Here is a 72089-nt window from a genome sequence, read left to right on the forward strand (position 1 = left end):
GACATTTTGTACCATGATGAACCAAGTTTTTCACGAGTACCTCAACCAGTTTGTGGTGGTTTATCTTGATGACATAGTTGTCTATAGTCTTACCCTAGAAGAACATTAAGTTCATCTCTTATTAGTCTTTATTAGTTGCGGTAGAATCAGTTGTGTATCAAGAAATAGAAATGTGCTTTTGCGAAAAGGTGAATAAACTTCCTGGGGCACATAATTGAATATGGAAGGATTGGAATGGATGACGAGCAGTTACAAGCTATACAGAAGTCCTGAGCTCCCACCTCTGTGACTGAGTTGTGTTCCTTCTTAGGATTAGCTAACTATTATTGTCGATTCATCGAAGGATTTTCAAGAAGAGTCGCTCTACTGACCGAGTTATTAAAGAAGGGCACAGTTTGGCAGTGGTCGGTAGAATGCCAGAACGCCTTTGAAGAGTTAAAAGCAACTGTGACAAGGGGTCCTGTCCTTGGTCTAGTTGACTTATCAAAGTCGTTTAAGGTAGAGATGGATGCGTCAGAGTATGCCTTCAAGGGTGTCCTCATGTAGGAAGGCCATCCTGTGGCCTATGAAAACTAGAAACTTAATAGCACAAAGAGAAGATATACAATCTTTGAGAAGGAAATTCTGGTTGTGGTCTATTGTCTGAGGGCCTGGAAGCAGTATCTATCGAGGTCTTCTTTCATAGTGAAGACCAATAACAATGCTATCTATCAAATCTTCGACCGGCCCAGGTTGACTTCTAAGCAGACCCGATGGCAAAAATTCCTGGTTGAATTCGATTTTAATTTTGAACACAAGAAAAGGACAAATAATTAAGCAATCGACGCTTTGAGTCGGAAGGGTGAGCATGTAGGCCTGTGCATGTTAGCCCACATTCATGCAAGCAAGATCGACAGATCAATGCGCGACATCATCAAAGAGTTCTTACGGGAAGACTCTTCTGCCCAAGCTGTCACTATTCTAGCTAAAGCTAGTAAGACAAGGCAATTTTAGGTGGAAAGAGATTTGCTATTGACAAAAGGGAATCGATTGTATGTTCCCAGAGTAGGAAAATTAAGAAAGAAATTGTCACATGAGTTCCATGATACCCAGTGGGTTAGTCACCTGGGTTGGCAGAGAACTTATGCATTATTGAAGAAGGGCTATTTTTGGCCCAATATGAAAGATGACATCATGCACTCTACCAAGACTTTTCTTATCTGTCGGTAAGACAAGGTGGAGAAAGCAAAGATTTCTGGGCTCCTTGAGCCTCTGCCTATACCAACCAGACATGGGAAAGTGTATTTATGGATTTTATTAGCCATCTCCCGAAGGTGGGTGATCATAAGGTGATCTTAATTATCATTGACTGGTTATCGAAATATGCCACCTTCATACCCACTTCGAAGCAATGTTCCACTGAGTTGACAACTCAACTGTTCTTCAGGCATATAGTGAAGTTGTGGAGAGTTCCAATGAGTATTGTTAGTGATAGAGATGGCAGATTCATTGGCATGTTTTGAACCGAATTGTTTTCTTTCATGGGGATGAGCCTGAACATCTTCTGAAGTTACCATCTGCAAACTGACGGCCAAACAGAGAGATTCAATTGTTTGTTGGAGGAATATTAATGTCACTTTGTCGTTGCCCCCAGAAGAATTGGGTCCAATTACTTGACGTAGCCCAGTTTAGTTTCAATTGTTAAACAAGCTCGTCGATAGGAAAAAGCCTCTTTTAAATTGTAATTGGGAGGCAACCTTTGTTGCCTCATATTGTTGATCATCCTTATGTAGGGAAAAGTCCTCAAGCCCACAACTTTACCAAATAGTGGAAGTAGAGTATCGACATCGCTCGAGCATACTTGGAGAAAGCCTTCAAACTTATGAAGAAGTGGGCAAATAAGAAGCATTGCCTTCTCGAATTTCAAGCAGAAGACCGGGTCCTCATAAAAATGAGGCCAGAGCAGATCCATTTTCGAAGTTGCAAGGACCAACGTCTCGTCAGAAAGTATGAGTGACCAGTAGAAGTTTTTAAGAAGATTGAGAATAATTCATTTATGATGGTGCTGCTTGCATGGATGAAAATTCACCCAGTAATTCATGTAAGAAACTTTAAACCTTATCATCCTGATCCTGATGATGATTTTCGCAATGTGACCATTCGACCGAGAATTGACCCAAAGCAGAAAAAAGACAAGGAAGTAGAAGAGGTCCTTGTCGACAGTCAGAAAGGCCAGAAGATCCACTCGGAGAGTCCACGAATAACTGATTGAGTGGAAATACCTCCCTGTGAAAGAAACAAGTTGGGAACGTGTCGAAGATTTGGAAGCTTGGAAGCAAAAGATCGTCGAGTTTAAGCTACATCAGTCGATAGGGATGTCAATTCGTTAAGTGTGAGAGAATGTCTTGGGCATGCTCGTTCGGGGTAATGTTCGCCCATGGACACATATCCAAACCATCCTCAACCATCTAATATTTAAGTCTTGTAATTAGCTTAGCAAGTTGTTTTTTTTATTTCATGTTGTTTTGTATGGGAGTGACCACTCGCCACTTTTGACATGAAAGCTAGGAATATTAGAATTCGCTTAGAATGTACTATAAGGGAACCCACTAGTCAACTCCCCGAAAAATGTATTTATGTACTCTTTGCAGCCAAAGCTTTCTGGCAACTGCCAATCTTCAATGCATTCTTTAACAATGTTTTCAATGTTTTTATTCTCTCACGTTTTATAAAACCATTTTCTCTTAAAATGTGAAGGGAGGCTACATCATATATTGACGTTGTCTGCAACTTTCGATTTTTACACAGCTGACTTACTCGTTGGATTAGAGCAAATGCAATTGCTCGTCCCGTATTTGAAAGTTTGCGATCATGACACTGAGTGCTACAACACTAGGTGTTCACAATAGGCATGATCGTTGGGGCATGCACGCGAAGCTGCTTGGTGTGTAGCAGTCCTCGCACAACATAGGTGCTGAACGCTGAGGCTAGACTCCCTGTGTGCTTCATGAAGAAACTCGTTTACAAGGAGATCTATGAGTGGAAATAGATCGTCCAAATTCCATTTAAATTGAAAACAAATATTTACAGTAAACATAAAAATTATGCATCTTAATAAAATTACAACATGCTTTTAAACTAGAAAAAGAGTTCAAGTGATTATACCTTTGAAGAATACTTCTTCTCGTAAATCCCTCGAACAATCACGAACTCCTCAAACAGCAACAGAACTCGAACTTAAGGGGAAGACACTACCACTTAGTATCTTCGGTATTCTCAGAGTGAGAACCCAGGAGTGGTAGGCTCTGACTATTTTGGTTAGGAAGGTGTTTGAGTGTTTGGAGGAGGAAGATGATTGAAGAAGAAGACTATCGTATACAAAGATCTTCAATCGTGTAGATCTCAAAGTCTATCGTATAGGCTCTGTTGAAATCGTGTAGCTTCTTTTTGGAAAAATAAAATCATATTTTATTTATTCCATTTTGCAATAAAAACCAACTAACCTCCTACTAAGGTGGTTAGAGAGAAAATGGGATTAATTATCCAAATAATTAATAATATAAATAAATATGATAACCAACTTATCATATTATATTTATAACCTATAGTTTTAGTATTGCATCATATTCAATATAAACTATAGTTCTTTTTCTCTATTTTATGACATTTAATATAAATCATATTTATATTAAATTTAACAACTATGAATCTCATTCATAGAAAATATATTTGAATCACATTCAAATATTTGTTCCTCCAATTAAACTATAATGTATTAAATACATTATGTCAATTATATCATATATAATTAAATTCCCTCTTATTAATTTAAACATTTCAAATTAACCCAAAAACTGACTCTCAACTAAATCTTTTTGAACTACCAAGGGGACCTTATGGACCTGTAGCTTGAAGCTCCAACGGTACGTGAATAATTAATTAAACTCTTTAATTACATTATCCACCATCCGTTAACTGTCGGGCACTCCACTAAAGACCATCAATTGCACTCTTCGCACTACAGATATATTTCTATGTCCATTGGAGATAACCAATCAATAGTACGATGACCTTTTACAAATTGCTCGTAAATACAGTTGGGCCAATTTACCATTTTGCCCATGTATTTACATCTAATTCCTTAAATACCACTAATTTCTCTAATGAACAATAGATCATAGTCACACTATGACTAAACCCCTTTCGAGCCAAGAGAGGGTGTTACGCCACATTGTTCAAGACTCGGAAAGGAGCAATTTATCTACTTACCCCTGGTTCGGGGAAGGAGTGAATTTCATCTTGTGTAGCTGAGTTCCCAGTTTCCCAATCAGACGAATCCCCAAAATGGTAGGCTTGTTGAGTCGGCGATCTGGCCACTCTCACCCATACAAATTAAAGGACCGCCTTTATAGGTAGGAGTTCACAACTCACTCAAGATTAAGGTCATGTTACCTATGGTCGTCCTAGTGAAATGAAAGTCTCTATTATGAACGATGTTATATAATGAGACTAAGCATTTCGTGGTCCGATCTTATATAAACTCCTTTGTATAGAATATCCCTGCTCGCATGTCTAATACATGAATGATCAGGATCAGATCATTTGTACCACTTTACAACATTTGTAACATCTACAAAGCAGACCATACTCGTAGTGTTACCAGGATAAGGTACCCAGCCGTATCCATATACTACAGACCATTTAGGTTATCACTTTAACATGATCCACTTGTATGTCTCCACATACATGTTTAAGTTATAACGAAAACCTTGGATGTTAGTTTATTGGTTTGTGGTTAATGCAACTAAAATATCATATATTTCATAGAAAAAGTGAATAAAATATCAAATATTATTAATCACATACAAGTTTATTCATACAAGGTTTACAAACTATAGGATCCTATGAGATTTAAGACATCAACCCCAACACTTCACTCCCCTCGTGGCAACTTGCTCCTTGGGCTCTCAACACGCTCGGCCACCACAAGGTTGGCGTGCATTCCACACCTAAGATGTGCAGCCTTGGACGCCCACCAACAGGCCACCGTTCTTTGCCTGTTGTCTTCAACCTCCATTTGATAACCCCTCTTCCAATTCTTCCTAATTTTTCTCATATTCCAGCACTTAAAACATTATTTCCAACCTAATTAAACTAAATTTCCTTCATAAAACTTGTTAAACAATGTCTTAGGAAGCTTACATCAAAATTGGGCCTCTAATTCTTCCCCAAGAACTCAAAATCTTTCAAACTCTTCAACTTGCTCCGATTGTTCCAAAACTAAGACTTTCCTTGAGTTTTCTTCAACTTTCGGCATCTTTTCCACCAAATCCTTCCATGGCAGCCTTGGGTGATCTTCTATACTCAAAGAGCTTCAATCTGGCTGAAGAATTTCCTCCTTTGCACGAGCTAAATGGGCAAAACAAATCCATCTTTCCAACCTCTATTTATAGACCCACTTGCATGATTCTTTTGCCCACAAGCTTGACATCTACCCTTACTTATCAGTTTATTTACACCTAGCTAATCTCACATCTTCCCACCCCATTCTTCATGCAAAACCCTTAAATTGACCTCCCACATCCAGCAACCAACCAAACTAACGCATGGCAAGGTCAAGTCTCCCATGCATGGGCATCCTAAACCTTCCAACGCATGTCCCAAGCATCCCACAACCATGAGCTCATCTCATCGCCCAATGTTTCCCTTCTCATTGCCTCAAGCTTTACTTCTACATCGCCCTTCTTCTCTTCATCGCCTAGGCCCTCCTGGCAAGCCTTTTCACCTCATGCCAAGCCTCACATGACTTGCCCGCCAAGGCCTCCTAGGCACCTCCTTCTAGCCATAAGCCTCCATGCCTAGTTTTCGTTCTTTCAATAACTCTTAAGAATTTTCACTAAGTGTTTAAAACACTTAACTACCCGAGAGTCTTACTTCATGATTTTACTTAGTTCTTCACAAGCTTAACACTTAAGCACATTCTTCTCCCAACCATCATCTTGCTACACCTTAGGCTCTATCAATCTACCTCGGGCTCCTAGCTCACCTTTTCCTTTGGTAAAACCTCTCTTCATCACCCCTCAAGTCTAACTCAAGGCCTATTTCCTTCAACACTCCAACGCCTAAAACCAAGCTCACACATTTTAAGTACCTTGAGCCAACTACACAAATAACCCATCTTGGAAGATTTTTTAAGGAAGGAGGTTCAAGGCTGACAAACTCGCCCTCTCCTTAAAAGAATTTCGCCCCTGAAGTTTAGTCAACACCCTTCAGAGGATTTCACTTCAACCTAGATAAAGTCCAACAAAAACAACAACCAACAACAATAAACACAAGATGAAAGAAAACTTTCGATAAAGAACTTATTTATAAACATTCATACAACATCTACAAACTATTTAGTACATTGTTCTTTGCAACCCTTCAAACACTTAAAACCATATTTACAAACTACACACTCGAACTGGATTGCTACTCTTCCTCTTCTGTGCCTTCGGACTCTTCTTGTGCATCCATGTCTTCTTGGAACCACTGCAGACACTCTCTTTTGAAGTATTCGACCTACCCACATTTATAACAAACTCGAGTGATATATATAATTTTCTATATATATATATATATATATACATGATATAAACGATTGTCACATGACCTCATTCGTTGTTACACCCGTTTCACACCCCATTGCATGCCATAAGCTTTTCGTCGTCGACATCTTTACTAGCAGTGCCTTCGACACTTTTTTCGCTGAGGTAAGCTTGTAACATGTTTGGAGTCATCGGTAAATTTCTGCAAATTCATCTTTGTTTTTACTTTAATCTGAATTCTATTTTACTTTTAGTTTCACTGATTTTCTTGATCTCTTTTTGCTCTTTTCTTCTCTGTTTGCAACTCGTTTCTCTTTTTTTAAAAAAACTTTTTTTTTTTTTTTGGAAACTTTTGATACATAACAACTTTGATGGATTTTAATATTAGTAAAATAATTTGACTTCTTTTATACTAGAAAAATCTAATTCAAGAATAAATAAATAAATAATGAAGGTATGAAACATCCAAGAAACAGATTAAGAAAAAAATAAAAGGTTGACATTGTTTTGAATTTGGTAAAGAAGTAAGGAGGAAGTTAAAAGAAAATGAAGAAGTTCCCACTCTTTCTTGAGACATTCCAAAGCTGAAGGCATCAAACAATTGACATCAATCCCATCTCTCCAAGAAACTCCCTAAATCCTTCCATATACTTCAGCTTCATTCCCCCACCATCATCATAATCATAATCTCCCCATATTCTCTTAGATAACACAAACACTTGGCCTTGGTGAGCCTCTTTCTTGAGATATTTCAATTCATTACTGTTAATGCCTAATTTCCTTTCCCCTCTACAAATATTGCTTTTTCAATCCACCAATTTTCCTACTCATTTCACTCATTTTAACTTCCCTATTCCTTAATCTTGGCTTCACATGTTTCATAAAATGCCTTTGAATACCCAGCGTTGTTCCCTGAGAATTCGTATTTCAACACAGTGATTTCATCTTCTTCCTCCCATTCCAATGATCGCCCACCTGATGCTGATGCTGATCTTTTCTTCTTCTCTGAGGTTTCCTCCTTAATTTTGACCAACAATATTCTGATTGTTCTTCACTACTAATTTTCTCTTCCAACTACAAAACCGACATTGGTCAATCAGTTAAGAGAAAACTTCAGTCAGTGTCGATCTTTTGTAAATAAAAATCCCAAGTTAACCAAAACTGACCGAAATTTTCAAAGAATACATTTGAATACTTGATCCAAACTATTTTATAGTTAATTAAACAAGTAAATGTGTGTAAGTTCTACTTATGTCCATGGTCTCCACTACTCCAAACCCCATAAGTAAAAAGTGTATTTTAAACTTTTTTTTTTTTCAATTTCAAGGACAAAAAATGTCACTTTTGAAACCTTAAGGACGAGATAGATGCTTAGCTCAAACCTTCTAATGAGAAATTTGGTTTCCGGCCCATCCTCACTTACCTTGGCCTATATGAAAGGATGAAAGTCTCATGATTCAACAATCTCCACTCTTAAAAAAATATCTCACAAGCTACATCAAAAAATTCTTTAAGGACAAGAATTCTTAAGAAGAAGAATTGTCTTTAGGTCACTCCTACTCGTAAGATTGTGTGTAAAAACCTTGAAGGAGATTGAATCTGTCATAGAGAACCTTTGAGAGTGAGGCTTTGATTCAAGGAGTATAAGTTACTATTTTCCAAGCACCTATTCATTAATTTCTTGTTGCTTTTACATTTCGTTAATTTTTACTTTTTTTAATCAACACTGGTAACTCATGCATCAATGAAGTTTATTGTTTTCTAATTTATAATCTTTACTACGCTTCCTTTGGATAAACATCGTATGAAACTTACAATTTTATTGATTAAACTCTTAAAGTTTTATAAACAAATAAATTTGCTCTCACTAAGGATTACATCTAAAATTTTGTTCATGCATCAATTACAACCCACTTTGTTAATCCAATATTAGATGTATTCACAAATTTTAAAGATAATCTTAATAAATGGTTTTAATTGATTTATTTGGAATAATTAAAAATCTCACGATATTTTTCAAACAAAATTTAAAATATGGTGTAAATTGAAATACTTACAAAAGTCGAAAGTATAAATTGATACCACCTCAAAGTTTAAATATATAAACGGATATTTTTCTTAAGATTTATTTAATAAATTGATCCATGTTTGATTTTGAAAAATAAAATATTATCATCAATGAGTGAACTCATAATTATGCAAGGAGAATTTAAACGACTTATGATGATTCTGTTAAAGAAAAAAGAAATATGGAATGAAATTAGGTTTGGAGGTGATGTTCATATGTGTGTTTCCTCAGGCTAAAAGTGAAACATTGAAAAATGAATAGGAGTTGTTTGGGGGTCCAATATGAGATGGTATGTTCCCACATCCTATATCATCTCAGGTCCATTATCCTATCTCATCGATTTTAATTGTTTGTAGGCCCCTTTTTAGAATGTGTTTTGTATCTCACTGTCATTTTCCTTCCATGTATCGTATATCATCTCAATGCTTGAACATACTCAATCATACTCGATCGTTCATACTCGATTAGAACTCTCCAGACATCAGAACTCCTCAGACATCAGAACTCCCCACATCCTATATCATCCAGCGCCCCAAATAGCCCATAGTGTATTCTCATTTGTCACCCAATGGGAAATTTGGTTTGAGTTTATAGGTTTAGGGTGACAGTGAGTGGTGACATATCTCTCACTTCACATCTGCTAATGTTAGCTTGTGCTCACACCGTTCTATTTACTTGTTGACTTTATTTTAGTACTTGAAAAGCTAGACTAGGATAAACGGAAAGAGTGTCTTTAGAAGGCTAGAATGTATTGAATGGGGTATTTGTTTCAAGGTTTGAGGCATGGATTTAGGAAGTCTGGCTTCCTACATCTTTTTTCATGGGTTTGAATAGTGTTTATTATTCAAACCCATCGATTATTTTGTTTCCTCCTTATTTAATTTAGGAAGTACGTCACCAACCTCCGACACACCACCTTCGGTGACCACCGCGGCCAACTCTAGCTGCCGCCTCCAACAATCGCCACCGGCCAACTCCACCTGCCACCTCAGCGACCGCCAACGACCAACTCTGGCCGCCACTTGGTGATCATCATCAACCAACCTCCAATCGCCACTGGCCAACTCCGACCACCATTGACCAACCTCTGGCAACCTCCCTACCCCCCACATTGGCAAAATTCCACCCACCAACTCTGTTGGCCACCCCGACTACCACTTCTGGCGACCGCCACCAACCAACCTTGAAAAACATTAATAAAAATACTCTTAATATATAACAAACTAGACAAATTTGTATATAAAAACACTTTTAAGAAAGAATTGCAATACATGTATGTTTTTTTTTTTTTTTTTTTGATGAGTTTTCATTAAAAGTGTTTAATTAAAAATGAATTTTTGAAAGATATTTTTTTCTAAGTCATTCCAAACACGCTAATAGACTGCAATTGTATAGTTTTATTTATTTAAGTTATATGTGTAGAACTATGTATGTTTGAAAGCTCTTATTTAATTTAATAACATTTTGATTTTTTTTTTGTTGGTCAATTTAACTAGCTCGAAGACTTAGAATCATTTTCTAAACGTAAAAATTTAAAATGTTTAAAACAACTTAGCGACTAAATAAAAACTAAAACTCAAAATTTATTATTTTTTAGTCCTCAAATGTAATTTGATAAAAAAAAAAAAAGTATAGTTTTCCAATCATTGAATTTAATATTAAAGTACTAATTTAATTCAATTTTAAGTCTAAAAAAAATTGATCATTTTCAGATTAGTTAAACTGACAAAAGTCTATAAAATTTTATTTCAAAATCTAGTAAGATTAAAATATCAAATTATTAAAATAATATATTAAATAATATTATAATTTTAGTCAAAATCTCTATTTCAATTTTTTTTAAAAAATATTCTTCTAAATTTTTTTAGTTTATTTTAAACTTAACTATATTAAAATAATTAAGATGACAAATTTAAAATAATCTAAAATTTAAACGGTGATTAAATACAAGAAATTTTTTTTCATAAACTAAATATTTATAAATCCATACTTCATTCCCCAACTATTTAAGTTCGCACTTTAAACACAGGCTTACTTCCAAAACTTGCACTCCAAATACAATTTTCTTAAACCTAAGCTATCTAAACCTTCTAGCCTAATCCCCATACATAACATTCCCAGGTTTAAGATTCCAAACATGCACGCCAAACGCCCCCTAATAAAGGATTATAATTCCAAACCCATATTTAGATTGAGGACTTTAGACATGATTTGTAATCCCTATTACATTCCCTTCCAACTATTTTCAACCCAACCATATTTCCCATTTTTTTTCAGTTTTACGATCTCATTCCAATACCGATTTTAACATTTCATCATAATCTTGATTCTCAATAATTTCAATTACATTTCACCCTCGGAAATAAGCTCTATATTTCCATCAATAGAAAACCAATATTTCTATTTGCTTTCTTATTACTGTACATCGCGTACGCTTCAAAGTTTCACCTCCAATTTGAAATGGCAAAATGGTGGCATTATAGAAGGTAAGAAAAAGACATCCGAATTTAATTTAATGGCATAAGAAACACTATAAATTCTTCAATCTCGATGCTGCTTAAAAAATAAAATAAAAAACAGTTACAAAACCAAAACTCCAAATTTTCACATTCGCCCTTTTCTAATCATTTTGAAAGCCAATAGATAATGAGAAACAAAGTACATGCTGCAATGACTCCAGACAGAATAATTGTGTCCCTTGACCGTCTTCTTCTAATTGAACCTGATCGTGTCATCAGAAACTAATTATTGTTAGCCCAAACGGACCAGAAAACAATAGTGACTGACTTTACCAATGTTTGTAAATTACCTAGAAGGCCACGTATAACTGGGAATTTGTCACTTAGAAGCTTCACTTTTCCTTGAACATCACCAAACAAGGCCCTTTGGTTTCCCAAGACTGCCCTTGTAGTTTGGGCTTGACTTATTACTTCGTCCATCTGCAGAAGACAAATTTAAAAAGAAAGGAAAAACATGAACTGCGGCAATACATCAAAATCCATGATTGAAAAGGCTAATATCATAATGCTAAACTACATATCAAATCCATGGACAGTTATGCGTTTCTAAATTCCAAGGTTAAAGCAAAACCATACTCGAGGGGAATGATGAAAGACGAATATTGACTGACAAATAAAGTTAGTTTTCTTTTTCATTTTCCTCCTTACACATATGAGTGATTTTTGCACGTCTAGCAAACAACCTAATGCTCCCAAGTGCTTATCTCTATATTCTCACATCTTGCTTCAAATAAAACATTTTGCTCAAAAAAAAAAGGCTGCATTGCAAGGGAACTGAAGGAGGAGACTAGATCACCAATAAATTTTATTGAGGCTTACATGAGCAATACTTCCATGAATAGCAGCTCTTTCCCGCACTAATTGCACCCTCGGAGACATGGTTCCAGGTAACTGTACGAAACAAATTGGGCAAGAGTTACTTTCTAACATGCATTGAATATATCTCTGTCAACACATTCCATGTAACAATGTCAACCCAGAGGTGGTCGTGCTAACCTTATACTCGTTGATGTCATCCCTAACAGAACTCAAAAGTTCTGCATGTTCCCTCATCGAATTAATGTTTCCTTTGATCCGTTTGAATTCCTGAAGCACATCAATAACTTTCATTCTTTACTACTTCAATGTTGTTGAATAAAGCATTTATATCAAGGAAGTGGCAAGGTGGATCCTTAAATCATTAAAGCAAATGACGTACGCAATTTCAAATTTCAATCAGAAATTAGAATATGGCACAGAAGAACTATGAGGTCAAATCATTACCTTACCCCATATTCAAAGTTCACCCGATGCATTGTAAATTTGCTCCAATATTTCATGACTAACGAATGAACACAGAATATTTTGAATGATAAGGTGACAAGGTCCTTGATCCAGCTTATTGGTATTCCTTTTCATGGATGGGTTAAAATCCTCTAGTCTCGCACGGTGATGGCATCGCATTCCTGCGGAATTTCTATAAGATATGCATCCATTTTCTCTACATGTTCTAGACCTTTTTGTAGCTATGATTGTGATCAAATTTTTTCCAACAGGAGATCCATTTTGTAAGCCCAGCTTGAGGGGATATCTCCTCTTGTCATTTTTTATGCTTTCAGCACTAATATGTTTCAACTTTTTTTCTAGAAAAGGAAACTATACTTTTCATTGAAGAAATAAAAAGAGACTAGTACTCAAATTACAAGAAAACAAAAGTAGTTAAAACAAAAATACGGGAGAAATACAAAAGCAATCAACATAATATAAAGACCAAGTTGGAAAGACAGACATTCTAATCTAAAGCATAAATCTTGAATAGAAAAATCTGTATGAAACTTGGAAAGAGAGCACCAAGAAGAAGCATTAATCCTTATGATTTCAAAAGGATCCATCCATACAAGTGATTTATCTTGGAAGACTCTAATTCCTTTCAAACCAAATTTCAGCAAGGATTGCTTTGACCGCATTTGACCATAACAGCTGAGACTGTGGGTTTAAAGATGTTTCAACCTTACTACTTGAGTGACCCTCCAGTACTTGAGGTACAATGACACTCCAGTACTTGAGGTACTTGGAAATCCTTCTTGAGTGAGAATCAGTTAAACAATTGCTTATCTTACAACTTGATACCTTAACAACGTTCCTTTTTTGTTTAAAAAGAAACAATTTTTCATTGATAAAATGAAAAGAACCTAATGCTCAAAGTACAAGAAAAACCTTAACAACGTTCCCAATTACTCTGATAATATTTCTATCATTATCTGCCCTTGAAACACGCCTTGCCTTGTCTAGTTAAACAATAGGTTTGCTTGCAAGAGATGTAAAAAATGTAGAGGGAAAACGTAAGCTCTCTCTGTCCTCTTCACTTCTTTTTCTTTCTTCCTTTTCTTCCTTCTTTCTTTCTTCTTTTTTCTTTTTCTTTCTTTTTTTTTTCTGTTCACTTTTATTTATTTCGTTCTTTCTTCTACTTTCATTCAATAAACAAATTAATGTAACCCAATCCACAAGGTCACATCAAACACCCTCAAGAAATTTGACTTTTAGCCTAACAAACATTTGGTACTATAAAGTGCAACTGGATTAATTTGATGGGGTGAGTGACAATCAGTTAGTTGACTATAATCAGCAATAGTAGTCGAGATGGAGGACAAACAAATGTGTGGTGAACAACAGATACATGCAGCATGATGAAGAAAGATGCCATTCGCACAAGCATCGTGTGGCAGCCAAATGGACAGGGGGTCTACTACATAGATAAAACATCACCTTAGAACCCCAAATATATTGAAATACAAAAGATAAAAGAAGACAAGACAAGCCAATGAATTCAAGATACTGGGACCCTCACTCTCTTGTTAAGTACTCTCACTCAAGCCTAAAGCCAACTAAATCAATGCTTGCCTTCGTCCTTTTTCCCTCACTATTTATTACAACTCTCCCTAACAAACTCCTTAATTAATTGGTAATATACCCTCAACATCCTAATAGTATTCCTAGCCACCCTAATACCCTTCCTATCATAGTTCTGTTAGACCATCTATAATTCATCAATATAAGAGGAGGGGTAAGAATGTAATTGTGGAGGGAGGTTAGTTATTTTGTGGGAGTAAGGGACGTTAACGAGAGTCTGTTCTCCCCCATACAAGCTGCCTACTAACCTACTCAACAACTCTCCATCCTCTCCCTCATATACCTTCTAACACATCTGTTGGATTTAGTGTATTTACATTTGTAGTATTTTGTTATGCCCCCCATTAAGAATGTTTATAAAATAAGGGGTAGGAAAAGTTATACACCCTAGACAGGGAATTAGCAGGGAATGTTGGTATTTAAGCTTTCTCTTTAGTTAGGGTTGTTATCTTGAATATCGTGTAATAGAACGGTAGTTCTTGTGGAGAGCTCCAGCCCTCTCATATGGGCTGGTGGTTTGGTTTTTGCTTTGAAGAACATTTCCCTGTAGTTTTGTCATTCTGAAGTTTAATATCACAAAGTGAGAAAGAATCCTACATATTTTTCCTTATTTGTAGATGGTCTTTCTCCTATCATAGAAGATGTGTACTTGATTCAAACTATATCGAAGAAGATACCAATTTTATTGCTTCCAAAATTCTAGTAGGTAATAAAGCATAATCTGTGAGAGCCCTATATTAGGATTATTAGTAGGATAATAGTAAGGGCATAAGGGTAATTAGCTAGGGGCCTTGGTTATAAATAGTGTGTTAGGGACCTTAGAAGGTGTAAAGATTTTGGTAAGAATTTTCCATTGTGGGAATTTTGGGAGAGAGATAACCCTCTCGAAAGACTAATATTGAAAATCCATGAGTTTTTTTCGATTTTAAAGAGAAATTACATAAAACCAAAAACTGAGCCCAGGAACCAAATAGACCAAAAACCAAACCATTAGTTTTGTCCTTTATTGAACATTGGTTGGTCTTGGTTCCCATTTTTACAAAATCAACTGGTTTGGTTTGGTTCTCAGTTGGGCCCAAAACGGAAGAAACTAAACCAACTATCACCCCTACCTGTGTCTACTCGCTTATAACCACTTGCATCCATTCTAAGGTGTGCACTTGCCCGCCAATGTGCATTTGCGTCCACCCGCTATTATGAATTTTGGGGCATTGGCCCCCATTAGTGCCTATGTGTGCCCATCACCAACTATCACCCCTAACTGTGTCTACTCACTTATAACCACTTGCATCCATTCTAAGGTGTGCACTTGCCCGCATTATGAATTTTGGGGCATTGGCCCCCATTAGTGCCTATGTGTGCCCATCACCACATGCTCCATATATATGTGTCGCCTCACCTTGTATTGCATTCTGTTAGACCTCCAATTACAAAGGTGGCTCCAAGAAGGGTAAATGAGGAACTTCAGTCCCACGTAAATGAGAATAGTAGTTATTTCATTTAAAAGTTGATAAGGATGGTTTGTTATTCAAAATTAGATAAGGATGAGTAGTTTTCTTATGGAGTTGTAACTCCCTAGGTAGTTACTTTTGTTGTATAAATAGCCCTTCTTGGGAGAGATGTCGTTCTTTTTTCTTGTTCAAGTCAAGTATAAATATTAAGATCAAGGGCCAGACTATTAGCCACTTCAATACTATGACTGGGAGGTTATGAGAGCTACCTTACCACATATCCCCCCAAACCAGCGGCCTAATTTTCTCAACCACAACTATTCAGCTACCTAGCAATCTATTAGCCGTCCCGTTAGATTTATTCCTCTCTAGTGGTAAGTAAATCTAATATGACGACAACTATTCAAGTCAAGTATAAATATTAAGATCAAGGGTCAGACCATTAGTCACTTTAATATTATGATTGGGAGGTTATGACAGCTACCTTACCACGTTTCCCCCGAACCACCGGCCTAAATTTTCTAAACCACAACTATTCAGCTAAATAACAATCTATTAGCTGTCCCGTTAAGATTTATTCCTCTCTAGTGGTAAGTAAATCTAATATGACAGACAAATGTTGCTACCCAAAATTTCAACTAGTTCTCCAAGGTGGACGGGAATGTTGGGTTGTATGTCCTAAAACTCGCAATTTGTAAGATTAAACATATTCTATTTTTCAATAAAGATGTTATTGAGGTTTTGTTCAATAAAACCGTTATTTTTTTTTTTGAAAAGGAAACCAAACTTTTTATTAATGCATAAAGAGAAAGTACAAGAGATGTGTACTTAAATAGGAGCGATACAAGACACGAGATCAGGAGACGCACCCGGGCATCTCAACTAGGTTGACACCCTCTTAGCGTCCTCATCACATCCATAAAACTCAAACAAAACGGAAAAGATGGAACTTATAAGAGAATTGAATACAGAGAAAAAGCATCCTCTTTTGATAGACAAAATACATAACAAGAGGGAAAACAAGAAACTAAGCCTAACTACTTAAGTCTTCAAGGTTGGAGAGCAGTGTCCCTTCTCCTTAAAACACAATCAATCCTCAATCTGGGAGGATGAATGCTTGCCAATTCAAACATAAATCCTGAAGGGAGTATGCTGCAAAATGCTTTGAAAGAGAACACCATTGAGAAGCATTAAGTTTAGCAGCCTCGTAGCGGAAGAACCAAGTGTGTTCTCTACCTTGAAAGATTCTTTGATTTCTTTCGAACCAAATTTCAACTAGTATTGCTTTTACTGCATTGCACCAAATCAGATTTAGGGCTTTTTTGAGGATAGGACCAGTGAGCAGCTGCTGAACGTTATTTTTACAAGTAATGTCGAAAGCCCAGCTCATGTTGAAGGATTTAAATAGGACTAGCCAACAATTTCTTGCGAAGAAGCAGTCAAAGAACAAGTGCTGTAAATCTTCTCCAGCTGATTTACATAAAACACACTAATTAGGAGAAAGAAAATGGGAGGGCAGCTTGTGTTGTAGAACTGAGGCATTGTTTAGGATTCCAAAAAGCAAGATCCAAACCATAATATTCACTCTTCGAGGGCTATTGGTCTTCCAAAGAGCTCTTAAAAGGTGGGTGTCAAGAGGTGAGGCCAAGGCAAGATGGTTAGACAAAGATTTTACCGTGAATGAGCCATTTGCTTCTAAAGACCAAGATCGAGAGTCAGGTCTGAAAGAAGGCTTTATGTTGGAAATCAATAAGAGTAAAGCCTAGAAATCTGGTATTTCTTCTTCTTTTAATAGTCTTCTGAATGGTAGAGACCAAGAGAGGGTTTGAGAATCCCAACGATCCAAAATAGATCCATTTTGGTTGGAAGCAACTCTAAATAAAGAGGGAAAACTGAGTTTAAGGGGTGTGTTACCAGTCCAAGAGTCATGCCAGAAGGCTATTCTGCTTTCATTTCCCAGTTTGAAGACTGCCAAGACTTCTACTTTCAACCAGATTTTTGAGATGCTGATCCAAGGACTATGAAGACTGCAAAATGACTTTCCAGAAGTGTGCCATTCACCAAAATTTCTACCATGAATACTCTTTATAACTTGTGTCCATAGAGAAGAATTCTCATGGATAAATCGCCACCCCCATTTGGCAAGAAGTGCCAAATTTCTTCTTTTTAAGCCTCCTAGAGCCAGTCCCCCATCCTCAATTTTTTTTTATACAATCTCCCATTTTACCAAATGATTTAGCTTCCCTCCTTTATGTCCTTCCCAAAAGAAATTTCTCATAATTCTTTCTATAGAGGAAATAACCTTTTCTGGAATTAAGAAGGAAGACATATAATAGGTTGGTAAATTTGAAAGAACTGAATTGCATAAAGTTGCCATACCGCCTCTTAAGAGGTTATACCTTCTCCATTTGTCAAGTTTGCTCTGAAGTTTGTCTATCACCGGCCGCCAAAAGTCCACTTTTTTTTGGATATCCGCCCAATGGAAGACCTAGATATAGAAAAGGCAGCTGCAAAGATTTACAACCTAACCTTGAGGCCACGGCTGCTTGCTTGGAATCTTCAATATTAATTCCACGTATGGCTGACTTTTCCCAATTTATTTTCTGACCGTGGCACCATTCGAATAATGCAAGAGTTTTTCGGAGAATCTCTAACATTCCATCATCATTTCTACAAAATAAGAGGGTGTCGTCTGCAAATTGGAGAATTAAAATATGGATATTATCCTTTCCTACCACAAATCCTTCAAACAATCATTTTTCATGAATTCTGTTGACCAAGGCTGAAAGAACTTCACTAACTAAAAGAAAAAGAAAAGGAGAAAGAGGGTCTCCTTGTCTAATTCCTCTTGTTGCCATAATTCTTCCTCTAGGTCTTCCATTGATGAATATGGAGAATTTAGGATTGGATATAAAGCCAATAATCCATGAGATCCACTTTGGATGGAAGCCTTTTTCATGGAGAATTTTTTCAAGAAACTCCCAATCAACTCTATCAAAGGCTTTTTCCAAATCAAGTTTTAATATCCAACCTTGCTTCTTTTTGACTCTATACTCCTCTACAGCCTCATTTGCTATAAGAATTGGGTCAAGAATTTGCCTTCCTTCTATGAAGGCACTTTGTGTTGAATTTATTAGGCTTGGCATGATCACTTTGAGCCTTTCCGCAAGCACCTTAGCTATTATCTTATAAACAATAGTAGAAAGGCTTATAGGTCGAAAGTCTTTTACCATGACTGCTTCCTCTTTCTTTTGAATTAAGCAAATAAAATTCTCCTTAATACATGAGTTGAGTTTACCGTTGTGATAGAATTCCTGGAAGACATCTTTAAATCCATCCATCAACAAGTTCCAGAAATGAAGAATAAATTCCACTGTGAAACCATCTGGTCCAGGAGCCTTATTTTTTCCTAAGGCTTGAATAGTAGCTTTAATCTCTGCTATATTGAATTTTGCAATCAAATGAGTATTACCTTCAGTTGAGACTCTTGACCAAGCCATATTCAAAGGTATTGAACGAGTACCCGTGCATTTTGTGTATAAATTGGAAAAGAAATCCAATATGATTGTTTCTATCTCTCAGAAAGATTTGGTTGGCAATTCTTGGTCGTTGAATAATTCAGCAATAAGACTTTTCCTCCTTTTAGCTGCAAGGAAACGATGAAAGAAAGAAGTATTCTCATCCCCCAGAAGTAGCCAATTCAGCTTGCTTTTTTGAGTTAGGTCTCTTTCCTCTGCTTGGTAAAGAGATAATAGGTCAGCCTTTAAAGACAATCTCACATCTTCTTCTGCTGAAAAGTTCTCAAGGCTGTCGGTTTGGAGGTCTTTTTCATTGATTTCTTTCGGCAGAGATTCTTCTCTGATTTTCTGGTCTTTTTCGTGCTCTGCCAGCCACCTTTTAACACTCTGTTTTACCCTTCTTAGTCTGGAATATAAGGCAAAATCAGCCCAATCCTGCTGCCCTTTTATCAACAAAGAATTTTCAATTATCCAACAGTATTCCTTATTTTTTTAGCCAGTTGTTACAGAATCTAAATGGGGAGGGACCCCACTCAAAAGCACCAGCTCCAAAAAGAAGAGGAAAGTGATCTGAAATAGTTCGAGCTTGTCTTGACACTCTTGAATCTTCAAAGAACTCATCCCAATTTTGAGAAACAAAGAATCTGTTGATGAGGGATCTTGATACCATTACTCCTTCTCTTGACCAAGAGAATTTTCCATTGGACATACAAATTTCAATTAGATTTGACTCTCTAATAAACTTATTGAAGTTTCTTATTTCTCTTGAAGATCTTCCTATTGGGAATCTTTCTTGTCTTCTTCGGATGCAATTAAAGTCCCCTCCAAGGCACCATGGAACATCACAAGAATCTAATATGGAAGACAATTCAGACCATAGGTTGTCCCTTTCTCTGTAGCAATTCGGACCGTACACGTTTGTTATCCAGTAGCTTTTTCTACAAATTGTTTGACATTTTAAGGTCAAAGAACCGGTTGAATTGAAGAATGTGGAAATGCAAGAGAAGGTGGAACTATCATTGAACTCCTTACTCGGTTTCTCAGCAAAGGGAACAATGAAACTCAAGGGCAAAATCAGGGGCAAGGAAGTGGTAGTACTCATTGACTCGGGAGCTACTCACAATTTTATCCATCAAGAAACAGTAAGGGAGCTGGAAATACCATTGGAACAACAGAAGAAGTTCGGGGTGGTGATAGGAAATGGAAGTGAAATCGAAGGGAAGGGTATTTGTAAGGGGGTAGAGCTCACACTCCCAAATTTAACAGTGAAGGCAGATTTCTTGGCTATGTAGTTAGGAAGGATGAATGTGGTACTCGGAATGCCATGACTTTGTACCACAGAGTTCATAGGAATTCATTGGCCTTCATTGACAATGGTTTTTTGGTCGAATGGAGCACCTATCATGTTGAGAGGGGATCCCTCCCTCACTAAAGCTGAAATTTCTTTTAAAATGTTGAGTAAGCAGTGGAATGATGATGATATGGGCTTCTTGGCAGATTTCCAGCATCTTGAGTTTGAAGACTTAATGGAACGGAGGAAGGAAAGAAGAAGGCCAACCAGCATTACCTGTCATGATTCAAGAATTATTAGATCAAAACCAAGATGTTTTCAGCTTACCTACTTCACTTCCCCCTAAAAAGGCAATTGACCACCGAATAACCATTAAGGATGGTACCAATCCAATCAATGTGAGGCCCTACAAGTATGGACATGCGCAAAAGGAGGAGATAGAGAAACTGGTTCATGAAATGTTGCAAGCTAGTTTCATTCGACCTAGCAGGAGTCCTTATTCAAGCCCAGTGTTGTTGGTGAAGAAGAAGGATGGTGGTGGGCGATTTTGTGTAGACTATAGGAGGCTGAATCAAGCTACAATAGCTGACAAATTCCCAATTCCAGTCATTAAGGAGTTACTTGACGAGTTACACGGGGCTGTTGTATTCTCCAAGCTTGATTTAAAGTCAGGATACCACCAAATCAGCATGAGGGAGGAAGACATCGAGAAGACAGCATTTAGAACCCACGAAGGGCACTACGAATTCTTAGTCATGCCTTTTGGGCTAACGAATGCACCTGCAACCTTCCAATCACTTATGAACCAGGTCTTTAAACCATTTCTACATCGCTTTATACTTGTGCTTTTTATGATATTTTGGTTTATAGTCCAGATGTTTCCACTCATGGGACTCACTTAGGGGTGGTGTTCAACATTCTAAGAGACAACCAACTCTTTGCTAACCAAAAGAAGTGTGTGTTCTGCCGGGAAAGGATTCAATATTTGGGGCACTAGATTTCACACCAAGGGGTTGAAGCTGATGGGGAAAAGATCCAAGCTATGGTCAACTGGCCATGCCCCACAAATGTGACTGAATTGAGGGGTTTCTTGGGTTTAACCGGGTATTACCGACGTTTTGTTCAAGGTTACAGCATCAAGGCAGCCCCATTAACACGTTTGCTCAAGAAAAATAGCTTCAAATGGGATGAGGCTGACACTCGAGCATTTGAAGATCTGAAGCAGCAGATGGTGGCATGTCTGGTTCTAACATTACCCGACTTCAACCAATCCTTCATCATAGAAACATATGCCTCTGGAACAGGGGTGGGGGCTGTGTTGACTCAAGGAGACAAACCAATAGCTTTTTTCAGCCAAAAGCTCTCACAGCGTGCTCAAAACAAGTCCATATATGAAAGGGAATTAATGGCAATCGTGTTGGCTGTCCAAAGGTGACGTCATTACTTGTTAGGAGGAAGATTCACTGTGATTTCAGATCAAAAAGCCTTGAAGTTCTTGGTGGAGCAGAAGGAAGTACAACCACAATTTCAGCATTGGTTAACCAAGCTTTTTGGATATGATTTCAAAATACTTTACCAGCCCGGATTGATGAACAAAGCAGCAGATGCCCTGTCTAGAGTACAACTACCGTCCGAACTTATTAGTTTGTACTCATCAGCCGTGGTAGATGTGGAACTCATACCAAAGGAGGTGGGGGAAGATGAGGAACTATAGCAAATCATTGCCTTGTTGAAAGATAATCCGGAGGGCAAACCTAACTACAGATGGACAAATGGAAGGCTACTCTATAAGGGGAGGTTAGTAATTCCTAAACAATCGACTTCGATTCCTTCTTTGCTGCACACTTACCATGATTCCATACTTGGAGGGCATTTGGGGTTCTTAAGGACCTACAAACGCATGAGTGGGGAGTTATATTGGCCGGGAATGAAGAGTGATATCAAAAGATATGTGGCAGGCTGTGATATTTGCCAAAGGAACAAATCAGAATCTCTAACCCCTGTAGGACTGCTACAACCGTTACCTATTCCCGAGCTAACCTTAGAAGAGTGGACCATGGATTTTATTGAAGGCCTTCCTAGGGCTGGGGGCTTTGATTCCATCTTAGTAGTGGTTGATAGACTGAGCAAATATGGGCACTTTATTCCTCTAAAGCATCCATTTTCAACGAAGCAAGTGGCAGAAATCTTCATACAAGAGATTATCAAGCTCCATGGCATTCCCAAGTCGATTACTACATATAGGGATAAGATCTTTTTGAGTAATTTTTGGAGAAAAGTCTTTGCAGCATTGGGAACCAAATTAAGGAGAAGTACGGCCTTCCATCCTCAAACAGATGGACAAACTGAGCGAGTAAATTGGTGTTTGGAGACTTACTTAAGGTGTTTCTGCAATGAGCAACCTAATAGATGGAATAAATGGCTGGCTTGGGCAGGAGTATTGGTATAACACCACTTTCCATGCTTCAATAAGGGCCACCCCATTCCAAGCAATCTATGGAAGGACTCCCCCATCGTTAATCCATTATGGGGAAACAAAATCAAGCAATGACAGTGTTGACAACCTCTTAAAGGAGCGGGACTTGGCTTTGAATGCACTTAAGAAGAATTTGGAAATTGCACAAAATAGAATGAAGAAGCAAGCCGACCAGCATAGACGTGAGCTGACATTTGAGGTAGGAGGCGAAGTTTTCCTCAAACTAAGACCCTACAGACAACGGTCACTAGCAAAAAGGAAAAGTGAGAAATTATCCCCAAGGTTCTATGGTCCGTATCAAGTAACTGAAAAAGATAGGAGAAGTGGCATATCGACTGAATTTGCCACCAGAGGCAGTTATACATGATGTATTTCATGAGTCTCAACTTAAGAAGAAATTGGGTAAGTCGCAATATATACAGCCATTACCTCCTATGCTAATGGAAGAATTTGAGCTATAGATTACCCCTGAAGTGGTGCTTGGAGTAAGGTGGAATGGAGAGCTGAACACACAAGAATGACTTATTAAATGGAAGGGCCTTCCGGATAGTGAGGCCACTTGGGAGTCGATAATGAACATCCGACAGCAATTTCCATCCTTCCACCTTGAGGACAAGGTGCATTTCGAGAGGAGCGGTAATGTAAAACCTCCCATTATATTCACATACAAGAGGAGGGACAAAAAGGGAAAATCACCACAAGAGTTAGTTAGAGGGATAGTGGAGTATGAAGATATGATGGAAAGGGGCAAATTTGTTGAGGAAACTGTTGGGGGTGGGACCACAGGGAGCTAAACAAATAGGAAGAGAAAGAGAGGAGGAGGAGGGAAGAATTTTGGTGGAAGATGGTTCGTCCTTCAGGAGAGGGTCCAGTACCTCTCGAATTCTAGGCTGGTGGCTATCGTTTTACATTTCTGGGTTTCCATTGAGTTTTGTTAATTACTCTCTTGTTTGGGTTTATTCTTATTCCTCTGTATTTCTTGGCTGAGACGATTGCTGACAAGTTTATAAATAAAAGCTGGAAGAGTTTGTTGATTGCCATTGTTCCTGTTCATTTCTTAATTTTCTTGTTATTCGATTGGAAGAAATAGTAGGGAAGAACCAGTGGCTTAACAGTATGATGCTTTGGAAATCTTTGAAACTGAAATTTTGCCTTCATCCCACATTGATAAAATACCTCCTGCCCTACCCGAAGCTTCCACAAAAGCTCAGCCAACTTTTTTAGAGCTCCATAAGCTTTTAATAAAAGGTAGATCGAAGTTGTCTCTTTTTGTTTCTTGGAGAAGTACTATGTCAGGGTTTATTTTTTTCCAGAGTCTTTTGATTGCCAACCTTTTATTTCTGTCACCAAGCCCTCTGATGTTCCATGAAAGAATCTTCATTATTGCTTTTAAGGTTATTGAATTCTGGACAGTTGGTTAACCCAGAGTAAGTTCACACTCTTCAATCAATGAATTGAGCTCCTGAGGTATGCAATCTTTGATAAATGGTGGTGAAATCAGGGATCTCTTCCTTTCAACCCCCTGTTCTTCCTCTGTATGGAAGAGAAACTTTAAAGCATCTCCACTGCCAATTAAGTCTTCTGCTGAAGTTTGATCAATTTCCTTGATGTCTTTTTCAAGTTCTTCATTGCTTACACTTGTTACTGATGCATCTTCGAAGTCATGAGAGATTCCATGAATTGGAGATCCTTGCAAAAGAGAGATATTTGGATCTGAATCCTTGAAAGATGGATGATTAAGGGGAGGCCAATTAGTAGAACAAAAAACTGACCTTTTTTATTTGTTTTCTGGGATTTGAAGCCTTATGCAATAGTCCTCAATTAAATTAGAATTTGAGATGGAGGACCACAATTTGATAAGTGATTTATGTCTTTGCACAAAATGATTGGGGAAAGGTTTGAAGAGGTGTGAGCCTTTTTCGGAAGTTGCAGGAGCCTCAATGTCATTAACTTCTCTTGGTTGCTGAAGGGGCGTGATTTGTGAAGGGCTGGCTGCAGAATCAGCCTCAATGTCATTAATCTTTAATGATTTTTCTCTTGCTGTAACTGAGATGATGGAGCCCGATTTTTCAATTGGAAGAGAGAGTGTGTGATGGCTCATAATAACTAAGGGAGAGCCGTTTTTTTTTTTTTAACTTTTCCGCTGTTAGAGGGAGAGAAACATTGAGCATTAAATCCACTGGTTCTTTCTCTTTCCTCAATAAATGTGGTTGTTCAAATTCTTCAACTAATTGTCACCAACCGGCTGATTTAAATGTTTCTTTTGCTGTAGAAAGAGAGGAAACTCTTCTACTTCTGCTGACACACTCGAGTTCTTTTGTAAAGGGAGATGATTCGTCTTCTTTTTCCTTTTCCGAGGTGACTCTTGGCATTCTTCTTCGCAGAATTCTGAGTTAAACAAAACAGTCTGAGGGTCTTGTTGTGACTCTTCGTATTCTTTTGATATTTTCTTGCAGGTTGAATGAGGATGGCGCTTCAAATTCTTTTGATTTTGATTGGGAGATCTTATTAAGGCTGCATACGGATTTCTTGCAAACTTCGACTTAGAGTCTGAGGAAAGAAGAAAAGACCAATCTGATCCAAGCTCTTCAATGATTGCCCCTTCATCTTTCATGGCTTGATGGATTCGACATAAATCAATTGGATTGGAGAATTGGTTAAGAAGAAGATCGCCCTTGAGATTTTTGAAAGACTCAACACACTTTATATCACCAAAATTCAAAAAGATATTTCCACGCTTTTCATCTTTAATTTCTATGGTTGCTGGCATGAATCCATAAATATTCCTTCTTACTTTTATTCTTGCTTCCGCACAATTGATGAGATTAAGAGTATCACTTGCTATGCTTTCAAGACCTCCGAAGTATGCTCCAATTGCTTCAAATGTGGCTCTACACCAATAGTCCAAAGGTAGGTTGTTTATTGAGATCCAACCCCCAAATCCTTTCACAACTATAGGTCTGTCGTGCTTCTCTTTGTTCCATCTTTCAAATAAAAGATGATAAGGCCCTATTGACTGCCACTTTCCAGGGGCTTCTATCAGATCTTCCAAATTCCCTTGGTTTAATTTGACTAAAGCTTTGTCTTCAAACAGGGGATTGATGATAACAGGTATATGGAAGCCTTGAATCAAACTTTTTTCTATTTCCTTCCACTCATTAAATGCAAAGAGCTTGGAAATGGTCCATAACTGATTAAAATCTTCTTCGAATACCTCTTGGCTTTTCTGAACCCAAAAGGCTTGCTTGTGAAGTATCATCATCAATTCTGAGGTAGGCTACGAGGTATATTCTTTTTTTTTTTTCACTACATCCGTGAAACTTGTTCTTCTACAGCTATTTCCTTTTTTCGTGGAGCTTCTTTTATCCCATCGATGTTGAAAGCTCTATTTACTATCTTAGGAAATAGGGGATGCAATCTGGGAAGGTTCTGATGAGGGCAAGGGGAAAAGGGAGACTTTTAAGAAGCCACTTACCATAGTACTGAAGTCTTGCCATCCGGATGTTCCATCACCATAAGGGATGTGAATGTTTTTTCTTCCTCCCGTCCACGGCCAGACCGCGCATTCCACGAACCATCCTTTGTTGTCACGAAATTTGGAGAGACGGATGACACTTTGATCGACTCTTTCCTTTAGAAGAAAGAATTCAAAGTTGTGCTTTTAGGTTGATTGGTGACTTCAATAAAACTGTTATTGAATATGTAAATTGCATTAAATCCAATAAACTAAGATTCATGACTATTACATGAGTACTTGGACTTTATGTGGAGACATAAGAATTGATCAAATTCGAGTAGATAGCCAAAACGGTCTATAAGTATACGGATAAGACTGAGTACCTTATTCTGGAAACATTATCAGATGCGGCCCACTTTGTACTTTGTACAAACGATGTGATCCTGAATCATTTATGTGGAGACATGCGAGTAGGGGTATCCTATGCAAAGAGTTTGTATAAGACCAAACCAAGAAATAAGTCATTCTTACTTTATAACGTTGTTTAAGACTGACTATTTCAAAGTGATAACCGAGGTAACTTGACATTAATCCTAAGCTAACTATGAACTCCTGTTTATTCGAGATTATCTTTAGATTTGTATGAATGAAGGTCGACTCAACAACATCGACTCAATAAGCCTCCCATTTCAGGGGTAAGACCAGTAGATAGTTGGGGACATAGGGTGCAAGACGAAATTCACTCCCACCCGCTTTTAGGGATAATAAAGAGGTTGTTGTCTTGAACAAGGGGCTTTACCCTTTCATTGGCCTGAGAGGGACTCGATTTGGTGATTGGATTACAAATAAATTGTTTATTAGAGGATCAGTAAGACTTAAGAAGCAAGATGTAATTTCAGGGATAAAACAGCTTTTGACCCAGCCGTTATTAGGAACAACCTATGAAGGGTCGACTTACCGATTATGGTTATATCAAGAGGACAAAAATATATCTATAATGAGGGGAGTGCAACTACTAGGCTTTAATGGAGTGACACGGTAGTTAATGAATATTGGTTAATTGAGATCGTTGAAGCCCATCGGTAAGTCCATTAGGTTCCCTACTAGCTCACAAACGGACTAAACCTTAGAATAGCGTGATGAGTAAATTTGAAACGTTCAAATTCGATTTAAGAGAATTAGTAATTTCAAATTGAACGAAATTGGAGAATTGGATAATATTTAAATTTGATTTAAATATTAATTACATGAATAGAGATTTATGTTTTAGGAATTGGTGGTTTAATAATTTGATATTTGATATTAAATTATTTAATTAATTAAAATAGTTTAATTAATTATTTTGAAATAATTTTATTAAAAATTAATTATTAGAATTAATTTTTGTTTAAAATTAATTAAATTACTCCATTTTATTTTTGAAATTGGATTTCAAATTAAATTATTTTTTTTATTAAAAACCAATTAATTTGAAAATGGTTTTCAAATTGAAAAATGATTTTTTATTAAATAAACAATTAAAAAATTGGAAGAATGAATGATGGTGGGTTTTTCCCACTTTACACACCAAATTCCCACTCATATTTGAGTTGTTTTGGTGTCAAGCAACTATGCAAGCTGATTGTATGGTGATTTTGAACAAAATCAGTTTAATGTTGTTGAGATACAATTCATGCAAATGGAATTGAGCAAGAAAAAGGAGTTCTTATTCTCATATCACACCAAAACCAGAAATTGCTTATCAATTTCCCTCAATCCTAATTCATTTTGGATCCCACCATCCAATCAAAAGTCCTAGAGAATAGTAAAGAAGATCAAGTGGTGGTTCACAATCTTTTGAAGAGGAGATTCAAGCTGGAGTTGGTGATTTGAAGAGTTCAACAAAGGTAATATCAAAACCCTATTTTTCTTGTTATGAACATGCACGTTCCTATGCTAAAATTGATGGAATTAAAGTGCTTAAGATCCTAATTGTTTCCGCTAATTGCATGCTAACTCCAACAGGGAATTAATTGTACATGCCTCAAATGATTCCAGGATCATCTTGCGCTCTTGCAGCCCATGCCATAAAATCGCAACTGAAGTCAAGCCAGCATGGAGCCAAGAACATTTCTAAATCTGAACTAATATGTGAAAGAAGCCCAATAGGGAAAAGAGAAGAACCACCTGCTGGCTTTAACAAGGGTTGATGAAAAACCAAACATATACAAGCAAAGTAGTCAACCAAAGACAATTAGGTTGAACCAAAGAATTTGGAACTACAAATCATCAATTCTCATTAGGTTATTTTTTATTATTATTATTCTTATTAATGCGCTCATTAGGATCTTGATGATACAAAAATAATTAAAAAAAATAACTAAAAGAGGAAAAGAAAGTCAAAACCTGTGTAAATTCATGGAGGATATCCTTGTGTCTTGCTAGTTTTTGATTTATGGAGGTAGCTGGTGCTGCAGATACAGCACATCGACTCATTGAATCATTAACGTCCAACAATTTCTCCAGTAAAGATTGGATTTCCATTTCCATAGACTTCCATGATCGGTTGGAACCAACAGATTGTGAACTAGAATCCACATAAGCTGATCACAAGCACAGAAACTATCGTCATATAATTTCATCAAAGTATAAAGACAACTGTATAAGACAGTACTTAATCAAGGACTAGTAGTACAAAGGTTTAACTCAGTGGCATTGCCTTGGATTGAGGCAAACAATCTTTGCCATTTAGAGTGTTTAAACAGGTGCATAGAAAGATTAGGGTCGTGGATGTTCTTTTATTTACTTAAAAAATAAAATATGTTCTGGACTAATTTATAAGCTGCAATGCTGATGTGATGTTTTGGAACCATTAAACAAATTAGGAACATAAGCCAATTGACTCAACTTCAATTGATTTAACTTTATTTAGCAGTATGGAATGAAGAACACAGAACAATGAATATGCTTTTGAAGCATTGGGGGCATAAGACATATATAAGATCTTTAACTACGAACATCCAAACATTCAGTCAATCAGAGGTTCCATAGAGGGGGATGTACATAAATTTTTCTTAAAAAGGGAAAAGGGAAAAAAGTAAGCTGTAATGCAAAATTAATGCCGAAGTTCCAAACCAATTCGATAAGTGATTCTAAGCCTGAATGCGATCACAAGTGCTTGTGGAAAAATCATTCACAGCGAAGTATTCAACATCACATAACAGATAAATGAAATCATCTTTGTGAAGTTTCCAAGTTAGATCTTCGATTTGATTACTTACATATCGGCAATCTAAGAAAAAGAAAATTAGAAAGCGTAGCTAGAGTTATCCTTGACCATCTCACATAAACACTACCCTTCGTTAAGGTTCCACCAAACAGGAAGGGCCAATTCCATCCATCTCTGCACGATGAGAAATAGTAGCAACTGAAATTGAAGCTTTACCCAGTACGAATTTGGATATAGCGATTGTAAAGCATAAAGGAGTAAGGAATGAGAAGATAGTGCAATGAAAAAAGGTAGAGAAAACAAACCTCCTTGAGTGAACCTGGTACCGAGCTTTGCATAGGAGGAGAGCTTGACATCGAGATCGCCCTCGATCTTACGAGCTTCACGCCTCAGCTCCTCCCAACCGGACTCCTGCAACTCAAGGCTCTGATCCTTCATTGCCATCTACAAAATTCACACCCAAAACCCATTTTAGTTTAGTTATCAGTATCACAGTGCTTAATTGGGCTCAAGGTAAATGCCGTTTTTCTTTTTCATACATGTCCGAATATTTACAGTGTGCCGAAATATATAAATAAATAATAATATGACTAATCACCTACGTGTATAACTCAACCGTATCTCAATCTGTTAGTATCGGCTAAATTTGTGATTCGAATCCCTTCCATTCTTATTATATTGGAAAAAAAAAATATTCATTTGACCAGCGAGAATAAAGTCCCTTGGGATCCTGAACTCAACCAAAAATCTTAGTTTACCCAAAAATTGGGAAAGAGAACGCTGAGAGATTTTTCTTTGGAGATTACGCTGAGAGATTTTTCTTTGGAGATTATGTTGTGTGTAATTAACTGAAACTTAGTAACATGAATCGAATTCAACACCTATTTAGCTCTCTTTGAGAATTAACTTTAGAAGACTAAATAATTAAATACATATTTCTATGACTAATTTAAAAACTTAGATAAATGAGCATGCAATTCTAGTGATTCTATAGGCATTAACATATTTCTAGGGGTTAGACGAGATCCTACATCTAGATTCGATATTAGACTCAACATGGTATACTGACATACATAATTAAGCTAGTTTAACCATAAGCAATAAAAGCAAATAATATTAAGTATTAAGCAAAAAGATCACAAGTGGAGTTTTTATTCATTTCTTAGGATATCCACATATTTGAATCCCAAATAAAACTTATACTCAAAATGTAAACTAAAGAATATAAGATAAAAAGAATGATAGAACTCATATTAATATGTACTAAACAAATAAAAAAGTGTTCCAAGATAAATAAAAATGAAACATAACATCAAAAACATATAATAGAATTCATAAATAACAATAAGAGTACAAGAAGATGGAGAAAAACAAGTAACAACTCTCTAGAGTTTGCTCGTTAATATAGTTAAATTAAATTAAACCTCTTTCAAGGTATATTAAGTTCTTGTACTTGTTCTTTTGTATCAAGTATTTGAAAAATGGCATGCAATTCTCCAAGGAATCTCAAGCAAAAGTTGGGAGTTTTTTAGAGTTCCTTGAGAAGGTGAGACTTGATGATTGGGGGAAGAGTTTACAACCTTGTATAGATCTTTAAGAGCTAGGTTTCCTTCAAAATGGCTTGGAGATCTTTCCTTACCGGCCTCAGTGAAATGTGTGGGAGATTTGCCTTGATTTTGAGGAAGATTATGCAAATCTCAAGATTTCTAGAATTTGTTTATTGTAATTTGGATACATTTTGGTCTCAATGATGATTCTTCGAAACTATTATGCATTTTGTCATCTAATGGATTGCAGCTACAACTTGGTTTGACAATTTTCTACAAATAACATAAAAACATAATAGTAACTCAAAATTTCAATCCTTTTACACTTATTTTGCTTTATTTCACTAATCATATTTAAGAACACATGCTTGACTTGTTTGTACATAAAATCACTCGTAACGCCATTAGAATATGATATTAAACTCATACTTTTTACTCAATAACTTAAGCTTTTAAGGCTAAATAACTAACTTATAGAAAAGTTATCAGTAGATCCATGAGCTCTAGTACTAGCTCATATGAACAATTAGTGACCAATTTCATTAAAAGAAAGTTTGAAACAATCAAACTAATTTTGATATTTTTGATACATTATCAAAGAAAAACTAATATAATGTATTTGATATATTAACTATAAAAAAAATAAAATTATTGATGTATTCAGATACAATAAATAAAATTATAGATATAAAATTTGAACGAGATTAAAACACTTTAAATATATTTTTTTCAATCAGTGAGGCAATCTTAAAAACTTTTGGTCATTCATGCAAGAACAATGTGAAAAGACATACTACTTAAACCTCAACAAGCTCGAAATGTTTTTATATGGCTCCCATTTGTTTTTCCCTACTCTAGCCTAAAGGCTTTAGCACTAAGCTCCCTCGACTCGAAGCAACAAAAAAAAAACACTATGAAAGCCAAACTTTTATTCTTTTCTTTATTATTTCTTTTATTTTCGTTTGAGCTAAATCTTTATTCTCACCTTCATCCCAACTTACCAACACTTTATAGGGACGGCATAAAAGCAAGAACTTCAATTTGGCCTTCTTTTTTTTTTTTTCCAAAAATTTTTTTTAGTTTTTTCCCTATCTCTTTAACATAGAGGGATTGATTAAGATCTAAGCATGCACCATTAAATTGAGCTTTTGACGACTTAATCATTATTACCAAGATCTTTTGGAGTGACAACAAAAATTTAGGTCATATAATATATATATAATAAAATTCTAAACTAATGAGGCCTAAGACAGAGAGGAAAAGCACTTCCATATGCATGAGAGCAGATAATTTTCTTTTTAGAAAAGCTTAAAATCAAGCCAATGCAAACATGCCACAAGAAAAATATTCTCATAAACTATCCTAATCATAAGGCAAATGATACGCACAAGCGCACGAGTCGAGTAATAATATAATAAATGGTTAGAGACTGAGTATCGTCCTCCGGGGATTAGATATCTAGGGCCTGCTTGGTAGAGAATCTAGATTCTGTTTTATGTTTTTAGATTCACTAAGTTCAACAAATATGCATTTGGCAGACAATTTTCGAATTCTGTTTCTGAAAATTGCTTTCGGGTTTGGTGATCCAACTCGTGTAAATTCTGAAAACAACATTTTTATATTTTCATTGAATCCAGATTTTGAATTCTAAAATTTAAAATGCATAATTATATTAAACAGAGATAAACACACTTAAAACTACAATATGTCATATTATAAACTTAATTCATTTTTGGAAAAATAAAACATGTATTATGTAATGTATTATAAATTATATCATATGACAAAATAATAATTATAGAAAAAAATTTAACATAAAACATGTTCATAAATAAATTACTAATAGTTTATTGTTAATCTAATATTTAGTATGTAACTTCAACAAGTTTTATGATTTATAAATATAATATCAATCACATTTTAAAAAATTATTTAAACTAAAATCTTATTTTGAATCTGTTACTAAACACATATCTGAAAACATAAGATACAATTTTGTTTTCATTGAATCTCTTGTTTTCAAATTTCTGTTTTCAGATTTTATACCAAATAGGCACTTAGTTATTTTAGCTATCAAAAAAGCAAGCCACTTTTATCTGGACAACTACAATCGATGATGATTTTTTAAAACCAAGGTAAAAGCAAGTACATATTCAACTTGGAGAAAAATTTTAGCAAAGATTATCCTAGGGTATCGATTTCGTTCAATAGATTTATGGATTCAACAGATTACACATTAGACCAAATATTCATTACATATTGGCTTAAAAGTCTAATATCCATGTATCCTTCAACCTCATCAACGGGCTCGAAGCTAAAGGCCAGCCCAAGCCAAGCTCAAACTCGATCCAAGCTTAGCCTAAAGTCAACATTTGATTGACCCAACTCATTTATTCATTGATTGGATTGGAATGATTTGAATTCCCCGAAGTAGAAGCAATTGAATGTGTTATGTCTCTAATTTCGTTTTACAGAACAGTACAATGCAGAGGACAGAAACTAACAAAATAAACCAATTTACTCTTAAGCATGCTTCTATTGAAATAAGAGAGGAAAAGAGAAAACATAATCCTAACCCTTGAAGATCTAATTCTTCACGTTTCCTCTTCCCAACCAAATATCACAAATCAAACTTCTCTTTGTTGATCCCGAACACTCGAAGTTTCAACAAAAACACTGGTTCTTGAATACCATCACAAGAATTTTCTCGTTATTCTCAAGGTGAGAATCACAAAAGAATTAAATAGCTTTCTAATTTAATTTTTGTGTGAAAGGGAGAGATGTGTTTAAAAAAAACACTGGTTCTTGAACACCATCACAAGAATTTTCTCGTTATTCTCAAGGTGAGAATCACAGAAGAATATATATCATCTTAAACCAGATGTTATATTACATATAACATATAACCTATATTTTGTATTATATCACATATAATATAACATATAGTTTATAATTATCTCATATAACATATAGCATGATGGAATGTATAATCATGCAAAGCAAACAGAATCAATAAGCACTTTAATTACATTTAATTTGAGTTCTAAAAGTATGCAAAACATATTTTACATAGGAGAGTTTCAAGAACATCATACCTTTGTAGAATTCCTCCAAATCCAAACTGCTATTCACGAAATCTCAGCTCCAAATCTACAGTGAACCACCAAAAGATCTTCTCTACTATTCTCAGTCTTGAATTTGAGTGGGGGAACTCAAGATTAAAGTGAATTGTAAAGGAAAATAGAGTGGGTTTGAGAGAAGAAGAAAAAATCTGTGGAAAATCATAATTTTCAGCAAAATCTCCACCTAAATCTGAGTCAATTTGATAGTTTTATTCCTTATCTTCATGCAAGCACTAATAGGGACTGCAATTGACACTTCAATTGCAACAAATTTTAGGCCTAGGTGTTTGGATTGAGAAGATGATAGCTCATAATCCAAAATTGTGGAAAAATCCACTAACTCAATCCAATCTTCCAATTTCCATTTTGATTTTAATTAATCCAAAAATTAATTAATTTTAAAAATCAAAATTCAATTTCTCAAATTGAATTGAAAAAATGGAAACTAATTTGATTTTTAATTAATTAGTTAAATAATAATTTGATATTAAATATTAAATTAATCAAACACTAATTCATACATGAATCCTATTCATGTACTTAATATTTAAATCAATATTTAAATGTTATAGACTCTCCAATTCGCTTAGTTTTGATAAATTAAATGTTAACTATATCGAATATAATTATACAAACCCTAAATTCAATTTGAACACTTCAAATTGAAATCATTTCAAATTCACTCAATTTACTAATTCAAGGTGTTCATGTTTTACGAACTGGTAGAGGGACCTTATGGACCTACAGATCATGAGCTCCAACGATTTGAGATTAATTGGCTAAAATCTCATTAGACCGAATTAATTAATATTTGTTAATTATCAAGTCACACCACTATAGCTCGATAGTTGCACTCTCCTCACTGTAGATATATTTGTGTCCACTTGATTTAAATATAATCAATAAGTCGACCATTCACTGGTTGTTCGTAATAATGGTTGGGTCAAATGTTGTTTTACCCCCGAAATTACATCTTGCTCCTATCTACTGATCCTCTAATGAACAATTGGTTTGTAATCCAATCACTAAACATAATCCCTCTCGGGCCAATGAGAGCCCCTTGTTCAAGATCTGGATTCAGCACTTAAGAGAACAATCTTTCTCCTATCCCTAAATCGGGTAGGCGTGAATTCCATCTTGCACCCTATGTCCCCAACTCTCTACCCGGTCTTACCCCTAAAATGGGAGACTTATTGAGTCGACGTTGTTGAGTCAACCCTCATCTATGCAAACTTAAGGATAATTATGAATAAACAGGAGTTCATGGTTAGCTCAGGATTAAGATCGAGTTACCTAAGTCATCTAAGCAAAATAGTTAGTCTTAAACAGTAAACGGTGTTATAAAGTAAGAGTGACTTATTTCTTGATTTGATCTTATGCAAACTCATTGCAAAGGACGTCCCCACTTCTCATGTCAATACATGAAAGAATCAAGATCAATTCGTTCATAGCACCTTATGACAAATTGTAACAACTATAGAGTAGGCCGCATCCGATAGTGTTACTAGAATAAGGTACCCAATCTTATTCGTATACTATAGACCGTTTTGGCTATTTACTCGAACTTGATCCATCTTTATGACTCCACATAAAGTTCAAGTATTCATATAATAGCCATGGATCTTAGTTTATTGGATTTAGTCTTTAAAAATGCAATTTACAAATTCAATAACAACTTTATTGAATAAATGTTGAATAACATATTTATTGATAATAGAAAATGTTTAACTTTACAAACTGTGAGTTTTAGGACATACAACCCAACATAGCATTAATATGAATTATATTCATATTAATTTTAACCTATTGTTTTTATATGAATCACTTTCATATAATATAATTAATATTATTTATTTCTCTCATTAAAACTTTATATTATAATATATCAACATACATTATATTAATTATATCATATACAATAATCCCCTTTAATTAATTTGAACAATTCAAATTAATCCAAAATTAATTTGAACAAAATTAATTTGATTCTCATTAATCCTTATTGCGCTAACAAAGGGACTTGTAGCAATCCAAATTTCAGGAAATTGCATTTATTTATCTTGATTTATTGGGGATTGTATTTCAATATGTTTATTTAGATAAAACAATTTAAGTTAAACTTGGTAAAAGATATGGATTTAATTCAATTAGTGAGAATTAAATTCAATTTTGGGTTTTGGAGTGGGTGGATTTTATTTGGTTTTAATTGGATCAACGATGGAGATTGAAATTATTTTGGAATTTTAATTGTTGGGGTTGAAGTGAGGAATTTTATTTATATATTTTAATTGGGGAAAAATAATTTTTATGTATATGGTTTAAGGAAAAAGGGGAGGAATTGGGGTTTTTAAAGAAATTTTATTTATATATTAGGGTTGCCTCGTTCAACATGCAAGTTAAAAAGAAAAAAAGGGAGAAATTTCTCTCTTCTTCCCTCATGACAACGCCCCTATTCTGGTTTACATCCGTTCACACCACTTAAGTCGCAGTTGACTGTGCCTTCATCGGAGCATTTTGTCTGCCTGACTGTTCGCGTGTAAATCTAATGTTATCCATCGCTTTTTTACTCTCCCTCACTAAAGTTGGTTTTAGAGGTGGTTTTAGTGTGTTTCCGTTGAATTTCTTGAAGATTTTGGTTACCCATTAACTTGTTGGCCTCAATTGGTTGGTGTTCGTTATATTTTGACTCTTAGATTGAAGATTGGGAAGATTTTGAGCTACTGATTAGAACGTTCGAGGTTGCTTTTAACGAGTTCTAGGTAAGTCCTAAAGGCTAGTGAACCTTTTAGGTTGCTAGTAAAAATGTCATGTAGGTTCCCTTCAAATTGTTGTGTTTAGGTTAGGAACATGTTGAATTTTGACCAAGTCACCTTGGTTAAGAAAAAAAATATTTTTTGGAGTTACTTGGATAAATTGGTGAATAGAACTAAGCCCTAGAGGTTGAATTTAATTTCACTTTTGTAGGTTATAATTTGAGTATCAGTATTGATTGATTGCTTGGTGAGCAATACATGGGCATAAATCGAGGTAAGCCACTTACTTTCAGTTTGCCCTCGAACCTAAATGGTGTTAAGTATAAGATTGCATTCTGTATGTTGGTTTGAAATTCCATGACTTATTGTGTTTGAATGTTGAGGGGGGTCATGGAGGCTTATGTTTATGACATGGAAATCTATGATTTCATGTGAATGTCGCAGTGTTTGAATAGTGGTTAGACTTTGTGACTGTTCTCAAAACTTTTAAGCATGATTTAAGATCATGATTGTATGCTTTTGACTATGTTAGACTGATAGTGATTATTAGTGTTTTTACCAGGATATACACATCGCTTGTTGTGAGACTTCGAGTTCACACCTTATGTCCATGTTTTGGTGCTCCTCTAGGATCACTGGTTATGCTTATGATTATGCCCCTCCAGGGTCACTACACATAAAAACGTGTCTTCAGTTTCGTCCCTTATACTTATGCCTATGTCTATGTCTATGATGCGTACTGTGCACTAGGGTCCCGATAGAAAGACTAACAGATCACCTAGTGGGCCCAGTACTGAGCTGCTTACTGGGTATATTTATACTCACTCTTTCCTTTTTATGTGTTTCAGGTAAGGGAAAGGACCAAGCGACGAATGATAGGAAGAACCTGTGACTTGACCGTTGGGACTCACATTGCTTCCTCCCTTAGGTTTTCTTTTAGTTAGACATGATTTGATTAGGATCTAGTATTTGAAACTCATGGTTATTTCATGTATTCATTTGTTAATTTATTTATTTTCTTAATTTGTTCTAAATTAGAGTCAGGGGTACCCGAACATATTTTCAATAATTTATCATTATTGAGCTATAATAAATGAAATAGAGGTTTTATTTCTTTTTTTTTTTCCAAACCCTTTTGCAAGTAATATACTATCAAGTCTATGCATGCATGCAATAATGCCCTAGATAGATATTAGAGAGTCGAGTCGTTACATTATGAACCTATAGATTGAAATTCCAATGATACGAGATTAATTAATTAAACTCTTTAATTAAATTAATCTCCATTCATTAACTGTCAGTCACTCCACTAAAGACCGACAACTTCACACTATAGATATATTTCTATGTTCATTGGATATAATCAATCAATAGTGCATTGGCCCTTCACAAATTGCTCGTAAGTATAACTGGATCAAAATTACTGCTTTACCCTTGTAGTTACATCAACTTCTTAAGTACCACTGATCCCTCTAATGAACAATTTGTCATAGTCCAACTATAGCTTAACCCCTCACGGGCTAGGAGAGGTGTGGCACCACTTTCTTCAAGACCCGTAATCAACCTTTAAGGGAGCAATTATCTACTTATCCTAACAATCATACGAGTGAATTTCTTCTTATGTCGTTATGTTCCCAGCTTCCCAATCAGACGAATCGCTAAAATGGTAGGCATATCTGTTTATGGGTATCTGATGCCCTTTGTATTTATATTTATTCTCTCATATTCAACATTGTATATATTTGTATATATATAAACCCACTAGAGTTTTTGTCCAAGTGGGAGGCTATTGGGTTGTATGTCCTAAAACTAGCAGTTTATAATCTTTAAACATATTCTATTTGTAATAAAGTTGTTATTAAGTTTTATTCAAGAAAGTTGTAAATGAACATGTAAATTGCACTTGTAAAGCCTAAATCCAATAAACTAACAAACCCTTGGCTATAGCATGAATGCTTAAACTTTATGTAGAGACATAAAAGAGGATAAGTTTGAGTATATAGCAAAAACAATCTATAAGTGTAAGGATAAGGTTGGGTACCTTATCCTAAGAACACTATGGATACGACCTGCTTTGTATTTGATACAAACGATGTGATCTCGAAATCGTTCATGTGGAGACATCCGAGTGGAGGCATCCTATGCAAAAGATGTTTGCATAAGACTGGACCACAAAATAGTTACTTTTTCTTTATAACATCATTTACTATTAAAATTAACAATTTCAACTCGATGATCTAAGGTAACTCGATCTCAATCCTGAACTAACTATGAACTTCTGTTTATTCGGGATTATCCTTTAATCTGCAATAGTGAGAGTAGCACAACATCGCCGTTCAATAAACCTCCCATTTTAGGTGTAAGACTGAGTAGATAACTGGGACATAGTTTGCAAGAAGGAATTTATACCTACCTGATTTCTCTCTATGACTGAAAGGGACTCATATCACACTCCTTTCAAGCTTATCTTCTTAACCTACAAGGGGATGTGACGGCAGCAGTTACCGACCCTCTCGTCGGCACTTACTGCCTAACTTACATTTTAAACCTGCTTTAGAACCCTGATATGCATTTATGGCTTAATATCGACGATAATTATAACAAGACCAGCAAGTGCAATATATTTACAACCTCAGAGCTTAACATAGTAAATGTACTAAATAGATTAACTGAAACTTAACATTCTTACATCCATAGGGTTCCATAGTCACTATTTACATTCACAACTATGTACACTATAAAATCCAGTGAGCCTATGACACTAAATTTAGTCCCTATACGCACAAAACGTGTGTACTAGTATTTACAGAACAAACACCTAGTTTTCCTTTAGCTTTGAGTGGTAGAGCAACAAGAGAATTAGCTTCTGGGGAGTTGATCACTACTTGGGGAGGGAAAAACATTTAAAAACAGGGTAGCTACTAGCCCAGTGAGTGACTTAATAAAAACATAAATCTCATGTTTAAATTGAAAGCAAGAAAACTAAATACTGAAACTGAAAACTTGCCAAGCAAACGTGTACATAAAACTTTTAAAAACATCGTATCTAAAAACATAGCTGAACTGATTCCCAGTTGAAAGAGAACCCTTTTGTTCAATCTCTCAACGTTGAATATCCTTGTTTAAGAGAGAACCCTTTTGCTCAATCTCTCAAACATAAGTCTGCGCTGGGGTGAGAACCCTTTTGTTCAACACCTTTCAGCCAATGCTAGGAAAGAACCCTCGTGGTTTAATCTTTACTGAACTGATTAACTGTCATACATGCACGTAGAGAAAATTTGATCCTGACGTCAAGGATCATAACTGAAGCAGGGTACCACTGCTTGTTACTGAACTGAGTGAATTATTCAGATACCTTCTCTATGTACTTCAGTATCAGAATCATAACATCATTGAAACTAGGTAGTACAGCTCAGATACCTTCTCCTTATACTTCAGTATTGAGCTGAAAATACCTTATAGGAAAAAAATTTCATAAAATAGACCTACTGAAAACTTAATTTCATAAAACATAGTTTTCATAGAATATCATTTGTTAACGCATGCCCATCAACATCAAGAGCACATATGCTTTAAAACATAATACAAATACTTGTAACTTAAACATGTCATAGAATCTTCTTTTCAGAACTACCATGGTTCAACCATTGTGCTAAAGCATACTTCATAAACTTTATAACTAGCATGCGTTTATAAACTTAGGAAAATATGTTGCTTGAAAACTTCTTGTAAAATAACTAGCATAAAAGTAACTTTCAATAAAACACGGATTATTAAAGCATTTGTAGCACATTTATAAATCATTTATAGTCACTCACAGTTCTTGGGCAATCCTTTAAGGGTCAGTACGCTTCCTTATTGATATCAATCTTGAAAACATAACATTATGCTTTAGCTTCCAATAATGGTCTCCTTGTGAGGCTAACTCTCCTAAATAACCTTGCATTTAGCCTTTCCTAAAGTGCATACCTTACTATGCATTCAACACTTAACAAATTCCTTGGAGCTTTAGGTCTTTACCTTGCGTCCGCCTTACTATGCCTTCAACATGCTCCAAGTCTTTGCCATGCATCCTCCTTACTATATGTTCAACATTCTCGATCAACGCATCCCACAATGAACCATCGCATGCTCCAAACGTTTCCTTCAACCGCACAAGATCACCCACACTACCACCTATGCGTCCAAGTTCTCAACGCATAGAATTTAACACTGCCGCTCAGCTTTGCCTGTTCCCTTGCGCCAACTTGAGCTACTTGCTTATTCAACCCAAGCAGCTGCGTGCTTATTCAAAAAAAATTTCAGATTCAAATTTCTCTTCAAATAACTCAATTTCCAGAGCTTATCTCAAGAAATTTCCTTCTACAAACTTGTTCAAAAATGTCTTAGGAAGCTGACCTTAAAATTTCAATCTAGAAATCATCGTGGTTTAGTTGGAAACCTCAAATATTCAGTCATGGCTCTAGATTACAAGAGCTCGACCTTGCTGTAGTTCTTCAAATTTCCAACTCGTTACTGTTGGTTTTCTTTTCCGGCAGCCCTACACCATCAACTAATCTTCTTCAAATTTTAGATGGCCTTGGAATCTCTTTAATTGCTTGAGTAGTTTGTCCAAACCGAGCTTTTGAAGTCAGTTCTCTTTTTTATACTAGGGTTTGCTGGTCATGCAGTGCTAGCAAGCTGCCACCTCCAACTTTAAGCATGATGATCTCTCAAGATCAGGACAGCTGGCATCCATAAACGATAATTAATGCTAATCAGCTTCCCTTGCTATCAATGCAAGCCTTGCCTTCAGCTAGCTTTAATGCACAACAACCCTCACACATGCCAACTTCAACACATATTCTAGGAACAACACTTGCGCCTTGGCCTCTTGGCTTCAATCACCATCACATCGTCAGCCCTTAACTTCGCAAGATCTGACCGATGCAAGACTTACCTACCGCATGCTCAGCCTGATCATCACATAGCACCAAGCCATCACCCAAGCAAATGCTCACTTCATTACCCATGGCTTGTCTTGTCCCGTGCCCCTCATCGCATACTAACCTCCAAGACCTTTATCAACGCGCGTTGCTTTCAATGCACAGTCCACAATCATCGCATAACTCTAGCACGCATCGTATACCTCATCGCACGCTTCCTAATCCCATTAGAAATAACATAAGCCAGTTTTAAACAATTTTAAAAAAAATGGACTTGTGTTTGCATGCAATTTAGATTATAGTTTTTAATCAATTTCATTAATACTAAAACTTTTTATAAATTAATGAGTTATTAAATTTATAAAAACATCAAACATTCACATACATCATTCCACTATTTATTAGAACAATTTTAATATATAGTATGATGCATGGAGATGCTTAAGCTAATCATACATCACTAACATAACTCTTATATTATGATGCATGAACATGCTAATTCAATCATGCATCTAAAAAATATAACTCTTTATATTTAATCATGATGCATGTACATGTTTATCCTAAGGTGGCCATTTTTTAATCTATATGACATACAATATGTAATAAGAATTCAAAAATAAATAATTTAAAACATACATCCAATGCATAATTAAATTAAACAGCAAAAATTGACACCCTAAAATAAAATTAATCGATTAAATTAATATGACCATTATATCATTTTAATTAATTAATATACAAACAAGGAAATTAGGTTAAGAGTCTTCAGCCAACACAAGCCCTCGTGTGCACCACAACTTCTCCATCAACTCTCTAAGCCTTGCAACACTGAGGGCAGCGGTGCAACATTGCGAGTGTAGTGTTTCGCCTCTACCTTGTAGCGTCGCGACACTGCGAGTGTAGTGTTTCGCCTCTGCCTTGCAGCGTCGCGACACTGTGCGATAGATTGCTTCAATCTTTCTCATTTTTGGCTTCGAACTGTTGGATTTTATGTCCTAAAACTTGTGGTTTGTAAACACTAAACTTATTATGAAAATTCAATAAGTTGTTATTGAATATATGAATTGCTTATTTTGTTTTAGAAATAAATCCAATAAACAAAAAGATTCATGACTATTATATGAGTACTTGAACTTTATGTGGAGACATAAAAGTGGATCAAGTTCGAGTAAATAGTCAAAATGGTCTGTAGTATATTGATAAGGTTGGGTGTCTTATTCTGATAACACTATTGGATGTGGCCCATTCTATAATTGTTACAAAGAGTTATAAAGTGCTACAAACGAAGTGATCCTAATTTATACATGTTATGACATGAGGAGTGAGGGCATCCTGTACAATGAGTTTGCACAAGATCGAACCACGAAATAAGTCACTCTTACTTTATAACGTTGTTTACTGTTTAAGACTGATTATTTCAGCGATGACCTAGGTAACTTGACCTTAATCCTGAGCTAACTATGAACTCCTATTTATTCAGGATTATCCTTAGATTTACATAGATGAGGGTTGGCTCAACAGCGCCGGCTCAATAAACCTCCCATTTTAGGGGTAAGACTGGGTAGATAGCTGGGGACATAGGATGCAAGATGGAATTCACTCCTACCAGCTTTCAGGGGGTAGTAGAGAGTTTGTTCCCTTAAGTAATGACTTTGGGTCTTGAACAAAGGACCCCGCCCTCTCATTGGCCCGAGAGAGACTCGGTTTGATGATCGAATCATAAACCAATTGTTCATTAGATGATCAGTGGGACTTAAGAAACAAGAGGTAATCTCGGAGGTAAAACAACCTTTTCACCTAACCATTATTACAAACAACCTGTGAATGTTTAACTTACTAATCATGGTTATATTGAGTGGACATAATATATCTACAGTGAGGGGAGTGCAACTACGGGTTTTAGTGGAGTGACCCAGTAGTTAACGAATGGAGATTAATTCGGTATAAAGAGTTTAGACAATTAATATCAGATCGTTGGAGCCTATGATCTGTAAGTCCACCAGGTCCCCCTATTAGCTCACAAATGAATTAGTTTTAGAATAGCCCGATAAGTTGATTTGAAATATTCAAATTTGAATTAAGAGAATTAGTAATTATATGCGATATAATTACATGTTTAATATTGGAATTAAACGGAATTGGAGAATCGGTTAATATTTAAATATGATTTAAATATTAAATTCATGAATAGGGATTCATGGTAATGGAATTGGTGACAAATTAATTTAAATATTTGATATTTAAATTAATTAGAAAAATTAATTAAATTTTTTAATTAATTTTATGAGAAAATTTAATTTTGAATTAATTTTTGTAAAATTAATATAATCTCAGTTTTAAATATAAATTAAAAATTGAAATTTAGTTTAAATATGAAAAATAATTTCAAATTAAAAAAGAAAAAGAAGAAAATTGGAAATGGAAAAGTTGGGATTTTCCCACTTCTTCTCCTATTAATTTAGTCATTAATCCATTATACTTCAGCTCAATTAATTCAAGCTGGAGTTGTGATTCATGCAAGGCTATTAGTTGCATGATAATCATGCAATAAATACTTAAGAGTCTGAGTGGATTTTTTCATGCAATTGTTGCTAAAACTCTTAGAATAGCGTGATAAGTTGATTTGAAGCGTTCAAATTTGAATTAAGGGAATTAGTAATTATATGCGATATAATTACATATTTAATATTGAAATTAAATGGAATTGGAGAATCGATTAATATTTAAATTGTTGAATTGTATCAGCAAGCATTGGAAGTAACAAGGACCAATAAGCACTCTAATTCATTAATTTTGGCAGAAACTAAAGCATGCTCTTGCAGAAACAAGTGGGTTTCAAGTTATACCTTTGTAGAACTTCTTCAAAGCTCGATTTCCAGTTGGATTTTCTCCAAATCTCATTGTAGACCACCAGGCCCTCTTTTTCATGTGGCTATTGTAAACGTACTTTATAGCATCATGCCTCAGGGTGAAGGACGGTTGTCCGAACATCCCTCGTAGAGATTCCATAATCTCTTTGGCAGTACCTATATCCTCATGTTTCTTCGCCAAAACATCAGATATGCTGGCGAGGATATAAGCACGGGTTTTATCATTTGCCTTGATCCATCTATTATACGCATCTTGAATAGTTTGATTTTGTTAGTGCTCAAAACGGGAGGACAATCTTCTATTAAGACGAATCGTAAATCATCTATCACCAGTATAGTATTCAAATTTAATTTTCAGGTTGCATAATTATCCTCGGTCAGTTTATCAGACGCCAACAATTGTACTAGTGAACTTGGCATTTTGAAATTATAAATAAATTCTATAAGTGAATTGCTTTTAAATCCAATCAAGTTTTAGCAAAGTAATAATATACCCAAGATTTATTTTTTTGCAATGATACTACAACAAGACATTCTTGACTAAATACTATCTTCAGAATAACTCATATTCTGATAGTCATTTAGGTACCACTTTTGGTCAAAAATTACTAACACTTAATAATTCTGTAAGTGTAACCCTCCATTTTTAGATATCAGAGGTCGGCCCCAACTATGCTACCGAAATGGAGAGTCCAGGTTGGGAATGGACCTAAGAAATCCTATCCATCTCTGGAGCTTGAGTTGTTCCAAATCCTATGTTACAACCCTCCGTGGGGATAGCCGCCGTTAAACGACTAGCAAAGGGCTGCTTAAAGCACACTAGCAGGTGCACAATAGAAATCTCACGGTTCAAACTAACAGAAGAGACCGTAGGATATGTTGACACATATCCTTTACCCATTTACAATAAACAACTTCCCCCGTTTACCTTGTTATTGACTCATACATCCATTTTTCCGTATGGAGGTCACTCCCAGGGTGACACTAAGCATCATATAAATCTCACGATGTGAACTATGTGGAGATGTGGCAGTCTAAATCTATATATCATATAATTGATTTATGTTTGAACCACTTCCCTTTATTCATTAAAATCTAGATTTATGCTAAAAAAATACTTTCTGAATGGAGGTCACTTCCAGGGTGACACGAAGTATTGCTTAAATTTGGATTGTGAACTCTTAGGGACGTGAGAGCTAAAAATAACGTATCGTATATTTTTTTAGTCTCCCACTGAAGTGTTCTATTAAATTAGTAAATTTATACTTAGGTTCTTTTTGGCTAATAAAAACAACCCTAAGTCTTAGTGGTTTATCCAAGTATAACACTTATAAATGGATTTAAACCTATGATGTCTAGGTGATAAATCATTTTATTACCTCACATCGCTCACATGTGCTCATAAAACCGGTTAACAACACTCAATAATTCGATCATAATCCCCAGGTAGGAGGTGTTTCGTAGACCGTCAACTTAGTACCCCTAACCTTAGATAGGATTATATACCGATTGAGTTCGTAACCCGAGTTTTACAAGTTTAACGACCTATTTTAACTATTAAAATGACTGGTTAACTTACGAGCATGCAACTGTTCTTTGTTATGGATTTTAAATGTCTAACCAAATTTTATAACAGCTTACAAAATTTTAGACATGCTAAACATCCACAACATCTACAACAAACATCAAAGGCATTCAATATTTAATATAACAATTATATTAAATATAAGGAACCCTAACATGCATACTATATATTATAATATATTATAACATACTTTCAATGCATGTAACATACTTCCTATGGTGGGATTTTAAATTTACATGGCATACTGTATGCACATACAAGATTTATTTAATTATAACATACATCAAATGCATAAATAATTAAAAACAAATTGGTATGATTTTGGTTTTGGCATAAATAAGTAAACAAAAGTCTGACTATTACAAAACAGCTTCAAAACCACTTTCGGACTGCTCGAACCGCTCCAAATCGAGCCCAAACAGCTTGAACCGGACCAGAAAAGTATGAACCGGACTAGCCAAAAACCTTTTAAGCTGAACCAGATAGGACCTTAAAAGAATCAGTCGAGCCGATTGCTCTTGCTCCATGCTCGAAATCTCGCTGAGGCTCATCGTGTAGCACTAAAGACTATCGTCTAGCACGACCGTCTAGTGTTTGCCTGATCGTGTAGCACCATCGTATAGCATCTGACCAAGCTACATGATCATGTAGTGTCTTCCATCTATCATCTAGTGTCAGACAATGCTACATGATCGCCTAGTGTCTAACACTATCGTGCAGCGCCATCGTCAAGCGTCGGACAAACTACACGATCGCTTAGCGCCATCGTTTAGTGCCTCTTCTTGATCGCTTAGCGCGCGCACAAAACTACACGATCGTGTAGTGCTATCGCATAGCACCTCTTCACATCGTTTAACTGCCACACAAAGCTATACGATCGTGTAATGCCATCATATAGCACTTCAACGCATCGTTTAGCCCCCATGCAGAGCTACACGATCGTGTAGCGCTATCGCATAACGTCTCTACGCATCGTTTAGCTCATGCAGGTACACAATCGTCTAGCGCACAACACGTCAACGATCAGCGCCCATAGCTACATGATCGTCTAGCTTTTCTTCACATCGTTTAGCTCCCGAAGCTAGATGATCGTCTAGCATTTAAACCTCAACAATGATATTTGAGTAGAGGCTTAAAAATTGGAATTTGCAACTCGGTCTTCTTCATTGTTTCTTTAATTACAACTTAATTTCAACTCTAATGATTCCAAATAAATTATAGACTCTTGAGAACACATATAAGCTCATCAAACAAGAGCCAATTACAAATTTAATCAGGAAATTAAAGAGAAATTAAATGCCAAAACTCAGAAAACCATATCAATGCACCGGTTTCATATAACTCACGAAAAACACACACCACACCAAAATTAAACCAAATTGAATGCTTAAATGATGCTTTGATACCAATTGTTGGATTGTATCAGTAAGCAGTGGAAACAACAAGGATCAATAAGCACTCTAATTCATTAATTTTGGTAGAAACTAAAGCATGTTCTTGTAGAAACAAGTGGGTTTCAAGTCATACCTTTGTAGAACTTCTTGAAAGCTCCATTTTCAGCTGCAAATTTCTCCAAATCTCATTGTAGACCACCTCAAGATCTTCCCCACTATATTCTTGGTACTCTAGATTATGTTGTGGGACTCAGAATAAACTTGAATGAATGGAACTTGGAGAAAAGCTCACAACAGTAACCCACTTGAAGAACACCTTCTTCACCACGAATTTTTCAGCAAAAATTCTATTGATTGCATGCCTCAATTCCACTCCAATCTTCTCAATACATTGCAGACTATCATGCAAATAAGATGGTTGCATGAGATGCATCTCATGCTTGGAGTTATTGAAGCCAAAGTTAAATGGGTTTTGTGTGAGCTACTTTGACGATGATAATGGAAAATCCCATAAATCCATTCTTGTGTTAATTTAATCTTTTTCAATTTTCAATTGATTTCAAAAATCAATTTGTTTTCTAAAATTGAAAATATTATTAATTTTACAAAATTCATTTCATAAATTAATTTTTTTTAATAAAATTAATAAATAATTATTTAAATAATTTAAGTAATTCTAATTAATTTAATATCAAATATTAAATTAATTTTACACAAATCCACCTTCATATATTTAAATATTAATTCTTCAATTATGTTTAATTCTTAAAATTAAACATGTAATTATATCTCATATAATTACTAATTCCTTTAATTCTAATTTGAACGTTTCAAATTAAGTTATCACGCTACTCTAAAGTTAATCCATTTATGAGCTAGTAGGGGGACCTCGCGGACCTACAGATCATGGGCTCTAACAATCCGAGATTAATTGGCTAAACTCATTACATCGAATTAACCCACATTCGTTAATTAATGGGTCACTCCATTAAAGCCCATAGTTGAATTCCCCTCACTGTAGACATATTATGTCCACTTGATATAACCATGATTAGTAAGTTAACCCTTCATGGGTTGTTCGTAATAACGGCTAGGTCAAATGTCTGTTTTACCCCTGAGATTACCTCTTGTTTCTTAAGTCCCATTGATACTCTAATGAACATTTGATTTGTGATCAGATCAACAAACCGAGTCCCTCTCGAGCCAATGAGAGGGTGAGGCCCATTGTACAAGATCCAGAATCAGCACTTAAAGGAACAACCTCTCTACTATCCCTAACAGCGGGTAGGAGTGAATTTCTTCTTGCACCTTATGTCCCCAGCTATATATCCGGTCTTATCCCTGAAATGGGAGTTTATTGAGCCGACATTGTTGAGCCAACCCTCACCTATGCAAATCTAAGGATAATACTGGATAAACAGGAGTTCATAGTTAGCTCAGGATTAAGGTCAAGTTACCTAGGTCTCGCTTTGAAATTGTCAGTCTTAAATAGTAAACAACGTTATAAAGTAAAAGTGACTGATTTTGTGGTCCGATCTTGTACAAACCCTTTTGCACAGGACACCCCTACTCCTCATGTCATAACATGTACGAATTAGAATCACTTCATTTGTAGCACTTTACAACTCTTTGTAACAACTACAGAGTATGCCACATCTAATAGTGTTACCAGAATAAGACACCCAACCTTATTTATATACTATAGATCATTTCGACTATTTACTCGAACCTGATCACTTTTATGTCTCCACATAAAGTTCAAGTACTCATGTAATAGTCAATGGTCGTTTAGGTTTATTGGATTTCTTATAAGCAATACATATATTCAATAACAACTTATTGATTTTTCAGAATAAGTTTTATTGTTTATGAACCACGAGTTTTAGGACATAAAACCCAACATAAATATTATTTAAATATTAAATTCATGAATAGGGATTCATGGTAATGAAATTGGTGATAAATATTTGAATTGAATATTTGATATTTAAATTAATTAGAAAAATTAATTGAATTTTTTAATTAATTGTTAATTATTAATTTTATTAGAAAAACTAATTTTCAATTAATTTTTGTAAAATTAATATAATTTCAGTTTTAAAATATAAATTAAAAACCGAAATTAAATTTAAATTTGAAACGGAATTTCAAATTAAAAAAGGAAAAGAAGAAAATTGGAAATAGAAAAGTTGGGATTTTCCCATTTCTTCTTCTATTAACTTAGTCATTAATCCATTATACTTCAGCTCAATTAATTCAAGTTGGAGCTGTGATTCATGCAAGGCTATTAGTTGCATGATAATCATTCAATAAATAATGAAGAGTCTGAGTGGAATTCTTCATGCAATTGTTGCTGAAACTCTAAAATTCTGTGTGTTGAAGAAGAGTTCTTCAAGCTGTTGAAAACCAGTACTATTTCCTCCAAATTTCCTTCAATTCAAGCTTATTTTGAGTCTTACAACTCAATCTAAGACACTTAGAGGATAGTAGGGAAGACCTTATGGTGGTTCACGAGCTGAATACAAGGAGCAGTTGAAGATCTTGAATCAAAGGTGTTTCAAAGATTAGTGTTGAAACTCTGTTTTTCAGTTGATGAGCATGTTTAGTTTAAAGTCAAAATTAATGAATTAGAATGCTTAATGATCCTGTTTTACTTCCGCTGCTTGTCTCTTCACTCCAACATAAACTTGCCCTAAACACTTTTGTTTCTTCCTGATCTCTTAAGAAACCATTGCTCTATCAATCTAAACGGACTTACAGACTCGAAGTAGAATTAGAACGCCCAAAAATACAATGGGCCCTTACCATTTAATCGAATTAAAAAGTAATCTAGGACCAAAATCGAAAACATCCAATTTTGCAAACCAACATTTAAACATTCACGATGAACAATATTAAAACCACCATTAAAAATTTTTGTTTTGAAAAATACGAAGAACAAGGATGCAAGGAATTGGCTCTGATACCAATTGTAGGGATCGGGATCGAATCTCATTGCAGCGGAAGCATCTTGTGTGAGATCGCCTTGCATCCTGCAATTTGAATTATTGTTAAACAAAATTATTGTACTAGATGGAATAGATAAACAAGTAAATTAACATGCTTTTTGGAAAAAAATTTTAGAACGATTCTTACCTTTATAGATTCCCCAAGTGCTACGAACAATCCTCTTCAAGGTTCTAATGAACGGATCTCCGAACGGTCTTGGTCACGAACAACTCCTTGAGCGATCTCGAACACTACCACAAGAGTTGCCTCGTTATTCTTTTGGATTCCAATAGAGGGATATGCGATATCCAATTATTGGGCGAGAGAGAGAAGAAAAGTAATTTGGAAAGTTGAGAGGATTTATTGCTTAGAGAAAATTCTACATAATAACACTAAGGAGTTGTGTGTTGTCAGAGTTTTTCTACAATCAAAGTGTGTTACCAAAAGGCCATGGGGGAGGGGGGTCTTTATTTAGAGAAGAGCCAAGCACCTTTCCTAATATATTTTCCTTTTCTATAATTGATTAAATAACATTTATTTAATCAATTAGCCTATTTAAATATCACTTATTTAATTAATTAGTCCAATTAAATAACATTTATTTAATTTTAATTTTCACAATAATTAAATAATATTAAACTTAATTTAATGTATATATTTAATTATCATATACATCCCATGTATATGTGCAAAAACTCTCTATTAATAAATTCTTTATGAATCTAATTCACTTGAATTAATTTGAATCTTATTCAAATATTACTCTCCAATTAAATATCATATCCACAATTAATTATATATTGAACACATTAATATATAGTTCCCTCAAATTAATTTGAACAATTCAAATTATCTCTTTTAAGTATCCTTTAGTGAGCTAACAAGGGGACCTGGTGGACCTGTAGATCAGAAGCTCAAACGATATGAAATTAATTGGTTAAACTCATTAACCAAGTTAATCAATATTCGTTAACTGTGAGTATACTTCACTAAAGACCCACAGTTGCACTCTTCTCACCACAGATATATTTCTGTGTCCATGGATATAGACCAATACCATCAAGTTAGTCCTTCACGAGTGTTCGTAACACCAACTGGATCAGATTACCATTTTACCCTTGGGTTACCTCTAACTCCTTAAGTACTAGTGCTCCTCTAATGAACAACTTGTTTATGGTCCAACCAATAAACAGGAATCCCTCTCGGGTAAATGAGAGGGTAGGGCGCTTTGTTCAAGTTTCAAAGACACCACTTAAAGAAACAGTTATCTACTTACCCTCAAGGAGGAAACGAGTGAATTCCATCTTATATTATTATGTTTCCAGCTTCTCACTTGGTCTTGTCTCCAAAATGGTAGGCATATTGGATTGGTGATCTGGCCACCCTCACCCATACAGGCCAATCCCTCATAAACAGAAGTTCATAATATACTCGGGATTAAGATTAAGTCGCCTAGGTCATCCGATTGAAATAGAAACCTAACTAGCCAATGGTGTTACATCTAGTGGTTACTATTTTTCGGTCCAGTCTTATGTAAACTCATTACATAGGATACCCCCACTCGTGTGTCACCTATACAAACTCGTTGAATCATTATGTTTGTATCAAATACAAAGTGGGTCTTATCCATAGTGTTATTAGAATAAGGTACCCAACCTTATCCTTATACTATAGACCCTTTAGGTTGTATCTGAAGGAACTTTTAAAATAGAGAACCAATGAGCGGAAGCATATCGTTCTAAATCCCATTGTGACAAAACATTAACATTTACAATCTAACATAGAATAGTTATGCATCAAGTCTAAGTTACAACATGCTTCAAGAATAAAATACAAAGTTTCGAGTAAACATACCATTGAAGCACATTTCTTCTTGTATTTCCTCAATCCAACAGCACGAACACAACACGAGCAAACTAGTGAACAACACGAATTGTAGGATCCTCGATCACAATCAAGTTAAACTCGATACTCGACCCTCGAATGCAAACTCGACACTACCACGAGGCTACCTTGGTATTCTCGATGTGAGAATCCAAGAGGTGTGGGCTCTGTATGGATTTGGTAGAGGGAAGGAGGAATTGGACGATTGGGTAGACGATCGAGTAAGTGGGAGAATGAAAAAGTCTATCGTATAGACTTAGGTACTCGATCATTTAGCAGTGAGTAGCTATCATATAGAAAAACTCGATGTTTGATCGTTTACTCTCTCAAAGCTATCATGTAGCTTTTTCTTCTCGTGCATTCGATTATGAAAAAATGAAAGTGATTTTCATTTTATCCATCAATTACCAAAAACTGATAACATCTTCCCACTAAGTCGGTTATTAGGAGAAAAATCGAAAATCAATTATCATATAATTGATTTATTATAAATAAATATAATAACCAATTTATCATATTATATTTATAGACTATATTTTTAATATTACATCATATGTAATATATAAACCATAGTTCCTTTTCTCCTTTATGGTATTTAATATAAATCATATTTATATTAATTCCCCCAATTAATGTATCTAATACATCAAATCAATTATATCATATATAATAAAATTCCCTCTTGTTAATTTGAACAATTCAAACTAACCCAAAAACTGATTCTCAACATGAATCCATTGAGCTACCAAGGGGACTTTATGGACCTATAGATTGAGCTCCAACGATACGTGAATAATTGACTAAACTCTTTAATCACGATATCCACCATCCGTTAACTATCGAGCCTTCCACTAAAGACCGACAGCTGCACTCTTCGAACTACGGATATATTTCTATGTCCATCGAATATAACCAATCAACAGTACGATGACCCTTCACAAATCCTTCGTAAGTACAGTTGGGCTAATTTACCATTTTGTCCCTGTAGTTACATCTAACTCCTTAAGTATCATTGATTCCTCTAATGAACAATACATCATAGTCCCATAATGAATAAACCCTTCTCGGGCCAAAAGAAGGTGTGACGCCACATTGTTCAAGTCCCGGAATCAGTCTTTAAGGGAGCAATATCTACTTACCCCTGCTTCGGGGAAGAAGTGAATTCCATCTTGTGTAGTTGAGTTCCCAGCTTCCCAATCAGACGAATCCCCAAAGTGATAAGTTTAAGTCAGCGATCTGGCCGCTCACACCCATGCAAATCAAAGGACCGCCCTTATAGACAGGAGTTCTCATCTCACTCAGGATTAAGGTTATGTTACCTATGGTCATCGTAGTGAAATGAAAGTCTCTGTCATGTAAGACATTATATAATGAGACTAAACATTTCGTGGTCCTGTCTTATACAAACTTCTTTGTACAGAGCATCCTCATTCGCATGTCTAACACATGAATGGTCAGGATCAGACCATTTGTAGCACTTTACAACACTTATAACACCTACAAAGCGGGCTACACTCGTAACGTCACCAGGATAAGATTCCCCTCCTTTATCCATATACTACAGACCAATTAGCTTATCACTTAAAGCACGATCCACTTGTATGTCTCCACATACATGCTTAAGTTACAACGATAACCAAAGATCTTAGTTTATTGATTTGTGGTTAATTCAACTAAAATATCTCATATTTCATAGACTGAAGTGAATAAAATATCTCATATTATACATCATAAAGAGTTTGTTCATACATGTGTTTACAAACTACAAGACCCTACGAGATTTAGGGCATCAACCCCAAAAATATCTTGGACATTGATCCCTATATGTCTCCACATACAGTTCAAGACCCATAAGGCAGCCTTGGATGTTAGTTTATGAAATTAGGGTTATTTAGAAAAAATAGACAATAATACAAATAATAACATTTATTGAGTAAAATCTATAACTCTTTATTGATGACGGTCAATTAATAATATTTACTATCTACGAGTTTTAAGGCATAAAACCCAACATGAAGATGCATAACAATGGCCCACGGATGTGGACGCTATTGATTGGGCAATGGCCAAGCCTCAACCTCCAACCGATCCTCTTATTGAACACCATCACTTCCTATCAAAATTTTCCAACCTTTCCAACCTCCAATCTTCATGGCAGCCCATGGTGCCCTTTTTCTTATCCATTTCCCTTGAACCTCCTTGAAGAAAATTCAACTTTTCATGAAGGATTTTGAAAATCCAATCACAACTTCCTCTCTTTCAAACCTTCGTGAGCCAGCTTCTAGCAAGCCACAGATTTCCCTTCCAAAACTTACTTTTCTGCTTGAATCTTCTTACGATAACCCAACACCTCCTTCCTTACTAGCCCTCTTCACTTAGGCTAAAGTTTTTTAAAGTTTTCACGTAGCCCATGTGTCTAACCAAACAAGCTTTTCCTTCCTTCTTATGTTGACAACTCCTACTTCCACCATTTCTTAGGTGTCTTCTCATCATCACCGCACATACTCTTCTCCTTTTGAGGTGGTTTAACCAACTCTCACCATGTTTTCTTACTTACTCCAAAAGTAGCCACCTCCACCTTAGACTTAAGTCAAATTTCCTCTTATTTTGCCACCTCCTACTTCCAAGCTTTACTTACTTGGCTCCAGGTGTCAACTTAACCTTCCTCTTTAAGCAACCCCAAGTGAACACATATACCATAGGAATGCATTTATGCTTCTACCATGCGTTGACATGCTTCCACCTCCCAATCTTCTTTGATTTTGGTTTCTTAATGCATGATTTATCTTTTATCCTTAAGTACAACCTTAGGTACTCTAATATTAAATGTTAGCCAAATCAAATTTACTTGGGGGAGGGAGGTTGATTTTGTTGAGTTTTATGTCCTAAAACTTATGGTTTATAAACAATATAACTTATTCTGAAAATTCAATAAAATGTTATTGAATATATTGCTTATTAGAAATCCAATAAATCTAAAAGTCTCTTGACTATTGCATGAGTACTTGAACTTTATTTGGAGACATAAAAGTGGATCAGGTTCGAGTAAATAGTAAAAAATGACCTATAGTATATGAATAAGGTTGGGTGTCTTATTCTGGTAACACTATTGGATGCGACCTACTCTGTAGTTGTTACAAGAGTTGTAAAGTGCTATAAACGAAGTGATCTTAATTCGTACATGTTATGACATGAGGAGTGGGGGTGTCCTATGCAAATGAGTTTTGTACAAGATCGGACCACGAAATCAGTCACTCTTGCTTTATAACATTGTTTAATGTTTAAGACTGACTATTTCAAAGCGATGACCTAGGCAACTTGACCTTAATCCTGAGCTAACTATGAACTTCTATTTGTTCGGGATTATCCTTTGATCTGTAAACGGTATGAATAGACCAATGTCTCTGCTCAATAAGCCTCCCATTTTGGGGATAAGACCAGATGAATAGTTGGAGACATAGGGTGCAAAACAGAATTCACTCCTACCTGATTAGGGTTAGTAGAGAGGTTGTTCCCTTTAAATGTTGATTCTAGGTCTTGAACAAGAGGCCTCACCCTTTCATTGGCCTGAGAGGCGATTTGTTGATTGGATCACAAATCAAATGTTCATTAGAGGATCAGTGAGATTTGAGGAACAAGAGATAATTTCGGGGGTAAAACAGAGATTCGACCCAGCCGTTATTACGAACAACCTATGAAGGGTTAACTTACTAATCATGGTTATATCAAGTGGACATAATATATCTACCGTGAGCGGAGTTCAACTATGGGCTTTAGTGGAGTGACCCATTAGTTAATGAATGAGGGTTAGTTTGGTCTAATGAGTTTAGCCGATTAATCTCGGATCGTTGGAGCCCATGATCTGTAGGTCTGCGAGGTCCCCCTACTAGCTCGTAAATGGATTAGCTCTAGAGTAGCGTGATAAGTTAATTTGAAACGTTCAAATTAGAATTAAACAACATTGGTGAATTAATATTTAAATATGATTTAAATATTTGAAGATAAAATTGTGTAAAATTAATTTAATATTTGATATTAAATTAATTAGAATTATTTAAATTGTTTAAATAATTATTAATTTTATTAAGAAAATTAATTTATGAAATTAGTTTTGTAAAATTAATAATATTTTCAATTTGCTCACACAAACCCACATCTTTATCAAAAGTTAGTTATGAAATCAATTTATCAAAAGTTGAAAAAGAAGAGAAAAATACATAATGGAAAATTGGTTTTCTCCATTGTCTTCTCCAAGTTGCTCACACTAAACCCACATCTTTAAGTCTTCATTTACTCCAAGCATGAGCTACATCTCATGTATTCATTCTCATTGCATGATGGTTTGTAATATATTGAAGAGATTGGAGTGATTTTGAGGGAATGCAATCGATAGAATTTTTCTGAAATTTGTGAGAAGAAAGAGTTCTTCCATTGGGTTGCTGTTGTGAGCTTATCTCCATATTCCCTTAATTCAAGCTTACTTTGAGTCATATAACTCAATCTAGAGCACCAAGAGGATAGTAGGAAAGATCTTGGGATGGTCTACATCAAGATTCAGAGAGATTTGCAACTAGATACAAGCTTTGAAACCCATTTATTTCTGCTATAGCATGTTTTCGTTTATGCCGAAATTAATGAATTAGAGTGCTTATCGATCCTCATTGCTTCTGCTGCGTGCTGGTACGTTCCAACAGATTCAAGGTTATAAGGCTTACAACACCATTGAAGTTCTAACGTCAATTTAAGCTTTTTCAAGCCTGCTCAAATGTCTCATCAATGTCTAACAAGGGCTAGCTCACCATCTCCCCCGACCAAATCAAAGCATTCAAGGGACGAACAAGAAGGATATTAAATGTTCAAATTCGAATAAAGAGAGATGGTAGGCCCATTAAGACACCTAGAATCCCTTAAGTACCAACTAAACTCACCAAACTCAGAAATAGGTCATGCATGAGAAGAGTAAAACAAACAGAAATGAAGACAAAGAAAAATCAAAATTTAATTCAAAATGGATCATTGGGCACAAAGTCATTACAAGAAAAGAGTCAAGCTCGCAAGCCCAGTGAAGTAGAATTCAAAAGATCCCAAAAGAAGAGACTGAGTCCTAAACCTAGTATTGGTTGTAAATATGTTGATTTATTGTAAAATCATTTGAGAATTTATTTTATTCTTATTAGGATACTTTCCTTTTATGTATAGTCTTTCTCTTACATAAATTATTGGAATATAAACAATTTTTATTCCATTCAAACTTAGACCTAGTCTACAAAGAGTAAGGGAGTCGCCTGCTTAGCCAAGCGGATGCTTATTAGTGGCAAGTTCGACTTCCTCATCGACCACCTTGGTTGTCTCTCTCTAATTGACATCTTCTTCAGGACCTTGCTCAACCTAGTATTGGTTGAAGGACACCTTGACACAAGCCTTTTGCTTAAAGGCCGCTGAGGAACCTGTCAAAGCATGAAGTTGAAGCCTGAAGAAATTGAATTCCTCGCGAAAATGTGTGAACGTCGTGCATTTGATAATCAATTTAAAATTTGTGAAATATATAGAAGAATAAATAGAATAATACAACTTAATAAGCATGCTGCTGAGATTTGGAAAAGAGTTCGTGAGGAACTTACCTTTGAAGACTCCTCTTCATGGTATTTTTCCTCTAAGTCAAGATCTCCTCTAGGTCACAAACACACGAACCCAAACCTTACCTGTATTACAGATTAATTATGAAACAGTGTTCGGATCGAGAATTGATGTCGTTAATTCTACTCCAAATCAAAACAAAAAAAATTGTAAGATCACCGAACTACTTCTATTACTATCAACGGTGGTAAGTGTGGGGTCAAACCACAGAGAAGCGAAGAATTAATTTTTTTTGGGTTAGATTTGACCGTGGAAAAACAGTAAAAACTGGGTTTTGGTTTTTGGTTTTAAAATTGAAAACATGCAAGAAAAGGAAATTGCAAGGGATCTACTGAACAGTAAAGCATTCATCTAGTTCTCGGATCAAGTAGCCATTCAATGTAAATTAAATCATTGTTTTCTGCTAAAATATCATGTATTCGAATTATGCATGCGTAGCTACCCAATCGATGTGAATTAACTAATCTCTACAAAGGCCGACAATCAATTAATCCGAACCAATCGAGCATCCTAATTCGTAATTAAGGTTGGAAAGACCATGCCTCAATTAACCTACATGCTCTTAGATGCAATTGGGTCTTTAGCTGCAATAAAGAACTTGAAACACATACATTAAGATTCAAGATTCAACTATGTTGATTAAGTGTCAGAAAAACCATTTTCAAATAATCAATTTATTCTTTAAATATGGATTAACGTACGATGCAGAGATTCAAGGTCAGCCTATACACCTAAGCATGCTCATCTAATCTATGCTACAAGGGTAAATTCAAACATAGACGGTTGCAAGGATTCGTGCGAGCTTGAATTTAACTAGTGAAGACATGCGATCATGATAGGGGCGTCAATCCAACACACAAAAGCAAATCTAAATCATGCGAGATTCAAAGAAAAACAGAATTCTAATTCAAAGCACAGAATTGAACAGAAAACTCATCAAAATACAAGAACGCTTTATCCAAGAACTAAACGAAAGATTACCTCATCGATTCATAGAAAAACCAATGGGATACAATCTAAAACACATCCATAATTCGAAATTAAAATAAAAACCAATCTAAGGATACTGAAAACATAAAGGAAAAGGAAGAAGTCAAGGCCTCTCCTCGTCCTCCATTGAAGAACAATACAGTTTTCAGCATATTTTGACCTAAAATCGAAGAGGAGTCTTTATAGAAATCTTTGCAGCATTGCAATGCTCGATAGGAAAGGCCACGCACATTGGAGTGGAGCGTCAGGCTGTGTTGCAACGGTAGCAAGGTTGAACATTCGAAGCGTTGTGACACTCGAGGCAGCGTTGCAACGCTGAGCATTCTGTCAAAAACTCGATACTCGACAGCCTTTTACACGATGGTCCTCGATGATACTCGATGGAAATTTCCTTAATGGTTGATTATACTCGCTTATACTCGATGCCACTAATAAAAATATAGAATACTCGATGAAACTCGATAGTAATTTGGTAATTTCAACTACTTTGAAGCCCGGATGCTCAAATCAACTCTAAATTGCTTCAAATTAATCCTATCGGCTCCAAATCGTCAATTCTACCTCTTGGTTGCTCGATACTTACAAAATAGGGAAATAAACACGTAAAATCCAATAACGAGCCCGAATTAAGCTAGGAATAATAGCTTTTTTTAGAGCTAACAAAGAGGGGGGATGAGAGTTATTTCAACCTCCATCTAACGTGAAAAAGAAAACAATTCCCCTATAATGGGGTTTATTTAATATACATTATTATCATATATAAAGTATATTATATGATTAATTAACTAACTTAATTAATCATATACTATGCATTTTAATCACATTAAAATGCATATCTCTCTTATAACTTATAGTTTTAATATGAATCATATTGATATTAAATTTTAATCTATGGTATTTATATATAAATAATATTTGAATTTTATTCAAATATATCACTCCATTATATTATATAGTATTAATTACAAATCATATTTATAATTATTTATATATTATAATGTATCGATATACATTATATTTATTTGAATCTCATTCAAGTATTTATCTCTTTTATTGATTATAAATCATATTCATAAGAAACCATAATGTATCAATATACATTATTTAATTCCCTTATACATAGTATTAATTATAAATCATATTCATAATTAACTATGTACTATAATGTATAAATATACATTATAATTTATATTAATCACATTAATATAAATTTTCTCTTAAATAATTTGAACAATTCAAATTATTCCAAAACTATTTATTCCTTGTTTGATCCTTAGTGAGCTAGCAAGCAAGAAGACCTAATGGATCTATAGATTTAAAGCTCCAGTGATACGATATTTATTAATTAAACTCTTTAATTAATTGATCAACATTCATTAATTGTCAATGACTCCACTAAAGATCGACAGCTGCACTATTCATACTGTAGATATATTTATGTGTCCATGGATATAACCAATCAACAGTGAGTTGACCCTTCATTAATCGCTCGTAACTATAATTGAGTCAAAATTACCGTTTTACCCCTCTAGTTACATCTAACTCCTTAGGTACTACTGATCCCTCTAATGAACAATTAGTTATAATACAACTATATATTAGACATCTCTCTGACCAGTAAGATGGTGAGGTACCTTATCGTTCAAGACCCGGAATCAGTACTTAAGGGAGGAATTCATCTACTTACTCTATGATTGAAAAGGGGTGAATTCTATCTTGTGTAGTTCTGTTCTCAGCTCCCCACTCAGACAAATCCTCAAAATGGTAGGCATAGTGAGTCAACGAATCAGGCCACTCTCACCCATACAAATCGAAATATTGCCCTCATAGGCAGGTGTCCACACCTCACTCAGGATTGAGGGCAAGTTACCTATGGTCATCCTAGTGAAATGTAAGTCTTTTCAAGTAACGGCATTATAAAGAAAGATTAATCATTTCACGTCCGATCTTATACAAACTCTTTGTATAGGATTCCCCCACTCTCATGTCTCCACATGAACTATTAGGATCAAATCGTTTGTAACGTTTTACAACTATTGTAGTAATTACAAAGTGGGTCGTATTCGTAGTGTCACTAGGATATGACACCCAACATTAACTTAAACATGATCCACCTGTATGTCAACCACATACACGTTTAAGTTACAATAAAAACCCTAAAATATTGTTTATTGGATTGAGTTAAACAATTCTAAATGTCAAATAAAATAGCTTCTTATTTTATTAGATAAATGAATATCGTCATTTATACATTACAAACCACGAGATTTAGGATACAACCCCAACAAAGTCATCTAAAAGCATCTCGAAATAGCGTGTTGTAAGTAGCCAACTCCTCGAAAGTAGACTCCACGTCCTCGACACTCTGCAAGCATTGGCCTTCAATTTTTAGGTCAAAAGCAACCCGAGTCGATGTTTCGCCCTCTGCCATGTCGAATTTTGGAGATGCCACCTTAAATTGGAGACACTCCACCACAACCTCACTCTTCCTCTGGTTGTCCCTCAGACGACCTCTCTCTGCCTTGATCTCACGAGTTAAAAGTTAAGCACATGGTGATGCGGTTAATGACATGCAGTTCGACCAACAAAAAACGGAATCTTAAAAGGAGGGGAAGGCGAAATGAGAATGGTGAGAGAAGGAAAGCGTACCTTTTCCATCACCCCCTCAGTCTAACTGAGCTCTTGCACAGGTTGACCCAATTTTCCCAGGACGTATTGCGCTTATAAAAAGCCAAGGCGCGTCACGGTGTTAACGATCTCTTAATAGAACTCTTGTTCGTGCATTCTACAGCTCTCCTCGCCACCCGAGGGGCATCCACTCCACTAGGATGGTTCAAGAGTTTGCTCATCAGATGACTCCACATTCACATGATCAACGGGAACATACGGAACCATGTGATCCTGTTTACCCCCACGAAGATCGACATGCAACGGAGAAGGGGAGTCCACCTCCCGTGGAGCCGAAAAACTTTGACCAAGATGAGATCACTTCCAACCAAAGCTAAGATGAAAGGAAGCCGGTCACTTGACCTCGCAAACTAAAAATCCACTCAATTGACCTTGCAGCCTCAAGATCCATTCCTAGTTCGACTCATGGTTGCGCTCAAATAATCTGAAAGACTGGAAATTTAGGACAAGAAAACCTAAAAAACTTAGCGAAAGAAAGGGAAGACGACAATGACCAGAATACTCACCACTCTACTCATTCTCTGACTTCGAGGAAGAACTGGTGCTTGACTTTGCGTGTGAAATCGCCTCATACCTTAAAGCCAATGCCTTCATAATAGTTGCATCATGGGTGCTCACCTCTCCTCAATCAATGGTTTCCTTCGGTGCAACCTCCTAGGCAAGGTAGTTCAAAAGAATGTTGGAATTGACCTCGCACGGTGGAAGGCAGGGTTGGAAGATCAGTAGGCTTCCTGGTGAGCCTAGAAGATCCTAGTATCTTGTGTGTTTATTTTTTTAGGATCATAAGATTGTTTTATGCTTGAACAAATATGCAAGCTTGACCTATTACTTGATCCATGTTAAGGTAAATATTCTAATCTTTATTTAATGATAATACACGTTTGATTAAAATATTTGTTTCCTTATAATATGAGTTGAAATATATGGGTATAATAGTGTGCTCAACAACCAGGTAGGTCGGAGTATGGGTATTATACTACGAAGTTTATATGCAATATAGTAACCTGTATGAGCACAATAATTATAGACTTGGTGTGAATTTTCTTACACTATCTTCTTTAACTACAATTTTTACACATTATAATTTTTTTAATCAATTACATATTCTTGTTCGTTTTCAGTTGACAAGAAAAATATTTTATAGTCAATTAGAATTAGATGCACTGAGAGTTGAGTATTGTGACTTTATAAGACGCTACATGTGATGCATCAATAGTTAATTTTGTTAGGTTTAGGATATATGATATGATGTCGATTTTGGTGGGGTTAAGTCTAATATGATTCTATTTTTAGATACTAATTGCTTATAGAAAAGTTATTTTATGGGTTGATTTATGAAAATTACTTGGTTCGTTCATTTGTAATATAATGTTTATGGATGGTTTGTTGTTATATTATTCTGATTTGATAGAAAGTTTATAAGTATGTTACTTGTTTCCATGAGATGATCTGAGACTATCAATTTAGATATGTGTTATTGAAATTTTGGAGCTGTGTAGTTGGTGACTTGCAAGAGATCTGTGTATATAGTTGTTGGTGTGAAGGAGTTATGTAGTTGTTGGAGTTGTGTAACTATTGGTAGATGGTTTTATAGTTGTTAGTTTTATGAGGAATGATACATTTTGTAATTGTATGATTCTGATAACATAGACATGCATGATTGAAAAGTTAAGTATAAAGTGGGAACGTAGTTGAGTTCGCAATAGTTGAGTGAAGTTGTTGCCTTGCAAAAGTGGTGTAAAGTTGTTACTTAGTAGGAGTTGTGTAAAGTTGTTATTTAGTATGAGTTGTGTATAGTTATTGGGTTTGCTTTGTTGTGTAAGGTCGTTGCTCGACGGGAGTTATGGCTAGTTGTTGGGTTTGCAAGAGTTGCGAGAAGTTGTGTAAAATTGTTGCTTTTGCAAGAGTTGTGTTGATTATTGGGTTTAATGTAAAATTGTTGTTTTGCATGAGTTGTTAGACGTTGTTGCTTCGTAGAGTTGTGCAGTTATATATTAATTTGCAAGAGTTGTGTAATCGTTAGTTTATAGTTCTGCAAGTTACATCTTGATGTAGATACAAATTTCAGATTAAAAACTTGTTTTGGGTCAATTACATGTTGCATAAGAGGGGTCCCAATGACTCAAAACTTTTTTTTTTTTTTTTAAAGTTTTTAAATTGCTATAGTTGACAAGTAAAAATAAGGTTAGAAAAGCGTACTTAAAAATCGTCAATAAAAACATGTATTAACAAAAAATAATATAGTTTTCTTGGCATGCAAAAAACGTCAATTAAAAGTGTTTTCTTGACATTTTCAAAAAGTAGTTGGACAAAAATGTCAATATTACCTTTGAAATTCGAAAAGTATCAACAAAAAAGTTTTCATTTGACGATTCTTCTATATAGTTGATGGGCAAAAAATGTCAGTGTACCATTTGTTGAGGGCTAAAAATGTCAACAAAGGGTTTTTAGTGACGTTTGTAAGCCGTTAATAAAATTAGATTTCTTAATGTTCAAGCTTTCTTAATATGGGCCAACTTGACTATTTTGGCCATCAACATAAACATTTTTTTGACATTTTTTACCCATCAACAAAGACCAAATTTATAGTGAGATTATCATAGCTTAGCTCAATATGAATTAGATTTCTTCAAGCGGAAGACAAAATTTTATAAGTGTCAACACAAAGGGATTGACAATATCAACTTGGAAATCTAACAAGTGTTTGGGAGCTTGATCAGAACCTTCAGCTTACCTGCAATAGAAAGTGCGACATGTTAGCATAGATAACAACACAAGAAAGTTGAGTAGAGGTAAGAAGGATCTATCCGACCTCTAAACTCGAGATATAAAACTAACTAAACCTTAGACACGTAGAACCAGTCGTCCTTCCAAGACTTGTTGGAGGAAGGCTTCTCGCTCAATGGAACTCACTTCAGCCTGTGAACCATTCTTAGAGCTTTGGAACTTGCTTCAGCCCATGAACCGCGAGAGTTACCTGGCAGATTGCTAGACCTTACCCTCGTGACACACCCACATCATGGTATAGGCATTGGGCACCCCCATCTGTTTGGTGCTAGCTGAGTTGGGGCGACCCCAAGATGGCATAAAGTGCTGGCAGAACGACAAAAGTGGGAGACAAACGCTAGCCTTAAACATCTGATGATACATCTCGACCTCACCCAGAGGAGGCCTCTTTATGCTCTCCCTTAGCTTGAGAAAACGGAGCACTATGGAGGGATAGATTCGATATTGAGCTCTCAAGTTCTCTAAGTCAAAAGAGATGAGCCTAGATGACGTGTCGACCTCTTCCTCAAGCCTTATCTTTGGAGAATTAAAAGATTGCCCAACCGTCTTACTATTTATTTAATGTGGCAAAAGAAAAGGGAATCAACAACTTCCAAATAGCTCGATTGCTCAGGTCTGATAAAGTTCAGTGCGAGGAAAATGTATATGCTACCACGACCAAATTTCACTATTTATAGGAAATCAACGATCGATGATAACCATTAAATGACGATGACCATACGAGATCTACAAGCTCATATACGAACATATGCTAGAGAGAGATGCAAAACTAACATAACCCCCAATTACCACTCAGGAAGTGCAAAGGTAAAGAGAGAAATGATTACAACATTGTTACACGTAAACTTTTTGCCCCTCTTACAACTTGACCCTTAGCCTCAAGTCAACTCACTAGAGGGCCAATGTTTAGGGTTGCCCTAGGCATGGTCCAAAAGCCCACGGGCGCCTTCAAATCTAAGGAAAATAAGAGACGACATTAAGGAATGACATTCCAAAAAGGAAAAGTCAAACATCCAATTCTGAGTCGATTCGTCGAGTCAAAGGAATCATACTAATTGAAAAATAATTGAGTTAAGCTCGATCCTGCCACTATCCAACCTTGAAGGCTTCAATCTTTCTAACATCGTTGATGTTACACATGACTACACACGATTTTCAGGTGAAGGACACTATAAATAACTCTATTTGATAATCATCGAGGGGAAGAAGTAAGTAAACTCTAAAAGAGAATTCCGACCTTATTCTCTATGTATAGTTGAACTAGTACGGGTGCTCTCATACAAGTTTGTTTGGAAGGCAAGGCGAGACCAAAGATGCGGGCCGATTGAGGATACAAGAGGCTCGTGATGGGTGCAGGTTTCCTATGCCAACGATTATTGTAAATACTAAACTAACAATATGGATAAAGCATAATCTTCATAAAATAAACATGCTTTACTTTTATGAGAATTTTGACAATGAATTGTGTCCATGAGATATCAATGTACATTAAAAATATATTTAATGAAACAATAGAAGATTTATCACAAACACTATGACTTTTTTTCTTATTCACGAACAAGGCAAACTCAATGTTAAAAAATTAAAAGTCAAAGTTTGAATACTATGAGAAAACATATTGAATTTGAAAGAAAAAAAGAGAGTTAAATAAAAACAAAGGGGGAAAAAATGGTAAACCGTAAAAGAATGAATATTTATTTTAAAAATAGGAAAATAAGTGGAGAGATTGTTGGAGAGAAAAAGATGGGAAGGGGAAACATCGAGAGAGGGATGGAGAGAAACGAAAAGAGAATAGTTTGGAAGAATAAACCACTAAATTCTTTCTAGATTTTTTAATATGCGGTATAATGTTTCCCCAGATGTCTTGATGACCATTTAATTTGTAGAAAACTCAAATCATTCTCATTTATGAAAAAAACAAATCAAACAAAATTTAAAAATAACAAATAATAAAAATTAATTAAAGATTATTTGATTGACTTTTAAAATACTTGGCATAATTAGTTCTATCCAAAATTGATTTGGTCAACAAGAAAGATTTAAACATTAATAATTCGAACTTTTATTCTCCGTACACACTTTTTTTTTATTTAATTAAAAATGAAAAAGGGAAATATTTCAATGTTAATTATAAAAAAAAAAAGATATTTATTTTCTGTTTATTTTACTTTCAAAGCTGGCAAATCTTCCAATTATGTCAATGTCACAAAATAACAAATATAGTAATGATGAAATAAAATATCGAACTAATATAGGGGTTTGCGAACATAAAATTCGAAAGTCATATTCTATTTTATATTTTTATAATAAAATTGAAAGTTAAAAAAAAACCTATTAGACATTTTAATTTCAATAACTTTTTTATACAAGTGAAATACAAGCATCACCACGAGAGATAACGATGATGGTGTCAGATTGTTAAAGGAGGAGAACAATAGAATGAGGAAAAACAGAAAGGAAAGATGACCAAATATCCTTGTAAGCATGCATAATTAACATACAAATAATGGACAATTACAAATATAACAACATGACCCAATATTAATAGATATAGCACAATACAAAAGAATTTACAAACATAGCAAAATTTAGATTAAATTCTTAGAGTCTATCCATGATAAACCATATCGCTAATAGAAGTGTATCACCATAAAATTTTATCAACGATAAGATATATCACCGTTAGATTTTGCTATATTTGTAATTTTTTAAAATGTTGCTATATACTTAATTATTGATCCTAAAAGTATTATGCATCGTAACTATTCTAAAAGTAATATTAAATTTGAGATAAATTGTTTACTTCATCCAAATTTGTCAATTCAGTCCCATTTAATCATTAACTTAATTGCCACCTTTAAAAATCAAATGAGCTTAGATTCTACTTAACTAACAGAAATAATTTATAGTAGGGCAAATGGTAGTTGTAATTTTTCAGTAATAAATATTGCACTATCAAATTTATACAGCAAATAAACTTAGAAATTACCATGATTTGAAGATAATTTTTGCAATTTTAAACTATCAACTTGAAGATAAAGAGTCTCGATAAAACGAAAAAAAAAAAGAAAAAAAAAAGGTGGACTAAAACTTAAACTTTTGATTTTTTTTAATTATTATTTTTTATTGTAGGTGAGTTGTAGTTTTCCCAATTTCCCCTTCTTCGTTTTTCTCTCTCTTTTCTCCCCAATCTTGTGCAGTTATCCCCGGCCCGCAAAAAAAAAATCTTAAAATAACCCAAAAGAAAAAACTTTTCTATGGTGAATCTCTTTATAAAAACTTATTTATGACTAACCTTTTATCTTTGTGAAAAACCAATTTTACCTCCAATTTTAAAAACTCTTCAAACCACGCTACGAAACATTGTTCACCCCACTTTTTCGCTTACATCTTCTCTCACTGTGCAATTTTGGCTCTCGTTTTCTCTTGTTTTTGCTCTCATACCGACTCGTCGTCTTCTATCTTCATCCAAGCACTTGGCCACTTTCTCGCCGGTCGTTTGTACACACTACAAGAAAATTAACCTTTTTCGAAGGTTTAAACATTTAATAGACCTTATATTTTTTTTCAAAGGTTATCTCAACCTTTGAAAAGTGTCGAAATAGATCCCGTAAAAAAAAAACTTTTTCAAAGGTTTACTAACCTTCGAAAAATATTATTTTTCAAAGGTTGATTAACTTTCGAAAATTATTATTTTTCAAAAGTTATATATCTTCGATAATTGTCAAATTATTTATCGATAATTATCTATTATCAAGTAGTCTTTTTCGAAGGTTTTCATTATTTTTAGAGGCTTATCATGTTATTTTCAAATTTTTAAAACCTTCATAAAAACTTATTTATCAACAATTGTATATCCTTCGAAAATTCTCTTACAAAACCTTTTAGCACATTTATTGACAAATCTCGGAAGGTTGTTTTTACTAATTCATCTACATGTAGTACCCCGAATTACAAAGTATAAGAATAGAATAGAAAAATAGACAATGACATGGATGAAAGTAAACTTATATGTCATAAAAGTACACCAAAAGGCTATCAAAATTCTATAACATCAAACTACAATTGATCAACTAGAAACAAATTTTTTACGTATCTCTGTCATCATTTTTTGAAATCTATCATCAAAACGATTTTCTAATTTGCTTATTTGACGCCTAAGTGCTTCTGCCTCAATCTCTCTTTGTTGTTCAGATTCTTTTCTTTGTCGTTTAGATTCTTGAAGTCATTGTTCGGACTCATTAAGACGACGCTCAAGATCGTAAAGCAAAAAGGGAGAAGAATATCTCATTACTTCCTCCCTGAAGAATTTTGTATAACTTAGACTCGTAAAGCAACTGAGGATGCTTCGTCTTGACATTTTCCTGCACATGAGAAAAGTAAAGCAAATTAGATTTATGTTTTACTAAGAACATGAACTGGCTCATAAAGAAAATGAAGACTACAGTATTCAGCTCAATGAAGCATTACTAACACAATGAACAAATAACCATGCATCCAAAAGCCCAACTAAACACATACACAAAACCTATTTGTTTTAAAAATTTTTGCATTCACTATCCCTCCAAGTAGCATAACCAGAGAGGATCAATGTTCCACTCAACTAAACCAGGAAAATTTTAAAGTAAAACCAAAAGAGAACTGTCTGTCTATCAGCATTTGCTATACCAGGAGGAATTCCAGAACTAGTGCCCTATAGAAAAAAAAATTACACTCAGTGCGATTAAAAGAAAGGGCGCGGTTGCACAACAAAAGCAAATCACATATAACTAACTAGGGCACGGATTAGAGGAGTGGCCAGCTGTGACTGTTGATACTTTAAAATGGTCTAGTCAAAGACATAATCAAATTGGAAACCTGTAGCAAGAAAACCAAGAACAGCAAAATAGACAGAATTTCAATAATAAACGATTGTCAACAAGAAAAAAAGCTGCAAGTATGAACTATGAAAGAAAAACTTATTCAAGTTATTCTTTTCAGATAAGCATAATCTGGCTTATACCTTAATTTAGGGGGAATAATGCGCTATGCACTAACATTCAGATAAGCATAACATGCAACATCTTTTCTATAGCATCGAAGAAATTGCACAACAGCTCCTTCCAAGTAAAGATCAACAATACAGAAGGTGTTCATTGAATCATTGGATATAAGTAAGGCACTTAACAAAAGAGAATCAGAAATACATTAGGAGGGAAAACTATTGGTACAATACAAAGGCAATACATGATCGACTTAGTTTACTGTTACTGCCCATGGGGTACAAATCTTCCACCCAACAAAAAAAAAAAAAAAATCTTATAAATCTTGTTGTACATTATGATAGTCACAATTAAACTAAAAAGTAAATAAAGGGGCAATTACAAGGTTTTCAAATGAAGGTCAAGAAAAAATGCTCTAGGTACAACTATGAGTATCAATTAGTTTTGGATTAGAGTCTAATTTAAGTTCTTCGCCTAACTATGCAAACTACAACCAACTTCTATAAGTTTACAATGAACTTTAATACCTTTCCCTTGGTCAGTGCGTTATGCACTAAAATACATCAAGTAATGGATATTTTGAGGAATAAGAAATCTTACTTAGTATCGCTATGAGAATCCAGAAAGTTGAACTCTCTGTAACCACTAAGCTTGATCAATATAGTTCCCCGATTCTCTTCATTCCATACACCCTCATTTTCTAGGAGTTTGATAACCTGCACCATGAACATGTTGATATTATATGATTCCTAAAGATGGGTTTTGAAGAATGTTTGCTTAGTTTAATTTTCCAAAGCCACAACATGAAGTCAAAGCAACATGCAGACTTAATATTTATTCAACTCAAACATGGGTAAGAGCAAGGGATGGTCAACACATACCGAAGTTTTCAACTTTGATCTTCCTATAACATGTGATCCACATCAAGTGATAACCGTGAGAGACTAAATGGCTAGAATAAAAAAGACAGAAAAACTCATTTTTAACCTTGTACTTTAGCTCAATAAGTCAATTTTAACCTTCAACTTTTTCAAATTGAACTCAAACTTGAATAAGTTGAAAAATTATTCCCCCTAAATTAAGTTATTCTTTTTCTATATGAAAGAAAAACTCATACCTTTACGAATAAAGAGATCACGAAATATTCTTTTCAAATAAGCATAATCTGGCTTATCATCAAAATGAAGTGATCGTCAGTAATGGAAATATGATGCAAACTCTAATGGATATCCACGGCATAATGCCAAGAAAATAATTAAATTCTTTAAGACGCAAAAGTAGTGTTAAAAATGCTCCAAAATTTACATTTGAGAACAACTTACCTTAATAGATGTAGAAACTTTTTTCTCACTGATTTGAAGTAAGGTCTTCTCTTATGTAGTTTTCAAGTGATATTGTAAGGTCTTCTCTTATGCAGTTCTCGACACTGAACTTAAATTACAGAATAGACATGTATATATTCTTAGAATTACAAATATGAAAATGATGAGCAGGATTTACCAAACAATCAAATGAATACGTAACTGACCAGATGAACATTTTTCTTTAATTTTCAGAAGGAAAGAAAAGACTCCGCAAAATTTCTACGTCTCATCTCCTCATTATGACACAAATAAATTTCAGATCATGGCAAACCACAGCAAAAATATAAAATTTAGAACTTCAAATTAATTCAAGAATATTTCACGAGCATGAATTCAGGTAGAATATACAACCTTCTCAATTTGAAGATCTTTCTTTTTAAGTAGGGCTGCATATTCAAAACTTGATGAAACAGGGGCAGGGGTCCTCAATTCACTCTCCAATCTCATCAACTCTTTCTGCAAAAAAAATAAGTACAACACAAGATGAATTAATAATAATAATATATAATCGAGTCAAGTGATTCTTGTACCAATCTGGACTACTTTACACTTCGTTTCCATCGCCAATGAAATCTGTCAAGATCTTCCTTTTGTTCTTTCCTAGAAATATGATACAGAAAAGTTCAAGGAGACTGCCTAAAAGCTATATATATATATTCATCCCCAATCAAAAGACACAAGCTAAGATACTTTAATAATACATTGTTTAATCAAAAGAAATCAGGCTTCTTCTTCTACTTAAAGCAGATTATGGAACTGTACAGAGAGATTACAAACCATAAGCTTTCATTGTCATTTTTCATGATTATCTTTAGTTGGGTTTATCTTGAGTATCAAAGGCTACTTGAAATCTATAAGAACATCAGCAACAATCGGTAGCTGACCCGATGTGATATTGTCGTAATCCTCATTTTTGGCCAAAGCTTTATCTAGAGCAAAGCTTTTTTGGTTATTAAAAGGCCAGCAAAGCTTCCAACTATACCTAAGGAACCAAAGTTATGCAGATTGCAAAAGATGTAGAGTTAGCTGAACAAAAGCATTAACTAACAAAGTCCAACAAATATGATTCTATTGCTAAAGGAAACATGGTACACAATGACTGTCAAATTTTAAGAACCGAGTTAATT

General features: G+C 35.1%; 1 protein-coding gene across 1 annotated transcript; it reads right to left on the bottom strand.

Moving 5' to 3' along the window:
* Positions 1 to 11121: 11121 nt before the first annotated feature.
* Positions 11122 to 29992, bottom strand: LOC120079633 (Golgi SNAP receptor complex member 1-2-like). Its single transcript, XM_039033898.2, has 6 exons — positions 29749 to 29992; positions 28621 to 28817; positions 12150 to 12239; positions 11973 to 12044; positions 11444 to 11573; positions 11122 to 11356 (listed from the first exon to the last, which is right to left on the bottom strand). Exons 1-6 carry the CDS (start codon positions 29885 to 29887, stop codon positions 11259 to 11261), a joined length of 726 nt encoding a protein of 241 aa, XP_038889826.1. The 5' UTR covers positions 29888 to 29992; the 3' UTR covers positions 11122 to 11258.
* Between the last annotated feature and the right edge of the window lie 42097 nt (positions 29993 to 72089).

Source organism: Benincasa hispida, chromosome 6 (assembly GCF_027475165.1).
Source record: "Benincasa hispida cultivar pf3 chromosome 6, pf3_genome.v1.1, whole genome shotgun sequence".
In the NCBI taxonomy this organism is placed as follows: Eukaryota; Viridiplantae; Streptophyta; class Magnoliopsida; order Cucurbitales; family Cucurbitaceae; genus Benincasa; species Benincasa hispida.

Coding starts and splice junctions, on each gene's coding strand:
- LOC120079633 (XM_039033898.2), bottom strand. CDS start 29,887: ATGGCAATGAAGGATCAGAGCCTTGAGTTGCAGGAGTCCGGTTGGGAG. Junction 11,574..11,972: donor TTCATGGAAGTATTGCTCAT/GTAAGCCTCAAT, acceptor TGTCTTCTGCAG/ATGGACGAAGTAATAAGTCA. Junction 11,357..11,443: donor AGTTATACGTGGCCTTCTAG/GTAATTTACAAA, acceptor TGACACGATCAG/GTTCAATTAGAAGAAGACGG.